Source organism: Xenopus laevis, chromosome 1S (assembly GCF_017654675.1).
Source record: "Xenopus laevis strain J_2021 chromosome 1S, Xenopus_laevis_v10.1, whole genome shotgun sequence".
NCBI classification, from domain to species: Eukaryota; Metazoa; Chordata; class Amphibia; order Anura; family Pipidae; genus Xenopus; species Xenopus laevis.
This window is the reverse complement of record NC_054372.1, coordinates 179227682-179299770: the sequence shown is the minus strand read 5'-3', so window position 1 is coordinate 179299770 and position 72089 is coordinate 179227682. Positions and strand designations below refer to the sequence as shown.

The 72089-nt window shown below is 39.1% G+C and overlaps 1 long non-coding RNA gene across 1 annotated transcript; it reads right to left on the bottom strand.

Annotated features, from left to right (window-relative positions):
* Positions 1-26149: 26149 nt before the first annotated feature.
* Positions 26150-66203, bottom strand: LOC121399531. Its single transcript, XR_005965116.1, has 4 exons — positions 66151-66203; positions 42501-42647; positions 28910-29060; positions 26150-26617 (listed from the first exon to the last, which is right to left on the bottom strand). It is a non-coding gene; the product is annotated as an uncharacterized LOC121399531 (long non-coding RNA).
* Between the last annotated feature and the right edge of the window lie 5886 nt (positions 66204-72089).

Here is a 72089-nt window from a genome sequence, read left to right as displayed (position 1 = left end):
ATTATTATTATTATAGAGGAGTAAAGGGAGTCAATGACAAACCTCCTCCTGTGATTTTTAGAGTTCCCAGGAAACCCTAGGTGGGTAAGTATACATGGCATATAACCAGTACTTTGTCTCTCACAAAACCACAAAGAGACTCAGATTTGTCCTGTGTCAACAAGTGATAGTGGACAAAGGCAATAGACCTTCTGTTACAGCCCTACAATGTCCAGTGCTGAATTGCAACTGATACCTGTAAGAGTTTCCATATTTCCAAATAAAAAATCCACTTTACTAGTGCTATACTCAAGAGAAAGAATCTTGAAATGATCATATACAGAGTCTCTCAGCAGAATGCACATGAGTAGGTTCTAATAAAATAATACAACTTATCATCATTAAAGGGACATTTAAAGGACTTTAAGCAGCAGCGAGAGAAAGTGTATTCAACGCTTATCAGTTATTCAAGTTGCACACACCTAGATATGACCATTCAAAGCTTGGCCTACAATACATCAGAACCACAATAGCTATTATATAGCATAATGTTCTCTTTACGTTCTGCATCTATATTACAATCAGTAGAGAGATTCCCTATTGAAGTGGTCGGTGCTGTTTGACAATTGAGAAGCATTAAATTGTTTATTCCCATGCACAGGGGAAACTCTCCGCTAACAAAAATAGCAATGTATTTTGTTTCTCTTCTCAAAGGGTTAGCTTCCTGAAAGGAAACCATCAATGGAGAGGATGTCCCCAGCTTCCTTTTCCCACCATTGACGTTCCTTCTCAGGCTGCGAGATCCCTCCTCACTTGATGTGCCATAGCTCCTCTCAGCATTGTTTAATTTGTGCTTAATAAGCATTATTTTCAGAACAGACATAGAGAAATTAGAACAAGTTGATAGCGGATCCTATAGCTCTTAGATGCTGAGAATATTATACCAGTGTTGACAACCAAATGTTGTTGAGATTCTACAACTCCCAGCAAACCACTGAGACTTCATCTGCAGTTCAGAGACATCTATGGGGTTGTAGCCTCACATCATGTAAAGTAATATGGCACACCATAGTGTTAGAAACACAAATATGTAGATATTTTTAATATGAACCAATAAACTGCTTGTAGGAGAGTAGGATATAGCTATTCTTTTTATACTGGATAATGGCCGTAGATAGTAGGCTGGTCTATTTAAGCATAGGTAGGGGTTGCAGCTCCGTGTATGTCCAATGAATGGATTGGAGAGGAATGCCAGGTGTTTTTCCCCGTTAAAGGAGAAGCAAACCCTCAATAAAAAAAACCCCTACATAGACCCCCTCCCTCCCCCCCCAATGTAGCTGCCCCCCGGACCAATGCCCCATACTCTTTACTTACCCCTCAGTGCAGATTCTGTCTAGTGGAGTTCCCAGGTGCCATCTTATTCTCGAGACAACTTATCATTTGTGGAAACTCACGAAAATTGCCAAAGCGCCAGTCTCGTTTCGAAGATTACCGAAGCAGCTGAAGATGGTGCCCGTGAATTTACAGGACAGACTGTGCACGGAGGGGTAAGTAAAGAGTTAGGGACATTTGCCCGGGGGGGCAACTAGGCTGGGGGAGGGGTCTATATTTAGGGTAGGGGGGTAAGGTTTTTTTTCATTAAGGGTTTGTTTCTCCTTTAAGCTAATGGAGCAGCTATGTAAGTTCTCTTGGACCCCCTTAAAGGGACACTAAGCCCTTGTGCATTGCACTGCTCAACCACACTTTACTCAGTTGTTGCTGGACTACAAATCCCAGCATATTTTAACATATAATCGAGGTTAAGGCATGTTGCTGAGAGCTTTAGACCAACATCAGGGTTGTGTTAATTCCAGCTGACCTGTGTAAATCTGGTCCCATGTTCTTTGTTCCCGCATTTGGAGTTGGAAGAATTTAGTACAGTTTCTCAGCACTGAACAAGTCTTTTCTTCTTCCCCATGTCTGATTCCAGTGTAAAAAAATGACAACAATCTCTGTATGTAAGATAAGAGCAAGATGAATGACATTGTCCTGGGAATCAGCATTCTCATTGGTTGATTCTCTTGCATCTGTAATGAAGTTTTTGATCAGCTGAATTCTCATTGGTGAATTGATTTCCATTGGTAAATATGTTTTTTCCCCAACTGCTATAGAACTTCTATAGAAAACTAGGGGGCACAATGGGACAGCTTTATGGTTGGGTTTAGTGTCCCTTTAATGGAGGAGTGTGAATGGTCATTGATGCATGGAATAGGGAAACCAAAGAGAAAGGCCGAGGGTAAGAGGGAAAGTGAAAGTTAATAAGGATGGGTCTCTGATTAAGAAAAACAGATAGTTTAAAGGGATACTGTCATGGGAAACATTTTTTTATTCAAAATGAATCAGTTAATAGTGCTGCTCCAGCAGAATTCTGCACTGAAATCCATTTCTCAAAAGAGCAAACAGATTTTTTCATATTCAATTTTGAAATCTGACATGGGACTAGACATTTTGTCAATTTCCCAGCTGCCCCAAGTCATGTGACTTGTGCTCTGATAAACTTCAATCACTCTTTACTGCTGTACTGCAAGTTGGAGTGATATCACCCCCTCCCTTTCCCCCCCCCTGCAGCCTAACAACAGAACAATGGGAAGGTAATCAGATAACAGCTCCCTAACACAAGATAACAGCTGCCTGGTAGATCTAAGAACCACACTCAATAGTAAAATCCAGGTCCCACTGAGACACATTCAGTTACATTGAAAAACAAGGAAAAACAGCAGCCTGCCAGAAAGCATTTCTCTCCTAAAGTGCAGGCACAAGTCACATGACCAGGGGCAGCTGGGAAATTGACAAAATGTCTAGCCCCATGTCAGATTTCAAAATTGAATATAAAAAAATCTGTTTGCTCTTTTGAGAAATGAATTTCAGTGCAGAATTCTGCTGGAGCAGCACTATTAACTGATTCATTTTGAAAAAAATTTTTTTCCCATGACAGTATCCCTTTAAAGATAGTTTAAGATAGTAGGCGCTTTGTGTGTGTAGTAAATAATTTCTTGAGAGTCACCTTGGGGACTTTTTCATTATTTGGAATATCTCTGCCTATCACCTCCCGCAATAAATTATTATTAGGAAAAAAAGCTTAAAAATCACTTGTGCCTAGATAATTTTGTGCAGTAAGTAATGATATCCCTTCCTTGCAAGGAAAATGAAGGACACAATGAATCAATGGCAGAACTCAAATCAATATATCAGCAGCATCACTAGTATGAATCTGATTTACAATGCAACGCTCTGCATATAAAGTCAGTTGCAAATCAAGCGTTGTGAATGTTGTCTCAAGACTGGGTCCTCATATTTTATTCAGTGGCAGAATATCAATCATTCAGTGTTTCTCACAATTCTAGAGCCCTATGGGTATGAACAGGGATGTAGCGAACTGCCGATTTGGTGTTCGCGAACGCCGTTCGCGAACACCGGCAAAAAATGCGAACGTTCGCGGACAGTTCGCGAACTTCGAACACCCGCTAAAATCGTTCGATTCGAACGATCGAAGGATTTTAATCATTCGATCGAAGGATTTTCATTCGAATCGAACGATCGAAGCCATTCGATCGAATGCTTTTCATTCGATCGAATGCTTTTCATTCGATCGAATGCTTACAATCGTTCGAACGAATGCTTACAATCGTTCGAACGAATGCTTACAATCGTTCGAACGAATGGAAATCGTTCGATTTTTAGCGGTCGAAGGAATTCGAATGGTCGAATGGTCGAACGATCTAACGCGAACTCAAAATGCGAACGTTCCCAAACGTTCGCGAACATTCGGTGGACGCGAACGGTCGAAGTTCGCGCGAACTAGTTCGCAGCAGAACAGTTCGCTACATCCCTAGGTATGAATACAATGTGTTGTTATTTAAATACAGATTCTTTAAAACATGTGTTGATAATTATTCATTTGATTCCCTAATAAATTAAAATCCTAATCTCTTCATTAGCCACACCTTATGTGCTGAATTCAAATCAAAATATTTCAATTCTTCATTCTTTGTCAGTGGTATAGAGACAATTAGACAAACCCATGTTCTGTAGTTGTTATCCCTTTGATACCTGCCGCTGCCAAGGATTCTCCATGTGGCATGCAACTGTTGAAACTTAATGGCCTCAACAGTCATTATTGTGTCTCCATCCCAAGATGTCCCCAACTAGGTGTATTTATAGTTAATGAGTGAATATCCTATAGAACATATTGATAACTTAACTTAATAAATACTGTATATTGTTACACATGTGAAAATGAATTTAGAGTGTCAGGGGAGGGTAAGAGAGGAGTAATTGGTCTTACAGGAAACAAAACAGAACAAATTTTATGGGGGGTTGCTTGTACCGCTTACGCTATCATAAATATGAAAGCAGAAAAACATAGCAACAATGTAATCAATTAAAAGTCATATGCCTCTGGCTTCCTAACACATGGGGGCAAATTTACTTAAAGTCGAATATCGAGGGTTAATTAACCCTCGATATTCAACTGTCGAATTAAATCCTTCGACTTCGAATATCGAAGTCGAAGGATTTAGCGCTATTCATTCGATTGAACGTTTAAATCCTTCGAATCGTTTGATTCGAAGGATCTTAATCGATCGATTTTTGTTCGACAAAAAAAAGCTACCAAAGCCTATGGGGACCTTCCCCATAGGCTAACATTGACTTCGGTAGCTTTTAGGTGGTGAACTAGGGGGTCGAAGTTTTTTCTTAAAGAGACAGTACTTCGACTATAGAATGGTCGATTAGTCGAACGATAGTTAGTTTGAATCGTTCGATTCGAAGTCGAAGGTCGATTCAGCCCATTCGATGGTCGAAGTAGCCAAAAAAGAACATTCGAAATTCAACGTTTTTTTCCTCTATTCCTTCACTCGAGCTAAGTAAATGGGCCCCATGTTTTCAGTGGTCAACCCCCTAGCCAAGCCATTATCTTTAACTGAACAATGTACATTGGGCAAAGTTCTACCCTACTGTATCTCTCTCTGTATATCCTTGAGAAAGTGCCTCACAACTGTCCCGTTTTCTGTGGGCCAGTCCCGGTTGTGAAAGCTCAGCCTGCAGTCCCAGGTTTCTTACTGAAATGTCCCGAGTTTCTATTTGATCTCGTGCACTGATGACAGAAAAAGATATAACGTTTCTGAAACTTAATTAAAATAAGAGGCTTTTTGGCAAGATCCCAGAACACTGAGCAACTACATTTGTAACAATTTAAGAAATGCAAAGAAACAATTGTAAGGACAATTTCATCTTCCTTAGCAAAACTGTTATAACACATAAAACATGGCCCTAAAATGTATTCAAAGTTTAATAACCTGCCAAATTTAGTAAAATGGCCATGGTCATTAGGGGGGTGTCCATAAAATGGGTGTGGTCAAAAAACTCCGATGTTTTTGTCCCTTTACTTTTTTTCAATGTTGGGAGGTTCAGGTATTTTATACATAACATAATTCTTGCTCTTTGCTTACTGATTCTGATATTCAATAAACAAAGAGAAATGAAAAACACACCCACACTCTGCAATTTCCATGTTTGCAGTGAACAGTGAAATGTAATAGTCAACACCAACATAGTTCTTGGCAAATACAGAGACAGAAAGCAAGTGCATCCAGCCTTCCAGTCTTTCTAATTAATTTTTCTGGCGTCACAGTTACTTAAATGGATTTATTTTCCAATTCCAACTTGTCTGATAACAAGCTTGGAATGACTGTCCTTATATACAGGAGAAAAACTGGCAATTGTTCTACAGTCAATGAGGATGATGCAAGTTACACAATGTAATGTTTCTGAAAATGAAAAGTTTATTGAATGTATATGTCTATTGAATCCAAAGCATGTGTTCAATTTAGATGATGATAATGTATTAAAGATGAAAGCAGGACAGTAGATGACTGGAGTCAAAGCTGAATTACAACCAGGACAGTTATCGCTGTTTTGACCCACTGAAGACAGTAGAGCAATCAGATCCCATATCACAACCATGCCTGGGCTCTAACAATATCTTAATACACATACAGTTAAAAACTCTTGTAATATGTTTAACAGGGGAAGAATCCTAGTGGACATTGTAGAAAAGAAAAGATACAGAGAGGAGGCAGGTAGAGATTTTAGGTGTGTCATCATTTCCAGTTGCAGCAGTGAGTGATTGCATAGGTGGAACACATGGGACAAGGAGATCCTTGCAGAATCTGTCTTTTGTATTGCAAAGGTTCATTCTACCTTTTGAATCAAGCACTATAAGCATTTCATTTTAATTTAATTTTGGAGATAACACTTTGTAAAAATCACTATAGCACTTTATAGCTTGGACTTTCTATGGTTTAAGACACCCACAGAATTGTGGTGCAACACCCTAGTGACTGTACTGAATGTTAACAATATGGCACTAGATTCTGTTATTTATTCTTTTGTCCATAGCCTGTGACGCTGATCTATAATTGTAGCTTAAGGTAGAGCACTGAGATTGGGGATGAGGCTAGGAGCAAGACAGGTCATGGAGATCAGCGAAAAAGGCGGAGAAGACATTGAGAATGGGGAGGAATTGCTGACTACTTTAGTCAGTACTGTATTAGTAAAGGGCAAGGTGGCGGAGGCAAGTACCACCCAATGGTAGGCGGTAAGGACAGGGTTATCTGTGACTCCTGACTCTGTGCTTGCAGAGTCCAATTGGGCCAGTGTATACCAGGAAAAAACCCAGTGGGCTCTGCTGACCCAGACCTGCTCCCTGCCCTTATCTCTCAGCTCCAATGGTGGCCACACCAAGATAAAATAAGGTTGGTACCGAGGGGGGTTGCGACTGGGGCAGGGGCCCATAGGTGGAGGGGGGGATGCTGTTCACTAGCGTACTGGAATTTTTCAGCTGGTGCTCAATACATGCCGCTCTCTTTCTTGAGAGTATAGAGAGAAGGAGACAGAGAGGTTCCAGAGTAAGAAGAGAGCGCAGGGCAGAAGCCGAGCATATTTAGTTAAATTATCAGGTTTTAAAAAACATATGGTATTATACCAAAAGGATTGTGTTGAGTGTAAACATTTATAGAGTTCAGTCTTATAAGTATAAGATTAATGCAAATACTTTTCTGAAACCGTGTCTTAAAATATTGAGTTGATAAGTCAAAAACAACTCTGTTGTGCCCAGTAGACTATTCCATTTAGCCCTTCTCCAAAAATGCTGTAATCACTTTCATACTGGAACTCCAATAACAGAGCTGCCATTCATTAACTTATTCATAGAAAGGAGATAAATACTGTTCCTTGCCAGCGTTTTTGTCTTTGAATTAAAACTAAATCTGCTGCCAAAGATGTATTTATGTTTTTGTGCTATTTTTAAAACGGGTGACCTTATGTTCGTCGAGTCATTGTTCTCAGGGAAAAACATGTTGGAACAACAACGTTGTTATTTAATAATGTCATTTTAATGTGCTCAAATTAGCCAAAATACTGTATATTTAATACTACAACCATGTTGCTGAAATTCATGTTGAAAATACAGTATGTAGGTATGTAAAAATGTCATAAAAAATGTGATAATAAAAGCCAAAACAGTATATTTATCTTTCAACTTCAACCAATATCTTCTTGGTAATTCCCAGGGCATTAAAGGGGTTGTTTCACCTTTGAGATAACTTTTAGTATGATGCAGAGAGTAATATTCTGAGACAATTTACAGTTGGTTTTTATTTTTTCTTATTTGTGGTTTTTAGTTATTTAGCTTTTTATTCAGCAGCTCTCCAGGTTGCATTTTCACAATCTTGTTGCCAAGGTCCAATTTACCCTAGCAACCATGAATTAATTTGACTAAGAGACTGGAATATGAATAGGAGAGGCTTGAATAGAAAGATAAGTAATAAAAGGTAGAAAAAAAGGCTTAGAATTGGCCATTTTATAACACACTAAAAGTTAATTTAAAGGTGAACCACCCTTTTAGTGATAAAATAAGATAGAGAAGGTTCAGTAAATAAAAGTCTAATATAGGTATGGGATCTGTTATCCAGAAACCCATTAACCAGAATACTCTGAATTACGGAATGGCCGTCAACCATAGACCCTATTTTTTAGAGTAATCCAAATGTTTGGAAAGGATTCCCTTTTTCTCTGTAGTAATAAAACAGTAGCATGTACTTGATCCCAACTAAGATATTATTAATAGTGATGGGCGAATTTGTTCCCGCGAAAAAATCATTAAATGCAAATTTTGACACTGGCGTCAATTCGCGGGTGTCAAAAAACGTTGACACCAGCGAATTTACGCCTGGCGAATAAATTCGCCCATCACTAATTATAAATCCTTATTGGAAGCAAAACCAGCTTATAAGGTTTCTTTAATGTTAACATTGTTGTCTAGTAGACTTACAGTATGAAGATCTAAATTACTGAAAGATCCTTTAACCGGAAAACCCCAGGTCCCGATAGGGTTGCTACATTCCTGTGTATTTCCATATTTCCCTATTAATAACATTGGGGTCAAGCATCATTTTTACTGGTCAGGCCGGTAAAATCCTGGCCAGGTAGCAACCCTAGGTCCTGACAGGGGCGCTCCACCAATGAGGCGAGTTGAGACACTCGCCTCAGGCGGCAGCGCCCCCCTGGTTACCAGGGGCGGCAAAAATGCCGCTCCTGGTAACTAAGAGCCGAATTTCCGGTTTTCAACCCGGAAATTCGGCTCTTCTAGTGCAGAGAGCGCAAACGCGCTCTCTGCACTAGCGTCGTGCAGCGCCCCGACCCCCTCCTGCGCAGAAAATGTGAGCGCCGTGAGGAGGGGTCGGGGCGGCAACGGAAGGCCGCCTCAGGCGGCATAAAGGCGCGGATCGGCGCTGGGTCCTGAGCATTCTGGATAACAGGTCCCATACCTGTATCACATAAATAGGGTTATATGAAAAAAGGTGAACCTGTTCCCTAACTCTATAGCATATATAGTAACAATAAAGCATTTACCAAGGGGCTAGATTATTGAAATCAAATTCTTTATAACCCAGATATTGTTAAGTCTGCAGTATCTACAGGGGCTGATAAGACTTTAAACTGTATCTCACTATATAATAATCTCTGGCTATGAGTCAGTGACAGATTGCAGGTAGAATCAGTGTTCTGTTATGGAATATGTGTTAATCATACTGCATAAACTACAGCATTGCTAAAAGCTCAGCATTTGTCCTCCATTTATATCTCTTTGATTCCTTATGCCAAACTGTGTGTGCTCTCTGAGCCAATGAAAAGTCATGGGCGAATTTGTCCAGTATCGATTCGCTGAAAGATTTGTGAAACGGTGAAAAATTTGCGAAACGAAAATTCTGATGCCCTCGTCAATTTTGACGCTGACGTTAAAGTCAATGGGTGTCCAAATAATGTTGACGCGCAACAGTTTTGATGCGCGCAACTTTTCTGACGCATGTCCAAAATTGTTTGATGCTGGGGAATTTCTGCAAATTTACACGCCGGCGATGAAGCAGAAATTTGCCGCAATTTTGCGCCTGCCGAATTTATTTGCCCCAACACTACCAATTAGGCTTATTAGTATTATTAATACCATTGCACTCCTGTGCCAGTACTACCTAGGCATTCCAGGAGAACATATAGAGGTTTGAGTTGGTTACATTTGCCATTGAGACACAAGGTACACAAGTTCAATGTTTGTATTCCATCTCATCTGCTATAAAGACCACAAAAAATGAATATTTTATTTGAATTTATTATGGTTTAAACTTAAAGTTGTTTAGTCTACCCATGTCGACCAGGAGGGATAAAATTCCCCAAATCAAATTAAAAACCCACTGAAGTTAAATGAAAACTAATTCCTATTCTAAGAGGAAAATGACAGTATGGTGCATAGTAAGTACATTGTTAATCTTAACTGCCTACTGTAAGGGGCCGATTCACTAACTTCGAGTGAAGGATTCGAAGTAAAAAAACTTCGAATTTCGAAGTATTTTTTGGGCTACTTCGACCATCAAATGGGCTACTACGACCTTCGACTACGACTTTGAATCGAAGGATTCGAACTAAAAATCGTTCGACCATTCGATAGTCGAAGTACTGTCTCTTTAAGAAAAAACTTTGACCCCCTAGTTCGCCTCAAAAGCTACCGAACTCAATGTTAGCCTATGGGGAAGGTCCCCATAGGCTTGGCTAACTTTTTTTGATCGAAGGATAATCCTTCGATCGTTGCATTAAAATCCTTCGAATCGTTCGATTCTTTTTTTATTGTTCGATCGCACTATTTGCGCTAAAATCCTTCGACTTCGATATTCGAAGTCGAAGGATTTTAATTCCCAGTCGAATATCGAGGGTTAATTTACCCTCGATATTCGACCCTTAGTGAATCGGCCCCCAAATGTACCCCCAGGAATGACTAATTATTGACTGAGATCAAAAGCAGAGATGGGGAGGTGTATATGGTTTATGCTTATATATATTATATACAGGTATGGAATTCATTATCCAGAAACCCATAATCGAGAAAGTTCTGAATATTGGAAAGGCCGCCTCCCATAGACTCCATTGTAATCAAATAATCCAATTTTTTTAAATGATTTCCTTTTTCTCTGTAATATCAAAACAGTAGCTTGTACTTGATCCCAACTAAGATGTAATTAAAACTTATTGGAGGCAAAACCAGCTTATTTGGTTTATTTAATGTTTACATGATTTTCTAGTAGACTTAAAGGAGAAGGAAAGGTATTTTTTAATACCTATCTGTAATTGTTGCTTGGGCACATCCCTCCTGAACCGCTAAACTTTCACTGCCCAATTCGGTCTCCCTCACTGACACTGTGCCCTTGAAGTTTTACCCCTTTACTGACTTTGCGGCCGCCATGTTGGACTGTGTGCGCGTCACGTCCTGTGTATCCCTCTGTGAAGTGCGGATTGTACCACCTGACCTGATTATCAACGCTCGCATGGGGGAGGTAAAGGATCTCGTAAGCATGCGCAGGGCTTACAAAATTTCTTCTGCGCATGTGCAAGCCCTATTAGAGCCGATTCGGATGACTTTTTATTATATGCACCTTGCAAAATTTTTTATTACAATCTTGGATTACGGCTACAGGGAAAACATATAGAGGATCAATTCCTGTAAGTATCTCTTCACTTTGTGGCCACTGTACAGTATATAACTTTATTTGTAATTTACCTTTCCTTCTCCTTTAAGGCATGAAGATTTAAATTATAGAAAGGTCCGTTATACGGAAAACCCCAGTTCCCAAGCATTCTGGTCAAATACCTGTATACATCATATGGGTCTAAGATGAAAGAGGGGTCCTAGTCCAATACCCAACCTGCACCATCTTCCATGGCAGAGAGGGAGAAACTCACTAAGACAGCCTGTATCTGCTTTAGGGGTGGTTCACCTTTATGTTAACTTTTAGCATGAATAGACAGTTCTAAGCAACTTTTCATTTGGTCTTCATTATTTATTTAATTTATAGGTTTTTATAATTATTTTCCTTCTTCTGACTCTTTAAATCTTTCAAATGGGGTCATTGACCCCATCTAAAAAATGCTCTGTAAGGCTACACATTTATATTAATTGCTACTTGTTATCACTCATCTTTCTATTCAAGCCCTCTCTTATTCATTTTCCGGTCTCTTTTTCAAATCAATGCATGGTTGCTAGGGTAATGTGGACCCTAGCATCTACATTGCTGAAATTGCAAACTGGAGAGCTGCTGAATAAAAAGCTAAATAATTAAAAAATGACAAATAATAAATAATGAAAACCTAATGCAAATTGTCTCAGAATATCACTGTCTACATCATACAAAAAGTTGGCTCAATGGTAAACAATCCTTTTGAGATAGATACATGTCCCTTATTTAAAAAAAGCTGTCTCCCTGCTAAAAATGACCAAAACAAGTAGTTATTGGTATAAATACATCCCGGTTATAAGAAGTAGATGTACGAGTCTCAGATACAGCTTGTGGAACTGACTGTGGTTAACACATTTATATAATAAAAACAATGCATTCATGTATTTGTGATCTTTTAGGGGATAAACAAACATGGAGATTCGGAGAGATTAGTTGCCCAGCAACAAATCGCCTCTTCTTTGGGCGACTAATCTCCCGGAACTGCCTTCCTGCCAGCTAGAATCTAAATCGCTGGTGGGATGGTACTCGGAGCACTTCAATTTCCGAAGTCATCTGAAGATTTCGATTCTAGCAGATGGGAAGGCAGTTTGAGGAGATTAGTCGCCCGAAGAAGAGGTGATTTGTTGCCTGGTAACTAAATATCCCTGAATCTCTGCCCTTAATATTCCAGAAGGCATTAGCCACCACAACTACAGAATGTTTTAATTGGGACATTTTATTGAGGTTTAAAAGCCACAGAATGTTATATTTAATATTTGTCTGTGTAATGATGTTGCTATTTGACTGAGTGGGCTAGCATTTGTGCTTGATATTAGATTCTCAGGTCTAGTAGATCCAGCCTGTGTGTTTGTGTTTATGCCTAAAAGTATGGGATAGAAAGGCTTGTAGAGCAGAAATCACTGGCACAACTTGGGTTATTTCTAGCAGGGAAAACCCTTGCTCATTTATTGCGGATGCAACGTTTCGGGGCGCAACCCCTTTGTCAAGCTTGTATCCACTGTATCTATTCATTGCTCTCTGAGAAATAAGCTTCAATGGCAAGTTCCAATATAACCAAATAACTCGCTGGTACAACAAACAAACAAACTCAGTTTTACGACTCCGTTAGTTGTCTACAAATCTGAAAAAAATCTCCAAGCAACATTCCCTCTAACCTGTGCGCCCGCAGACACATTTTGAGGCCAGCTCACACACAGAATTGCGGTGCGCACAAAGGATTTTGTGTGAAAATACAACATTTTGCATTTATTCTGACCTGTGCATACACACAAAACTTTTAAATGTGCCCACAAAATAATGTCTTCAAGTCATTATTTTGCTGGAAGTCAAGTCTTGGGTGACTTTAAGTTAAAACCCAGATATGTGACGGATGAGTAGATAAATTAGGGCAAGAACTAAGGCAGGTTCAAAAGAGATGTCTTAGGACTCTTCTTGTAGGCAACAAGATAAGTCATTTTCTTTCAAAACTTTTTTTTATTATCCATCAATATTGACAAGCCATTTCAATTTTTCTTTATAAAATGAATGTGTTCTCCTACACAGAGGAGAATTATTACATTGCATGAAAACACATTACATAAAGCTACATTGTCACATTGACATTTACATAAACATAGTGTAATATGCAGATCAATAAACAAATAAACTTGTTTAACAACATGTAATGTCATGTATTCCTTTGTATTCGTCTCCGTGTGTATTTTGTCATGTAATAATAAACGTCTCCTCACATTTAGTCATGTCGTCCCAGGGTTCCAACCTTATTCTAAGTAAGGGCTCTCCCATCTTTCACAAATAACAGATACACCCATCAGTGACTGGTATACCTAATCCAAGGGTCCAGATTTTCATATAGATATTATATTTGTCTGAAATAATACTTATTTCACCATAATCCAGTTCATTTTGGTACGGAACATGGATATGGGGAGTGAACGTTTTTTCCAGGAAGAAGCTATAGTTTGCTTTGCTGCAATAAAAATAAATTGTTTAATTAAGAAGTACCTGGATGGGATCTTTCCCAAGTCTAATCCCTGTAATTGAGTCTATTAAGGTATCTATTCTGGACCAAAGTCTCGTAGCTTCCCTATATTCCCACCAGGTGTGTAACATTGCCCTCTATTCCCACAATTCCTGAAACAGAGAGGGCTACAGTTTGGATAATACGTATTCAATTTGGTAGGGACCAAATACCATCTACTCTCTACTTTATATAAAGTTTCCAGTGCCAAAATGTTAATAGAACTCTTAGTTGTGTTTATCCAGATTTGCTGCCATGTTTCCCCATCTATGGTGGTATTTAAGTCTTTTTCCCATTGTTTGGTATAGGAAGGAGGGGAAGAATTAGACATTTTTACTATCTCCTTATATAATAGTGAAATCACTCCATTACAACATGAAAACCTCAAACAAATATGTTCCCAAGGGGTTAAAGTTCCTATATTGGTAGAGTTTCTAAGCACTTCCTTAAGGTAATTCATTTTGAGGAACTGAAGGGCAGAAGTGATGGGTCAAGAAACTTAATCTAGAATCCAAGAAATATAAAGAATCATTATTGAAATCACATCCATGTAGTGACTATATTGATTACAGACTGGAGTATATTTAATTTTATAATATTCAAAGTCCTGCCTAAACTGACCTCCCTTTATAATCGATCGGTGGCATCAGCAATGGAACATTTATTGGACATGTCACAGTTCTCTTCTTTCGTCTTTTTTTTAATTTTATTATTTATTATCTGTTCAATTTGTTCGAACATTGTTAAAAGCAATAAATACAGTCATTGCTGTATGACAACCCTTATGATCCTCAAGCCATAATCTTCTGTCCAGGGGATACTGACAGCTCTGCTTCGGGAAGTGATGGAGATCTGCAGGAATGAAGGACCCCAGGGTAACGGAAATGGTGGAATTAAATCTGTTCTCATTGATTTCTTAATGTCACAGTCTGTTCTACGGAAGGAAATGAAATCGACATAACTGCTTAATGACAAGTTGATTTTAGAAGTACTTGACAGCCTCATGTACTACACTCTGTTCTACCTACTTGTATATAACTGACAGATCTAAAGTGGCTTTTAGGGATTGAGATGGTACAATGAGTTCTACAGATGCAAAACAGTGAACATCAATTAAGTGCTAAAAGTGATATGAAGGGGGAGATGGGAACATCACAGGCCCGGGGATGAGCTCATGTCATTTCAGGTACTTCTCACATGTTGTTATCGGTAATAGAATCTGCCTCTCCAGCCCAGGATTCCCTTGTCTTTGAGTTGCTGCTTGGAAAAGGCTTGTGAGGCTTTGTTGTGGCTATTGTTTAAGTAACACAACATTATCACAAGACGATGGATTAAGCTTTGAGTGAGCTCATACCAGAAGTGACACAGCAGAGTGGCAATAAACATGACGATGACCTAATATGAATCACTTCCTAAATGCTATTGTATCATTAGTTCAGGGAAACACAACTCATGGGGGGTTTCTTCAAAACACATGTTATTGGGTTTCATTTCTTCGTACCGCAAAAACAGTTTTCCCTTGATAAAAAGAGACATGGGGTGTATATATATATATATATATATATATATATATATATATATATATATATATATATATATATATATATAGTCAACTACAAGAGGTCCTCTCCACTCAACCCATTATCAATATATTTAAGACAGAGACATTTTGTGCATACTGCTACTAAAAAATGCCTTACCCTTTAAACAACACAGGGATTGTTTGTCCATATATTGCAATATATTTAAGCTGGCCAACTACGTCAAAGTCATCCCATATCTGGCCAGTCCTATGCTTAATTTTCATCTGATTCATTAAGAATTCAATTGCTTAATTATACATTTTACAAAGGGACTAAGTTTTACCTGCAACTTACTAGCTGCTTTCAAAGTAAAACTCCCAAACTTGGCTGCCCTTTTATTAGACACCAGTGGGATCACCTGACTATAGCTGGGAGGGGTGGGAGCTACAACATGGAGCTGGTCACTGCTCCTGTATAACTATAACAAACAGGGGAAAGTTGTGCTCACCACTATTTTTTAAAACCATTAGGCGGGGGTGCAATGAGGGTGTGACCACAAAATACATATAGTCAACTACAAGAGGTCCTCTGCACTCAACCCATTATCAATATATTTAAGACAGAGACATTTTGTGCATACTGCTACTGAAAAATGCCTTACCCTTTAAACAACACAGGGATTGTTTGTCCATATATTGCAATATATTTAAGCTGGCCAACTACGTCAAAGTCATCCCATATCTGGCCAGTCCTACGCTTAATTTTCATCTGATTCATTAAGAATTCAATTGCTTAATTATATATTTTACAAAGGGACTAAGTTTTACCTGCAACTTACTAGCTGCTTTCAAAGTAAAACTGTTTTAAAAAATAGTGGTGAGCACAACTTTCCCCTGTTTGTTATAGTTATACAGGAGCAGTGACCAGCTCCATGTTGTAGCTCCCACCCCTCCCAGCTATAGTCAGGTGATCCCACTGGTGTCTAATAAAAGGGCAGCCAAGTTTGGGAGTTTTACTTTGAAAGCAGCAAGTAAGTTGCAGGTAAAACTTAGTCCCTTTGTAAAATGTATAATTAAGCAATTGAATTCTTAATGAATCAGATGAAAATTAAGCGTAGGACTGGCCAGATATGGGATGACTTTGACGTAGTTGGCCAGCTTAAATATATTGCAATATATGGACAAACAATCCCTGTGTTGTTTAAAGGGTAAGGCATTTTTTAGTAGCAGTATGCACAAAATGTCTCTGTCTTAAATATATTGATAATGGGTTGAGTGCAGAGGACTCTTGTATTTGACTATATGTATTTTGTGGTCACAGCCTCATTGCACCCCCGCCTAATGGTTTTAAAAAATAGTGGTGAGCACAACTTTCCCCTGTTTGTTATATATATATATATATATATATATATATATATATATATATATATATATATACTTCTTTGATGAGTATCCGCACTCCAAGGCAATGGATAAATAGGGGTGCACGGTAATATTAACATACAGCAAAACTTTCCAGACCAGCACTCCCTTTTGGTGAAAAATCAACAATCTTTTATTGTGACATGGTATCTTATTCCAACGTTTCGATCCCAATAGGGATCTTTTTCAAGGAAAAAGATCCCTATTGGGATCGAAACGTTGGAATAAGATACCATGTCACAATAAAAGATTGTTGATTTTTCACCAAAAGGGAGTGCTGGTCTGGAAAGTTTTGCTATATATATATATATATATATATATATATAGAAATATATTTATAGAAATATAAATACATAAATACTGTTCACAGAATATGCACTTTATCCTTGATAAAGGTCCTAGTGGGGACCGTAACATTAACATTGGTTACAGCATGTTGAAATAAATCACATTATTTGAAGAAAAACCGGAGTGCTGGTCCATACTGAAACGTCTATAATACAGATTGACCGTGCACCTAGGAAATAAACAGAGTGCGAACACTTGGACTAAATATATATATATACACACTTACCTTTTCCGCAATCGGGTGAGGTAAAGGATTGCAGCAATAGTTTGAGGAGAGGAAAGGGTCTAGGTCGGCAGGGCCCACTGTGTTTTTTCACAGTGTCTCATCAGCCTAGTCCAACCCTGTTGTTAAAGGGATGCTGTCATGGGAAATTTTTTTTTTCAAAATTAATCAGTTAATATCTGACATGGGGCTAGACATATTGTCAAATTCCCAGCTGCCCCAAGTCATGTGACTTGTGCTCTGATAAACTTCAATCACTCTTTACTGATGGACTGCAAGTTGGAGTGATATCACCCCCATCCCTTCCCCCCCAGCAGCCAACCAGGTAACCAGATAACAGCTCCCCAACACAAGATAACAGCTGCCTGGTAGATCTAAGAACAACACTCAATAGTAAAAACCCATGTCTCACTAAGACACATTCAGTTACATTGAGAAGGAAAAACAGCAGCCTGCCAGAAAGCATTTCTCTCCTAAAGTGCAGGCACAAGTCACATGACTTGGGGCAGCTGGGAAATTGACAAAATGTCTAGCCCCATGTCAGATTTCAAAATTGAATATAAAAAATCTGTTTGCTCTTTTGAGAAATGGATTTCAGTGCAGAATTCTGCTGGAGTAGCACTATTAACTGATGTGTTTTGAAAAAAACATGTTTTCCAATGAAAGGATCCCATTAATCTCTCTCAGCTGAGCCCTCAATGAAAGTGTCATTGATATCCTGTAACTTTTAAGGAGAACTTAACCCTAAAAATGAATATGTCTACAAATGCCATATTTTATATACTGAACTGATTGCACCAGCCTAAAATTTAAGCTTTTAAATATGAGCAATGATCCAGGACCTCAGACTTGTCACAGGGGGTCACCATCTCGGAAAGTGTCTCACATGCTCAGTGGGCTTTAAAGGATAAGTAAACCTTTAAAATAAGTGAATGTAAAATTGATGAGAGTGCTATTCTAAGCACTTTTGTCATTTGCATTTATTTATTTATTTTTCATTTCATGATATTAAGGGATACATGTACTGTTACTATGATGGAATGTTCTTTTGCTTAGAAAAATGATTAGAAACCTTTCTCAAATACTTTCTAAGCAGAAGAACATCAGAGCAGCCTCTTTCTTTCTCCTGACAACTTCCTTGACTACTTGGTGGTCAGACTGATGAGAAACTGACCAGCAGGTGGTGATGTTGTAACAAAATTAATTCATATTAACAGTACATGTATCCTTTAATATCTTGGAATGAAAAATAATAAATAATGAATGTACATTGCAAGATTTCTAAGAATAGCACCCTCATCAATTTTACATTCACTTGTTTTAAAGGTTTACTTATCGTTTAAGCAGCTGTTGAGAAGTTATGCTTAGGGGTTATCACAAATTATCCAGCAGAATATGAGGTTGCCTGTCATATAAACTGATGCTACAGGGCTGATTATTAAATTCTGATGCTAGTTTCATTGGTTTCTGTGCTGCAATGTAGTAATTATCTGTATTAGTTACTAATCAGCCTTATATTGTGACATTTCTATTCTATGGGTACTGTATATTGTGAGTGGGTCCCTTTTGATGCCAAAAATCCAAAAAAGTCATAGAAAAATAGCCTGACTTTTTCTGGATTTATTATGCAACAAAACTGCGATGATTCCGAATACAAAAATACTCCAGCTAAAACCCTGTCAAAAATATTTTGCTCAACCAAAGGTGTGAACACTCCGGATGGGGGTAACAGTCGTTTTTTAAAATTGCCCTCCCCCCAAGCGCTAGGACTCCTGCACCGGGAAGGACCTCCCTTTTCGATCGGCCGTGTTGGGGCACAAGCCTGCATATAATGAGAGAAAGAGAATGCCGCAAATTGCACGTTATGCGCATGGACGTGACATCAGAAGTTCATTGTGCGCATGCGCTCTGCACAACATGGCCGAGGCTCTATTAGCCTACACCTTTGGTTGTGGAAAATATTTTTGCCCAACAGGTGCCTTTAAATACATTTTATGGCATTTGTGGTTTTAGAGAAAGCGAGTTCAGTCATGGTTTAAAAAAAAACCTTTAAAACCAGTAAAATGAGATTGTTGATAAATAGGCCTGCGCGAGTACAGATTGGCTCAGAGCACTCTTCAGGTTTCAGTAACAAATGCAATGTTTGCTCAAGGCCTTACCTCCTAATACAATTAGGAGCAGGTCCGGACTGGCAATCTGTGGGTTCTGGCAAATGCCAGAGGGGCTGCTATAAGGTGCCATAATAAGTCAGTATTTAGTTGGCTGGTCGGGGCTGTTTGGGCCTCTGTGTGGGCTTATTGGGTCTCTGTGTACCTGAAATGCCTTAATTGTCAGTCCGGACCTGATTAGGAGGCTGCATTCATTAAGCTGGCCATAGACGCAAAGATCTGATCATACGAATCGAGGATTCGTACGATTTTCGAACCGTGTGTGGAGAGTCCCGACATTTTTCGTCCGGCGGAGATCGGTCGTTTGGTCGATCGGACAGGTTAGAAAATTTCTGTCGGCTGCCGATAATATCTCTGCGTGTATTGCCGATCGTACGATTTTCAGTGGGAGACTGTCACCAGCTTTGGTTGGACATAGATATCGTACGATTGCTGTCAGGGGCAGAACATTGCTGATCTGTTCTTTAACTAATCTGACTGGTAAGACTTTGATCTGAATGGTTAGTGGCGGGTCGGGAGTCGGTACGATCGGATCTTTGCATCTATGGCCAGCTTAAGTCTGCTGTTTGAGAGATTATATCCAATGTTCTGGCTAACTAGGCATAAAGCAAACTTTGTCATTTTATTACATTGCCCCAGTACCCAAGTACCTCCCACGAATGTAGAAACTTTATAGTATCTCACAGTGTCAGCATGAAGAACAAAAACGTTATGCCAGTTACCCACTTGTGCTCAGAGTTAAACACTGCGAGGAAACTGACCTTACTGAAGTAAAACCAATTATTTCAATTACAAAATGAAGCTTCTCCTCGGTAATGCAGTCAGCTTGTCATTAGAAAGCTATCAGAACACTTGCCTCATAGAGATGCTTAGTGCATAAATGTCTTTCAATGCATAGAAAGGTGGTTTAGAGAAATGTACATTCATCATTCAGTATCCCTGCAGCACAACCTTCCCCTGGGGCTGATAACCTTCACATATTATTGTATGAGCAGCATTATATTTCAATAGTGAGAAACAGCAGCTCCAGGAACTCCTGCGAGAGCTCCCCCCACCCACCAGTGAAATCGCCCTCATGTAGCCGCCGTGAAAACAATGATTTGAAGCACTCAGTTCTCTTCAACTACAAACTGAACATATACAGAAATACAATATTAGCTGCAGGATGGGCACAAACCATTTGCAACTGGGCCTGATTATTACCATGGTAATGTAAAATAACAGGGTGCTTTCTCTGGATATTGGGGGTCTGACATATTTGCACTTGGCTGTTGGCATGTGTTGGAATTTGTGTTGGTAACACTTATTAGGATGCAACTGAACCTAACAAACATGTTCAAGCTGGAAAAATATTAACAGTCTGAGAATGGGTTTGAACAGAAAGTTCCCCCACCCCTTCTCTGAGTTTAATGGCTTTTCTTTCATGACAGGACAAGTACTGAGAGCACAAATCTGCCTTCTGATCATCTGGTCACAGTTGAGGTGGGGGATTCCATAAAATCCTCATGAACACTGGCTCATGCGAGGCTCGGGTTCCTTACTTTTTGTTGTACACAGCTTAAGAAAGGATTAACCTTATAGCACCCAGCATGGAGACAACTTCACAGAAACTGAGATGTGCTGTCGGGCTGGCCCACCGGGATACCAGGAAAAGTCCCGGTGGGCCCAGGTGTCTAACCATTTGGCCTATATCATGGTCATTCCCTATTTCTTTTTAGGAAAAAAGAGGCTTAATAATGGAACAATAGAGTATAATAAGTAGATACAAAACTTGCGTGAGGAGAGGAGGAATAATAGTTTGGAAAGTGGGCCCAGGTTTTCTGGTGGGCCCCTGGCATCCCAGTCTGACACTGTGCCAACATATACTTTAAATATCAGATAACGGTAACTAGGGATTACAGATTTATGGTGAAATTTCTCATTTTCCATAATGGAATTATTTTTTTGGAAGTCTGTGCTAGAATTCTACTAGAATCTTGTTGGAAAAAAAAAGTTGCATTTTTCAAACGGAAATATTCAAGAAAAATTACCCATTGATGCATTTACGTGGCACGTGAGCTTACACATATTGGCCAAAGTATGGTACTAACACTTCATTTTTTTGTAATAATTATTTTTAAAGGCAAACCACGCGCTGGTAATTTTTCTCTTTCTCTTTGTGTACAAATATTGGCTTTTTATCATTTATAGCAACTCCAGATTGCGGATTAGAGCGAGCATTGGCACAAGGGTGCTTCTAGCACAGGGGTGCCCAGACTTTGTTGCCCTGGGATCAACTCTTGCCACCTGGCCTCCATCATGAGCTTACTCTGCTGTCAGACTTTTAACCACAGCAATTATTATACATCAATTCAATTTCTATGCTATTATCTACCATTTGCCCAGTCTAGTAGGAAAAAGATAAATAACAGCAGTAAAATGAGAATATATTGGAATATATTAAAACTGAATAGTTCCTACCTAAACCGAAATTCAGTCATCGGAAAAAAAAGACCAAAATCTTTTCAAACAGTTACTACTAGGGTCACCATTCAAAGTTGTAAAACAGAGCTGGCGGGTTACAACTTTGAGTGACAGCAGCTTCTGTCCCAATTCATTTGGAAGGAGGAGGAGGCAACAAAAGAAACCAGCGGCCATCCACAAAAAAAGGATATATTTTGCATGTTGTGGGTGCAGGTTGTCTGTAGGGACTCAAAACCTGAATTTTACTTTGCTTTTTTCCAAGAGTTTTTCACCTCCCCTATCATCTAATATTGTCACTTCTGGTTTATGATGATGTCAGTTCCAAGTTATAGTGACGTCGCTTTTGGTTTGTGGCGACATCACCAGTTTCATGGTGGCCGGTCGGTAGTAGATCTGGTGTGTATAAGGCAATTTTGGGTCAGATTGCTTAGCAGGTCTAAGGGTTTAAAAATATGGGTTGTAGGTCAGGTCTCACAACCTGAATTTTCCGCTTTGGGTTGTTTTTATTAGTATTTATTCACTTCCCCATGTTCTGATGATGTCACTTTGCAAGGATGTCGCTTCCTGTTTGCCACAATGGCCACTTTTGGTTTGCTGTTACTTTACTTCCTGTTTCATGGTGGCCAGAGAGTAGCGGGTCTGTTTGTAGATAAGGCAGTTGCGGATCAGACTGTATAGTGGGATCAAAAAATATGTGTTATGGGTCTGTGTATCAGGTTTGGGATTCTGAAATTGCACCTGCACAGATCTCAAGCAAAAATATTAAAATTTAAACTACTGGACATTTTCCTAACAGTCGGGAAGGTTTTTATAGCTAGTGGTGGGTGAATAAATTAGGTTGGTGCGAATTTGCTGCAAATTTCCATGTTTCGCTCCGCATACTGATAAATTCGCCGGCTTCAAAAAATGTTGGAAATGTGGCCTAAAAGGTGCTCGTATCAAAATAGCTGCGGGCATCAATTTTCGAGTTTCACAAATTTTTCGCCATTTTTTGGTAAAGAGAAACTGGAGAAATTCGCCAATCACTATTTTTAGCAAATTGGCACATTTATGAAGCCTTCAGTTGTTTCATATATGGGTGTTATAGTTCAGTGGCAGTAGTAAATTAAAAATTCGAATGAACCAAAAGCTTGTCTAAAATAAAAAGCATTGCTTTAAATGTAAAAGTAATGCAAGTTTAGAAACAAATCATTCTTTCATCATCGTTATGGCTCAGTAAGGAAACATTGGTGATTGAAAAATCAGCCCCATATTGAATGAATACCTACTACCCATATTCACTTCCATTTCTACACACAAGAAGCCATTTCTTTTTTTAAATACTATATAAACTGCTGCAAATGCCATGATTACATTATCTTTCAGAATATTCATGTTATGCCTACATTGATCATACATATCTCATGGGCATCAGTCCAAGTCAAGATGCAGGTGCATATCTGGGAATTCCATTTCAGGAATTTTGAGGTTGTGAAGGTTGTGTAAGAAGGGTTTCTATAAATTTTATTTCTCTGGAAATGATACGTAAAACACATTAGGGGGTCTTTTACGATTATAAGGACAGTGGGCTAAGTGCAAATTCAAGTGCAATCACCCTGCTTTTTACCCACAATGTAGCATTTTATTTCCCATGATGTCAACATAATTGTGGTTGACAATATGTCAAAACCAGACTTTGAATAATTTCTAAATTCGGTTGATGTTAATTCCCAGCATTTTCCGTGAGGCTGATGTGTTCTCCCTATTCTTTTAGTGCAGCTGCATTGCGGCAATTGGAGCAGGCTGCTGTGGAGATCCTGGAGCAACCAATTGGTTCGGAGGAGGCAGTAACTCCAAAGGATCATTTACAATTACGTAGTTTTGGGAAAAGTCCATTCATTAAATTTACTTGCCCCATGTGCTCGTTGCACTTCCTTCCTCCTGCCTCAAATGCTGAATTCAGTGCCTTTGTGCCTATTAACTCAAAATCAGGCAGTAGCTCCAGGGTTCCCATAGTGGTCTCCGTCAATCACAATTAATGTCAAAAATGTTTACAAAAAAAGTAACATTAATTTTGGTCTTACAATGGTTCCTACAATGTGCTTGGATGAGTGTGAAGGGCAGTTACATGACATTTTAAAGGGCCCATTCTTAACTGCAGGGTAGGTTCCATATTTCATAATATTTATGAGTAACTAACATGGGAGACATAGAGCAGGGAGAGAGCTATCCACTATGCTCCTATTTGTAGATATGAAGTGAGGTGTAAGTGACTACACTGCATGGAATAGGGACATGCACAAAGTATATTGCTTATGGTGTCCCTAACTTATTAAATCTGAATTATTTGCTATGTGTATTCTAAACAGTGCTAAACCATGGTCCTGATATGAGGATAATGTGCAATACTAAATTGCAGTGTGTAACATTATATAAATCAAGACTTGGCTTTCAAACTGATACCATCTTTCCAAGATCAAGACCTTCAAATACAGATGTTGTAACCTCATATATCATTAGTGTAAGATTTTTTTTACATAGACATAGGATGATTTCCTCAATAAGCTGGTGTTTTGACATTGAGTGCATCTACTAACCATGTGTTACAGGTATAGGATCCCTTATCTGGAAACCCGATATCCAGAAAGCTCCGAATCACGGAATGGCTGTCTCCCATAGACCTTTGGGAAATTGTTTAATAACAAACCCCTGTTTAGTTACAAGAAAGGAAAATGTATAGCCAATGGAATCATTAGAACTGATTTTAGAAGAAATGATAGGAAATCCGTATCAAGTAGAAAAGGTACATATCCATGCTATCGATGTGGGCATTGCAATGGGGTGATTAAAGGGGAAGTTTGTCAGCACCCCACTCTAGGACATGACATCAAACTGAAACAATTTGCAACTTGCGATACAGAGGGGGTGGTGTATCTACTAAAGTGCCCATGTGGGTTATGTTATGTTGGTCAGACCTCTAGGGCATTTAAAACCCGAATGAATGAGCATAAAAGTACAATAAGAAATTATAAACCAGAGGAGAAAGGAGGTACCATAGGCCAGAAAAAAGAGAAAGAGAAAGAGAGATTTAAAAAAGAAACCTTGCTGGCGAAGCATTTTTTTGAGACAAAACACAACATTTCACAACTTAGGTGGCAAATACTGGAGGTAGTACATAGGCAGGAAGGAGAGACAGATCAAAGGGCTTTATTGAGACGTGAGGCCTTTTGGATATGGCAGTTAAAAACACTTGCACCGAAAGGCCTGAATGAAAATTTCAGTTATACGTGTTTCTTGTGAAAGATAACTTTTTAATCTTCTTACATGTTTTTATATTTTTTTACAGATAACAACTTCAGTGATAACATAGAGTGTTAAAGGGTAACTAGAAATCCCAAAGACAGTAAGGTAGTAAAATCTATGTATAACCTAATGGATCTTATTATGTAATAATGAATTTTAACTATACACCATATATTTACACAGTATTTATTGTTTTAATAAGAATTGCACATGGACACTGTAATATATATGACAACATGATGTCAATTGTTATTTCAAAATAGAATTGAATATGAATGGTAATGTATTTATTTATTTATTTATTGCACTGAAGGGTTAATTGCTTGGTAAATGGCATCATGGGAAAAGAAGGTGGGGGAAGTTGGATTTAAAAAAGGGTCACTGCACAAAAAATGTATCCTGATGAAGGGAGGGTGTGCCCCCCCGAAACGTTGAATGTTTGGTGGCAAATAAAAGGGGATACTCCCCGACTGCAACAATCTGTGTGTGCGGATCCGTTTTCTTCAAAAATACACGTTGTCTCCCATAGACTCCATTTTATCCATATAATTAAAATGTTTAAAAATGATTTCCTTTTTTTCTGTTATAATAAGACAGTAGCTTGTATTTGATCCCAACTTAGATATAATTAATCCTTATTAGAAGCAAAATCAGACTATCTGGTTTATCTAATGTTTAAATGAATTTCTAGTAAACTTAAGGCATGAAGACCCAAATTACGGAAAGATCCGTTATCCGGAAAACCTCAGGTCCCGAGCATTCTGGATAACAGGTCCCATACCTGTACATGTGGGAATATTACTTTTGTACAGTAAAGTGGGGTCAAAGTATAAAATGCATTAATGTATTAGGAATATTTAAAAAATATTAAATATTTATCTATATTGGGACATCCTTTTTTGTAAGGCTCTGCTGAGGTTTGGGAATTGGAAACTTTCTGGTTTCTGGCTGTTCCATTGAGCCTCTAATGCCCTAGACATGAGCCCACCCTAAAACAAATGTGGCATGCCCCTCAAATGGTTAAAAGATTTTAATAGTTACAACTTTTAAAGACAATCCTGCTTTAAAATATGAAAAAACGCCTGTGTTTTTTTTAAAAAATTTTATGACACTTCGGCATACAGGATATGATTAGTGATGGGCGATTCTGTTCCGAAAATAAGAAACACATTGAAGTCAATGAGCATCAAAATCAATTTTATACGCACAAATGCATTAAAGTCAGAGCCGGATTAAGACTAAACAGGGCCCTAGGCAAGGTAGTGCTTCTGGGCCCCCCACCTCGAACCACCTAAAGTTACAGTTGTAAAACCGATAATGTTGTCCTTTCCATGGATCTTATTACTGGCTAATCCTCTGTAATGTGATGCAAGGCTAATGGATCTCAGCGGTTACTCTCATTAAATAACAGCATCTTCTTCTCACCAATGCAGTAACCAGCTCAGAGCTCGAGGTTCATCATCATCAGTTGCCTAGAATATGTAACTAACTGCTCTACTGACACAATTACACATTTACACATTTAATAGGATTAAGAAAGCCATGAGCAAGCTTCAGCTCCCATAAGGAATATTTCTTCTTACCTAGCTGAAGAAACAGAAAAAGGAATTAAAAAATTTGCAAAATTTTTCATTTCACAGCGAAAATAGACTCTAATGGGTGAAAAAATTTGTCACGCGTCAAAAACAAAATTCAGATTCATCCATCAATAGATACAGGTAATCGTGAACTGTATAACTGTTATTTTGTTAGAATCAGTATATGGTTTTAAGGTCTAAAAAAAAAAAAAAAAAAAATGAAATCAGCCATTTTTTTGCACTTTGTGTTTTGTAAATAGCCACAAACCTGTGTGCTGTATTTTGGAGTGCAATACCTGTAGGCTGCACCTAGAATGAGTTGGGTGGAGGGCACATAACTTTAAATTTCTGAGCGGGCCACCAGGATATTCATAAGTCCTGCTGCCCATAACTTTTCATGTGTAATTTCAGATGTTTGTACATGCTGTGTATTTAATATTCCTTGATTATGGTCTCAGGAGATGCACGTGGAAGGGAGGTTGTCTTTTTTTCTTGCTTATCCAGTCTACGTCCTGAGGTTGGCTGGTTTTTATCCCGCATGCCGCCAGTTGCAGCTAATACTCCTTTGCTAACTGGAGGAGCCAAGCTGCATTGTTTGTTATTGTACCTTGGAAATCATGATAATTATGTTTTCAGTTGAAAGTCAACACAATATTGACAATTTTATTTTTGGCTGCACCCAGAAAGGCTTTATTTAACTGTTGGCTACAAAATGAGTCTCCCTCATCGACAGACACAATGGCTTATATGAACCATCTTAGTTAGCAGGAAGCTTTATTAGTAAAAACTAAAGGAAATAATTCCAAAGAATCCTTTAGACTTATATGGTCTCCTTACTTTGAGTTCTGTGACTCCAATACCAGAAGTCAAATATCTCAGTTTCTTCAATTGTAAAATGTTCATAGGGAGGGTTATCTGACATTCCCAAGACAACGGGCTTTTTCTTTCTTCTTTTTCTTTTAAGAATGTCTATGCATCCACTGGCTTAGTTAGTGATAGTTAGTTTCTATTTTATTTTACATATTACTTCATTGTAAATTATACATTCTGTATAATATGGCATTGTATTAATCTTCTTATTCTGCATACTATTTGTTATCATATTGATTTTTATGGTTTATTGTGAAAACCAAATAAAATATTGTGAACCTGTGAAAGTCATCACAAATTTGGCCTACTTATCCTGAATGCTGTCCTTATATTATTAACAAGCTGGGCGGCTTGTGGCATCATGGGAGGTAGAACAGAGTATTGATGGGCAAATTTGCGCGGATCCCCTGAAATTCGTGAAATAAATTCGCCCATCATTACAACAGAGTTGTTTTTGTGTCACTAGCCCTAGGAATTGCTATTTGCATACACAATGTAAGAGGTTATGTAATATAAAGTGCAAACTCTGTATCAACCAATCAGCAGGTAGCAATTTCTTCCTTTTTAAAAACAAACATCTTGTTTGTCACTGCGGGTTCCTGGGAACATTTTTATTACATATGCTGGGGTTAAAGAACAAAATTCTTTTATTCTGGGTAATGTGATTTATTATGAATGCAACCATTATTCCGTTGTTGAATTGCAGTATAAACACCAACAAGTCAAATCTTAGAAATGTCAAAAAATTGTTATGTAGTGGAAGATCTGACTTGATTATTCACTCCCAACTAAAAAAAACAATTGAACATATTCATGCAACATGAGGATAAAAGGCTAAAAGCCAAGCCAGCTCTGACAGATCATATTCAGATGTTATGCAAGTACATTTTCCCCTTCTCTTTGTTACATCATCTCTGATTTAATCCCTGCAGAATCTTTTCATGATTACAGTCATTTTCTAATCTCCAGATGGAACTTCAGTATTAAAAATCTCATTATTTCAATGAGATTCAGTCATTATGTCGATGATAAGATGAGAATTATCCTAGGGATAAAAGAAAACAAGATGGCCAGCTTGACATGCAATACTGTAGGTTAATAAGGAACCTTATACAACCTGGATTGAAAAACCTCTTTCACAGTGGCCTGATTTCTGTATGGGCCAATAGTCTGCAGTGTAAATTGGATTGAAGTGCTTAAAATAGGAACATCTGAGTTCACCTTAATCTTATCAGTTGCAGGTTTGTTCCAGTTAAGTTGCATAACTCAACAAGGCAAGGCACCAGCATAGCAAATTACTCAACCAGAAGGCAAGATGTTCTGCTATTGGGAAAGAGGCAGAACCTAAAGATGTGGCGCTATACCATAACTTATTCTTGGTCTTTTCAGTGAGAAAAACAAGGTGCCCCAGAATATATTGTAAATGACTCACCAAATAGTAAATGTGGTCCGGGTGCACCAGCACTAGACCCTTTAGGGAACGGTACGGCACAGGATTTGAAGAAGAAGCAAGAAAAGGCTGTCTCCCATAGACTCCATTTTATCCAAATAATCCAAATTTGTAAAAAGTATTTCCTTTTTCTCTGTAATAATAAAACAATACATTGTACTCAATATAAACTTATAAACTCATCTACTGATTGTCCCATCAGCTTGTGGGTCAAATGTGACTCACTTATGAAAAGGATTTGAAGAAGAAACAGGGCCGACCGGCACTCAAACGGATCCACAGGACCAGTGAAGATTAGTTAAAAAATATCTTTTATTTATACAAAGTTAAAAATGTACTGTATATTTGCATCTCCATCCGCCCTACGCATTTCGCACCCACCCAGGGCACTTAATCATGGGCTCTGATATGAGCATTTATACAAGGGACAACCAATCAAAATACAAACAAGAAAATGAGAAGAAAAAAACCAAAACAGTCCTTAAAGAGACAATAGCTCTTAAATATCTCTAAGAGACTACATTTTTTACAAGAATTACAAAACATATTACCAAAATATATACAAAGTGTTGAAAAAGATAATATAATAAGTATATCATAAAAAACAATGTTTAAACATGAATAATAGCAGCAGAGAATGCACAGGATATAAGTACAATTTTAATTTATCTTCAAGGACCTTGAATCAGACGGAATTGGACTTAGTGGGAAAATTACTTTCATTCTGTCCCACTAAGGAATCAATTATAGATGTGAACAGATTTGTTCGTAAAATTTTAATTAAGAAACATTTTCTCAAAGATAATGATAATGAGGAGGTCCCTAGGAGGACAAAGGATAAATCTTTAACATTAGACAGATTTGCCTCATCCGAGAACATTAGATTTGGAGATATTTGTTCTATTTTGACTCTGGAAGATTTACGATATGAAAATGGGGTGATGGAGGTTAAGACGGGTGTTGAGACAGGCGCTGAGGGCTACAAATTTCGTACTAAATCTAATTTTTACCCCACCCACCTTAGAAATTCGACCATTAATCTATTCCAGAAACAGGTCGAGAAAGAACTTGTGCAATTATACAATTCCACTCCTTTTTATAGTGATAATCTAAGACCTCTTGAAACACAACGGGTGCATCTATAGTCATCAGGGGAGCAGATAAAGGAGGTCTAATTGTAGTGATGGACCAGTTGATGTACATGTCAGAGTCAGCCAGCCTGGCAGACACTGACACCTATATACCATTGAATTCAAATCCTGTCAGAGATTACCAATTTATACTTTTTGAATGGGTGAATAAGTTTTGTGATTTAGGTGTTATAAGTGCACATACCAGTGACTTTTTGAAGTTTAAAAATCCAGTTGTTGCCATCTTCCATCACTTACCTAAAGTTCATAAACTGGACAGGCCCCTGAAAGGTAGACCTATAGTGGCAGCGATAGGGTTATTAGGTGAGCCCCTCTCTGAACTCGACTATTATCTCCAACCTCTTGTCCTTCATTTGCCATGCTACATCAAGGACAGTGGACAGGTTCTTTGCACTATGAATAACATGATTTGGTGTCAGGACTTTTATTGGGCCACAATTGATTTATGCTCAATATATTCTTGTATTCCACACGCATTAGGTTTAAAGGCCATATCCTTCCATTTGATCATTATAGCAATTATTCTTCAAAGAATTTCATACTTGAAGCAATACATTTCCTAGTGACACACAACTTTTTTCTTTTTGATAATCAATTCTATTTACAAAAACAGGGTATAATGATGGGGGCAAAATTTGCCCCTTCCTTTACCAATTTATACATGGGGTGGTGGGAGTACATGTATATACAGTATATGGAGATTACAACCCTTTAAGGAAATGTATTCATTTTTATGGACGCTACATCGACGACTTGCTCTTTATCTGGAAGGATGATAAGATAACATTTAATGAGTTTATTGAATACATCAAAATAAATTACCTAAATTTACGCTTCAAACATGAATATCATGATACCAAGATCAATTTCTTAGATATTAGCCTGTCAAATGAGGGAAACAGGGTGACCACATCCCTGCATCATAAACAATGTGCAGCCAATAACCTTTTGCGAGCAACCTCCTCACATCCCAAACATCTTTTAAAGAATATACCAATAGGGCAATTTTTACGCCTTAGGTGATTATGTTCCGATTTTCATACTTTTGTGACAGAAGTATGCCAGATTACTATATAGGGGATATAACACAAACTTGTTGACAGAGGATTTTAAGAAAGCACTTGTAACACCTAGGAATTCTCTTATTCAGAAACGTGTGACCAAATCCCGAAGTATTTCAGGATCATCATCCAGCACGGGTAAACCATTATGTATATTAACTCATAGCCCATGGTCAAATGAATAATTGAAAAAAAATTTCCAATTTTAAGGACGGATGATAAAGTAAATGATATTCTGAGCTCTGGGTGTAAAGTTGTGTAAATTTGTGGTATTGAGGCAAATTCACTAAAGTACAAAATTTCCATTACATTAACCTGCCCTATTCAAATTGACCTAAGCGTAAGTTCACTATGAAATGCTCCCGCTGATGAATTGTGGCTTGCAGAACTTCGTCTGCCAAGATGTAACTTTGCATTTTGATGAAGCAGTGTATGCGCTAACTGCTGATAAAGTAGTATGAAGTGTGGCGAAGCCTTCCGATGTGAAAATTCTCCCTTTACTGAATTTCACCCATAGTGTCATCTGTGCCCTGTAACTGGGATCCCAGCAACCTCAGCTTATACAGTATATGTTGTGTGGTGTTTATACAAATGGCCTGTAGATGTCACTGTGTTCAGACATACTGTGCATACTTCCTGTCAGCTTAAAAGTGAAAGTGAAAGTTACTGTTGTGTAATGCCTGCATGACTCTGCTAATAAAGCACTGTTATACTCTACTCATCCTCGGCTACCCAAAACATAACAAATAGTGGAAAAAACAAACTCACCTCACATTAGAGAGAGACTGCTCCTAGAGCAGGATTTAACCCTTGCAAAGGCTATTACAGTTGCTAGCCAAATTGAAACAGCAGTGGCAGAAGCTAAAACTCTCAGTCAGGGAACTGCTGGGAATGTGCAGATTGTGAATTCAGCACTGTGGCCTAATAATGCACAGTCACAGGCAAAATACATTTTCAAGGAAAGGGATTCACCTACAAATAATAATACAAATAATACAAATAATACAAATAGAAAATACTGCTTTCGCTGTGGTTCAACACAACACACTGCAAATCATGTTACATGTCCTGCAAAGACTAAACGGTGCCGCAGACGCACAAAAGTAGGACATTTTGCTAAGATCTGCCGTAGTTCTGCTAAAGATGTTCATGAAGTCACTACTACAAATGTCACAGTATTAAGTGTGGATAAAGCTGGTACATTTATTCCAGACAAGTTTATATGCACTGTCAGTGTCAGTACTGCTTCTGCTGACAAGGGACACTCCGTTAACCTGATGCTTGATACAGGTTCAGCTGTTTCTATACAACCAAAGGATATTTTCTTGAAATACTTTTCAAAAGATCCGCTTGTTGTACCTGCCCTGTAACTGGTCAATTACTTAAAGGATCCAATCCCTGTGCTTGGTTGCTTGTCAGTTACTGTACAATTTGAATCAAATACTGCAAAGTCTGACTTTTACATTGTGAATAAGGGAAATGCTATACTTGGAAGGGATCTATTTGCTGCATTAAACCTACAATTAGTTGATGGTCTCATTACTACAGCACCAGTGCCTGCCACACAGCCAGTGTCTAAAATTTCACCACAAAGCTTGGCTGTGCAAAGAACTTTGTACACAAAGTTAAGTTGAGATCAGATGTAAAACCAGTACCATTTCCTGATTCAGCATGGGAAAAAATTGCTATTGATATTGTCGGTCCTTTTGCTATAACTTTGATAGACTATTACAGTAAATGGCCCGAAATTGCATTAGTTTCTCATATAACATCAGCTACAGTAATAACATTCTTCAGCAGAGAAGGTAATCCAAAGGAGTTAATATCAGACAACGGACCACAGTTTGTATCATATGAGTTTGAATCCTTTCTGAGAGAGAGGAATATTGTGCATAGGAAATTTTTAGTGTATTACCCACAAGCAAATGGAGAAATCGAGCGATTCAACAGAAGTCTGAAAGAAGCACTACAGACAGCAAATCTTACTGGGAAATCTTGGAAAGTATTTATAACAGAGTTCCTACATAACTACAGAGCAACGTGCCACGCAACAACCAAATCATCTCCAGCTGAATTATTACATGGGAGACAGATGCGCACTACATTACATGTTGCAGATATCAAACTTCCACAAAATACTGTGCCTACAATATCATCTACTGTTGACATTGTGAAACTTCACCAAGCCAAATGCAAGGCTTATACTGACAGAAAACGTGGTGCCAGAGAAGTACACTTTCAGCCTGGATCTTTAGTCAGAATTAAGAAACAAGGAATACTGAAACAAGGATACTCTAAATTTACTACACCCCTTGAAGTGAGATGCCAGCGAGGACCATACACTTATGAACTGTCTGATGGACACATATGGAATGCAAGTCATCTTCCTCCTGTTAGATATGACTTTGGAGAAGCTCCATTTCATGAAGGACATTTTCTTACTCGTTTTCGTACTGCGGGCAGAAGCACTCCCCACCTCCATCTTGGCAGCTGCTGGCACAGGAACATATTTGTGGGCAATATCGTGGCTGCTGCTTACACAGGTAAACAGATGATTAGGGGCAATATGATGGATTTTCGGCCACTGCTGGCACATGTGCATATATGGAGACAATATGATGAATTTTTGGCTCCTGCTGGCACAAGTACATATCTGGGGGCAAATTTGTGGAAATTTTGGCTGCTTCTGGCACAGGTACAGATTGGGGGCAATATGAGGGATTGGCTGCTGCTGGCTCAGGTACATGGGGCAATATGGTGGCTGCTGGCACAGGTACACAGATGTTTGGGGCAATATTATGGATATTTGGCTCCTGCTGGCACAGGTACAAATTAGGGGCAATATAATGGATTTTTTTTTTTTTGCTGCCACTGGCACAGGTACAGATTGGGGGTAACAATCAACTAAACTGGTTAGATGGATGGAAGACTTAAATTAGGAGGGTAGACTGGCTTGCGAGGGGACATGATTACACTTTACAAGTACATTAGAGGACATTATAGACAAATAGCAGGGGACCTTTTTACCCATAAAGTGGATCACCGTACCAGAGGCCACCCCTTTAGACTAGAAGAAAAGAACTTTCATTTGAGGCAACGTAGGGGGTTCTTCACAGTCAGGACAGTGAGGTTGTGGAATGCACTGCCGGGTGATGTTGTGATGCTGATTCAGTTAATGCCTTTAAGAATGGTTTGGATGATTTTTTGGACAGACATAATATCAAAGGCTATTGTGATACTAAATAGTTAGTATAGATATGGGTATATATAATTAGTGTGAAAGTACAGAGGAGTGTGTGTATGGATGCTGGGTTTTCATTTGGAGGGGCTGGATTTGTTAACTATATGTAACAATATGATGGATGTTTTTGCTTATGCTGGCACAGGTACAGATTGTAGGCTTGGGGACAATCTGAGGGATTGACTGTCGTTGGCACCGGTACAAATGGGAGCAATATGATAGGTGCAGGGGGCAATATGAATGGCAAGGTGGGAAATGGTAATGCAGGACCGGGTGAGGGGTGGGGCACTAATTGAAGCCCTTGCCTAGGGTGCCAAAAAGCTTGGCCCGGTCCTGGGCTCAGCATTATAAGCCAAATAGGAAATTCCTGTTTTGAAAATGTTTCTTTATACAGGGCACAGGGGTCAAATAAAAGGCAGCGTATAGACAAGTGACCATAACATCATGTGAGATTCATTTGAGGAAGTCAAAATGTGTTTCTGTTTCAATGACAAAGGGATGTTGCAATAGACAATTAAGCCTGAAAGCCTTGCACACTGTGATACTGTGTCTAGTTATTACTAAATCTTGATACATCTGTATATGAGATCAAACTAAATTTTTCATTTTAGGAGGACTAAGTCTCATTGATAGAGGAAGAAGTAATTCTTTGCACAAATCCTGCATGTAGAGAGACAGGATATCTGGTGATTTTAATAGAGTGAGCTCTAATACATCTTCTTGGAAAAAGGAGCCCCCCTATAAGATATATTGGATCTAACTGTCAATGATTCAGATTCAGGGTACATGCACCAAGACCAATAGCTTTAAAGACTTAGGAGCTAATTCTACTAACCAAGAAATGATTATCTGACACCCAACACCTGCAGAAGAGAGAATGAAGAGAAACAGATGCTGAGGGAGGTATAGTAAAGATAAATTTGATTATGTTAGAAACTGTACAGAATTTTAAATTGGTTGTATTTAGAAAGTTTCCTATTTCAGTATACTGAAGCTTATATTAAATTTTCATTTTCGCGATAGTTCCCCTTTAATAAAAATGTAATATTATGCTCCAAAAAATGAGCACAAAACAGAAAACTCATGCGAAAACAGGTGACCGTGGCATATTGACAGCTCAGTTGCCATAGAAACAGAAGAACATGCTACCAGCAGAATGCAAGTGAATGACTCAAGCTGTCAGGCTTTCTGATTTAAGATCTGGCTTGAATTCATTGAAAATAGTCATTCAGTGCTGGAAATTCCCATTGTCAGTTGGGCGGGCAAACAGCTTAATACAGAGCTATGATTAAACAAATAAAAGGGCTCTTTATTTATATTTATATATGAGAATATCAAAAAATATTCATTTTGCCAGTCATTATTGAGATTTTCTATATGAATATAGCAATTCTGCATACAGTTCAGTTCCCTTTAGCTTTAAAGGAGAAGGAAAGGTATAACCACCAGGGATTCTAAAATGCTAGGAACCCCACCCACAGTGATTATAATTTCTCACCTGAGACCCTGGGACAGTGCTCCTGCTCATTGTAAACTGCACCAGCATGGTACTTTTGCAGGATCGGACTGGGCCAGTGGGACTCCGGGTAAAAACTCAGTGAGCCCCGCTGACCCAGATCCGAACCTGTCTATGGCCCACTTTGCTCCTGATCTTGCCCCCCCTCTAGCCCTGATCGGGGCCGAAACTACAGGAAAGATATGCGAGCAGGGCCTGTAGAGGGGTTGTGACTAAGGGGGGGCAGAGTTGGGTTTGTGGCAGAGGCAGGGGGGCCCGAAGGGGTGTTAGTGGCCATGGTGAGCCTCCGACCAACTAGACCAACACTGAACTTCTGTATAAACACCACACATCAATCTTCTTCCACTTCTATGTTTTCCTCTTAAGGGTGGTGGCACACGTGAAGATTTGGGGGAGATTAGTCTCCCAGCGACAAATCTCCCCTACTATGGGAAACTATGGGTGACTTTTGAAATCTGAATCAATTCGTATGCCACCTCTTGCCAGCAGGAAGCCATTTGGCTAGATTAGTCGCCTTAGAAGAGAAAATTTGTCGCTGGGTGATGAATCTCCTCCGAATCTTCACGTTGGCCACCACCCTTAGCCACTGGAGTGTACATGTGCATTAGAGTGAAAATGCTTGTGCCGCCATACCGAAGCTGACGATAAAAAGAAAAAGAGGAAAAAAATTTAAGAAAATTAAGACAAATTAACTCCTACATATATATCTATAGAAAAAAGTCAAATCAACTGGACTTGGCTGTGGTTTTTTTTTTTCCTTGAAGACATTTCACCAGTCATCCAACTGGCTTTCTCAATTCTATAGATATACCATGAACTGGATGGATGAGAATCTTCACAAACATCCTACATATATATATACCCTGGGCTGGTGAAGTTTTTAGCAAATAGGAGCACAGACCTGGGGTCTCAGGTAAGTGATTATAATCATTGGGGGGGAGGTGCCTAACATTTTGCCACCTCACCAAGTGATTATAACTTTCCTTCTCTTTTAAAAGTATCAAAGGGTTATTTGAGTCATGGAAATTCTATCTTATTTTGCAGATCTTTACCCTTTAAAGGAGAAGGAAAGCCTCACATATCAGAATCTACAGACAACCCTTCCTCTCACCAGTTTGCCCCCAAAATTTCAGCAAATGCATTGGAGTCATTGGCGTTTTTGTCATGTGTTTTTACGAGCTCCAAATGTAAAACACAATGCAAAATGCAGATTTTCCCCACGGAAACAAAACACATTCTAGTGCACATTTGTGAAATTATTACACCATTCGTGCATTTTACCACAATTCTGTATTAGGCAAAAAAAAAAAACCATGCTCATCCTTGCTGATTAGTGCAGTGGGAATTAAGGACGCCACTGAATCTTCTGCTTAAGCAACTGGCAAAACTGAGAATAAACTGAACCAAAGTCCATATCAGCTTCATGTGCACAATGTCAGAGACCGACTACAAGAGAACATTCAGCAGCACGAGAGGCAGCCCTGGAACTCAGATTTTAGGGGACAAATTAGTGCACATTAGGTGGAGGGAGGTCTGCCTGTAAATACTAACTTTTATATGAGGCTTTTCTTCTGTGCAAGTACGTTAACATTTCATTTTCATAGAATGCAGAGACACCTCAGTATTCCCCATCCATCTGTAATATTACTAATGACACAATATAACCAAACAGCCTCCCCTCACTTTTTACATTTATCCTGCTCTTTTCTCGACTTGTATCCCACCCCATCACCCACGTCGTATTAGCGCAGAAACTAAAGAGTTAAGTCTAAAGGACTCTGTAAAGTTTAAGTGAACAGTAAATAACTTAAAACAGTAACAAGCAATAATAAATCAGGCCCTTTATGTGCAAGGCCTTTATGGTGGTCACTAAATGACTGAAGAGAAACAATAATGAGATTAAGGGGTAATGTTTTAGATAGTAGCTGTGACTCTCTGTCTTTAATTGTCTCTCCTTAAAGGGATACTGTCATGGGAAATAAAATTTTTTCAAAATGAATCAGTTAATAGTGCTGCTCCAGCAGACTTCTGCACTGAAATCCATTTCTCAAAAGAGCAAACAGATTTTTTTATATTCAATTTTGAAATCTGACATGGGGCTAGACATATTGTCAATTTCCCAGCTGCCCCAAGTCATGTGACTTGTGCTCTGATAAACTTCAATCACTCTTTACTGCTGTACTGCAAGTTGGAGTGATATCACCCCCTCCCTTTTCCCCCCAGAAGCCAAACAAAAGAACAATGGGAAGGTAACCAGATAACAGCTCCCAAACATAAGATAACAGCTGCCTGGTAGATCTAAGAACAACACTCAATGGTAAAAACCCAGGTCCACTGAGACACATTTGGTTACATTGAGAAGGAAAAACAGCAGCCTGCCAGAAAGCATTTCTCTCCTAAAGTGCAGGCACAAGTCACATGACCAGGGGCAGCTGGGAAATTGACAAAATGTCTAGCCCCATGTCAGATTTCAAAATTGAATATAAAAAAAATCTGTTTGCTCTTTTGAGAAATGGATTTCAGTGCAGAATTCTGCTGGAGCAGCACTATTAACTGATGCATTTTAAAAAAAAAATGTTTTCCGATGACAGTATCCCTTTAAACTCTTTAAATCTTGCTTAACCCTAAAGGGTTTTTAACAGGCTTTGCTTCCCATCAACATAATAAAAGCCAGAGCTGCAATTTTCCTCTCATTCGCTGAGGCAATAAAGCTTGTCCTTTTATTATTTCTATAAAACACAGGGTATAATTGTAACCTCTCATCTCCTGCGTAAGATTCCTGTAAGTGAAAAAATCCAGTACAGATACATTATAATTAGGAGCCCATATTTATAAAGCTCCTACATATTCCACAGTGCTTTACAGAGATTACACATCAGTTCCATCAGTCCCTGCCCCAGTGGAGCTTACAATCTAAGGTCTGTATCACACACAAAGAATTATTTTATTTTAACAGTTGCTCAAATTGATGTGCAACCGTTTGTCCTTACTACCCTTCATCTGTTTATCTGGTGGGTGAATTAAATTGCTTTATCGTGATCCAACCTGGTGCTGCCAATTATCCAGGTGCCTGTATCCCCCTGTAACATCCCATAGTTACTGAGCATTGCCCAGTGGGTTCCCATGGGCAGAAGAGCAACAGAGAGAAGTGGCATAGTTTATTGATATTACAACGTTTTCTTTCAACTTCATTTAGTTTTATCTGCCACTAAGGTTAAATTCATCCACTGAGCTATTCTTTTCTTACAAGCTATTAAAGGCAGGCCGATAGCCTTACAGAAGAAGTCATTTTCTGCTCACTTATGATTAAAACCTTTATCAATCATTGGTTGGAGCTGCTATTGGACAAGGCCATGTTAACAAGCCAGTAAAGGAGATGTATACTCAATGCCGAAGGTAGAATGAAAAAATATATACTGTATATTTACAGTATCTTTCCACTGGTATTGATTGTTTTACAATGAGCAGAGCTGCCTTGCAAGGGGCTAATGGATTTCTGTTGGGCTGGAAATGTACCTTTAATAAAAGAATGGATATCCAGGACTGCAACAGCTGAAGGGCCACAGTGTGATGTCCTCCAGTATGAACTGAATGATTATTATCTAACAACGCTTACTCTGTGTAATAAATATATAATACTATGTTTATACCAGTGCCCCAAGGTTCAGGATCTTTCCTTGCCTTTATAAACCTTGCTAGGTTGTATACACAATAGGAATACAGTACAGAAGCAAACACCTAAAATTAGTCTTCTTTAGTTTTAACTCATTCCCAAACAAGCCCCATTTTCCATTAGATGTTTATGAGGACATGTGGCCATTACCCGTTCAAGAAAAAACCTCCCAGGGGAAAGTGACCCCCTTGTGCCCTCCAGACAACTATTTCTCTCCTATTTTATGTGCTATTTCTCCTATATTATATAAACAGCAATTTTTTGAGAACTAGTGATGATTTATGAAATGCATTGGTGTCAATGGCCATTTTTGCAGCATTTTTATGGTGCCAAATGCATTGGAGTCATTAGATGTTTTTTCTTGAACCAAATACAGCGGAGTCAATGGATGTTTATTGGACTTAATGGGCATTTTTATTGCACCAAATGCATTGGACTTAATGGGCGTTTTTCTTGCATCAAATGCATTGGAGTCAATGGGAGTTTTTTTATTGCGTTTTTCTTGTGCCAATAGCATTGGTGTCAATTGAAATTTTTTCTTGCACCAAATGCAGTGGAGTCAATGGATGTTTTTTCTTGCACCAAATGCATTGGAGTCAATGGGCATTTTTCTTGCACCAAATGCACTGGAGTCAATAGGCATTTTTTCTTGTGTTTTTCTTGTGGCAATAGCATTTGCGTCAACTGAAATTTTTTCTTGCACCAAATGCTGGGGAGTCAAAGGATGTTTTTTCTTGCACCAAATATTGGAGTTAATGGGCGTTTTTTCTTGAACCAAATGCATTGGAGTCAATGGGCATTTTTCTTGTGCCAATAGCATTGGTGTCAATTAACATTTTTTCTTGCACCAAATGCAGTGGAGTCAATGGATGTTTTTTTCTTGCGCCGAATATTGCCGTCAGTGGGCGTTTTTCTTGCACCTTATGCACTGGAGTAAATATTGGAATCAATGGGTTTTTTCTTGTGCCAAAAATACATTGGTTTCAATGAGCATATTTCAGGGCTTTTGTTTTCTCCCACCAATTTCAGGAAAAAATCTGCTCATCCCTATCGAGAGCCCCTACAATTCTCGTTCATTAGAGAACAGTTTTTAAGGTGTAGCCTCTGAAAAATGAGATGCTGAGAATCCTTGCAATCTGCCTGTGATGCAATTCATTAAGATTTCATACAATATCAGCAAAATATTTTCAGCCACATAACAAATTGTTACACTGCTGACAAAACACCAACCTTTGTAGACTGAGCTGAGCTCTTACCCCCTAAATGGTTAATCCAGGGGGCACACTGCAAAGGAGGAGGTTACCAATTTCTAAATTTTTTTCTCCACGCTGAATTGAATAAATGCTCTTTACATTTCATCGTGATATTGTCAATTTAAATGAATAAACAATAATTGCCTTTTTCAAAAGAAAGAGAAAAAATGCTTTAGAGACAAAGAACTGGGACCTATTGTTCTGTATTTTATTACAATTGATCCCTAATTTAATGTTCACTGTATTTTGTAAAACTACACAATGATAAATTAGTGACAATTAAATCAGCTGTAAAAGCCAATACAGTTCAGTCTGAAGATAAACGTGACTGTAAGTTGGGATCTGTTCTGAAATAGATAGAGTTGTTGTTGAGTTCCTACCGTGTCTCATACAGAATTCTCTCTTTATATACTACCCCATGCCTTTTAATGAAATATCAACCTCTTTATTTGAAGGAGATGTTGACTCATGGGCGCATTAGATGAGTGATTTACATTAAAGGGATACTGTCATGGGGAAAAAAGTTAATAGTGCTGCTCCAGCAGAATTCTGCACTGAAATCCATTTCTCAAAAGAGCAAACAGATTTTTTTATATTCAATTCTGAAATCTGACATGGGGCTAGACATATTGTCAATTTCCCAGCTGCCCCAAGTCATGTGACTTGTGCTCTAATCAACTTCAATCACTCTTTACTGCTGTACTGCAAGTTGGAGTGATATCACCCCCCTCCCTTTTTCCCCCCAGCAGCCAAACAAAAGAACAATGGGAAGGTAACCAGATAACAGCTCCCTAACACAAGATAACAGCTGCCTGGTAGATCTAAGAACAGTACTCAATAGTAAAAACCCATGTCCCACTGAGACACATTCAGTTACATTGAGAAGGAAAAACAGCAGCCTGCCAGAAAGCATTTCTCTCCTAAAGTGCAGGCACAAGTCACATGACTGGGGGCAGCTGGGAAATTGATAATATGTCTAGCCCCATTTCAGATTTCAAAATTGAATATAAAAAAATCTGTTTGCTCTTTTGAGAAATGGATTTCAGTGCAGAATTCTGCTGGAGCAGCACTATTAACTGATTCATTTTGAAAAAAAAAATGTTTTCTCATGACAGTATCCCTTTAATATACATATGCTAGTATGCTTGTTATACATGACAGGAGTCCCACTAAGCCTGTATCATGGAGTGTGAAAATACAGCATGTTAGGGTACTATGAGGGTTATGTAATAAAAGGCACTAAGATTGCAGTAATCTATAACAACCAATCAGCAGGTAGCATTTACTGATCACCTATTTAAAAGCAAGCACCCTATTGGTTGCTATAGGTTACTGTTGAGCAAACTTAGTGCCTTTTATTACCTATGGGGGTATAGAAGAATAGTTGGGCTGCAGTAGGTGAAAGCAGTCACAGAAGCTTCAGACGCCCTAACTCAATGAGATGCCTCCAACCCAGGCAAATTAAAGTAACAGTCTTTTATTAGGACAATACTTTAGTCTGGGCACCCTCTCCGCTCAGCTTTCTTACTGATTTTTTATTTATCAAGTCCAATATTTTCTGATCAGCATTTTAAAGGGGAAAACACAATTTTTTCGGAGAAAAAAAACTCAAATTTTTCATGATTTATTAAACCCTAAGGCTGCTAAAAGTCAGAATAAAAAATACTCCATCACAAACCTGCAGAAGTGATGTAGAAGTCAATGGCAGATGTCCCGTTTACAATTGGAAGATATCCTGATCTGCGCTGGGTTTCGTACAATAATCTGAAGGATTTGTGGTTTTCAGGCTATAATCCAAACAAATCAGCATTTTTGGCTGTCAAATCTGAAAAAAATGGTACAAATCAGATTTTTTAATGATTTTATCGAGTCTTTTCCCGCACCAGATTTTTTCGAGTAAATTTATTGATAAATACTGTAAAAATGTGCTCTGGAGTTTGGTTGAAGTGGTTTTAAGAAAACGGAGAAATTTTCAGATTTTAGTGAATAACCCCCTTAATGTTTCCGGGAAACCATAATGTGTAGGTATCACGGCCTTTGTTGCTGGTGAGGAGGCATCTTTCCTGGAATAGTGTAACAAGGAACAGTTTTTCAGGATTGGCCTAACTCATCTCCCATTATTGAGGAGGCTCAGATTCTCTCATGAGAGACTATGCTTACGTTATGATCTTCTGGAGGAGCTAATTGGGAAACTGTTACTTATTGGCCAATGTTAATCCTCAATTACACAACTCTAAGTGCATCCACACACATGAATATTCAGGCCTGTTAGCATCTCATTCTGACAGCAATCCATTGAGCTGCTGCATTTCAGTATCTTCAATTACATTTATCCAGCTACTGAAAGGTATTTCCAGCCATCCCCCACCCACCCCCCATAACTCTTTGCAGCTTATAAACTATTTTTCTTACAGTTTCAAGGTAACTCAGAACTGCTGTAAAGAGTGGCCAGGCCATGGTGTCCCTCAGACTGTTCTAGGCCCCATGGAAACCTAATTGCCTTTCAGGATGCCTTTATCCACCTCTTTGAGCTCCCTAAGTGACCTATGGTATAGACCAGTGATCCCCACCAGTGGCTCATGAGTAACACATTGCTCACCAACCCCTTCAATGTTGCTTCCAAACAAGTACTGTCAGTGTCAAACAGAGCCTAATTGAGACAACCAGTCCACATAAAGACTACCAAATAGCCAATACAGTTCTTATTTGGCATTCCCAGAAACATGCTTCATGCTTGTGTTGCTCCCCAAATCTTTTTACATTTGAATGGGTAAAAAAGGTTGGGAACCCCCGGTACAGAGGGAAAAGCAACATCAAAAGTGAGAGCCAACTAATTCTATCATTCAATAAAAAACACTCCTAGTCGATGAGTTGCACAATGTTTCCTATAATGGCTTTTTATATTTACAGTATATGTGATATAGAAATTCTTCTAGAATTCTATGTTCTATCCAAAGGATCAGAGTAGGAACCAAAATGGCATGAATTGCAAATGAAAGAATCGAGAGCAGTGTGCCAAATATTGTAGGGGTGTCTACACAGAGGTCTAATCCAACAGATGGGACGAGTAGTTATTAAGATATGGGGTGAGTGCATTTTTTTCTGCTTTGAATACCCCTAGAATTCTAGAAGCATTCTAGTTGCACAAATACAGGTATAGGATCTATTATCCGAAATGCATGGAACCTGGGGTTTTCCGGATAAGGGATTTTTACATAATATGTCTCTCTATACCTTAAATCTGCTAAAAATCATTTAAACATTAAAACACTAATATGGATTCACGCAGCTCAGTTACCATTAAGTACAAGCTTTCGCTTTTTATTACAGAGTAGAAGGTAATTATTTTTAAAAACTGGAATTATTTGCTTAAAATTGACCTTGTGGTAAATGGCCTTCATATAATTCAGAGCTTTCTGGATAGCGGGCATCCGGAAGTAAAGATCCATCACTTTGGATCTTGCGAGGGGACATGATTACACTTTACAAGTACATTAGAGGACATTATAGACAAATAGCAGGGGACCTTTTTACCCATAAAGTGGATCACTGTACCAGAGGCCTCCCCTTTAGACTAGAAGAAAAGAACTTTCATTTGAAGCAACGTAGAGGGTTCTTCACAGTCAGGACAGTGAGGTTGTGGAATGCACTGCCGGGTGATGTTGTGATGCTGATTCAGTTAATGACTATAACAGGGACTTGGATGATTTTTTGGACAGACATAATATCAAAGGCTATTGTGATACTAAACTCTATAGTTAGTATAGGGAGGGGTATATAGAATTTGATTAAAAGTAGGGAGGGGTGTGTGTATGGATGCTGGGTTTTCATTTGGAGGGGTTGAACTTGATGGACTTTGTCTTTTTTCAACCAAATTTAACTATGTAACTATGTTTAACTATGTAACCTGTATTTCTATAGTTGCATTTACCTTGTTATGTGCTAAGGGAGGGGAACATGTCAATTATGGTTGAGATTTGGCGGGGGGGGGGTATTTGTAGCCTTGGAAACTCATGGAAATTTAAGAGGCTGACTGTTACAGCCATAATTTAATATACTGTAATCTATCAGTAATATCTGTAATCGAAGGCACCACAAAACGGTACTTGTAAAGTCCGAAAATCAATGATAAAGTTTATGTGTTATTATGCCGATCAGGGAAATTTGCTAACAAAAACACATGTTAAGGAATAAGTGTCCTTCCCCAGGTCACAATGCCAGAGAAACACGAGGGAACTCAACACATGAGCAAGTGAAAAGTCATATTCTTGTGACAGAGGTCAGAGGATTTCCCAGATTGGAGAACTAGGAAGGAAACCATCTGTATAACTTCAGTGTGATCGGGAGAAGGCATTTTCCTATTTATAAATGCTGAATTAGTGAGTTAGTGATAATTTAGTCGTGAATATATCATCCCAGTGAAAGCTACAGCAATAGCAGACCTAAATATTGTTCTCATGCCAAACTTTCAATACAGATATAAATGACTTGTGGATGTAGACAGTGTATATGTACAGTATAAACAGAGGATGTGTACCAGTCCCCAAATACATGCACCAATTCATTTCATTACAAACACATTCCATATGGGGAGTTTATGTTGCAGTAGCAAATTGCAGGAGCTGGGGGCATGGGGGGCTCCACCTGAAGGACAGTTAGACTGAAAATTGCAGTAAATATGAATTTCATGGCTTACATATTCTTAAAACTATGACTGACACTATGAATTTAAAAAAAAAATTCAAAAATTCAAATATCTAAATTTATCATGTACTGTCTTTTAAAAATTCGGCTTCGTCCATTTACCATCTAAAAACTTGCCAAATTGCTGTTTTAGCCTATGGAGGACCTCCTAGAACCTATTTGTAGTAAGGATGCACCGAATCCACTATTTTGAATTCGGCCAAACCCCCGAATCCTTCCCAAGAGATTCGGCCGAATACCGAACCAAATCCGAATCCTAATTTGCATATGCAAATTAGGGGTGGGAAGGGGAAAACATTTTTTACTTCCTTGTTTTGTGACAAAAAGTCACACGATTCACCTCTCCGCCCCTAATTTGTATATGCAAATTAGGATTCGGATTCCGTTCGGCTGGGCAGAAGGATTTGGCCGAATCCGAATCCTGGCCGAATCCCGAACTGAATACTGGATCCCTAATTTGAAGTCAATTGGTGGATTTTTCAAATTCAATCGAATGCACTATTATCATGCACAAATCATACAATTCGAATTCAGCCGAACACCGACCTATTCAATCGAAAACTGACCTATTCAGGCCAAAAAAAAACTTTGACTTCATTTCGATTGTTCTTTTTGAATTCGAATTTTGAAGTTTTTCAAATTTGAAATTCGACCCTGGATAAATATGCCCCTAAGTATGCCCAGGAAGGACCTTCCCCAATCTGTACCCTTAACCAGAGGAACTTCTCGGTTGACTTAGCTTTTAGTTTTTCTGGGCACTTACAATTAAAACCACCTCAGAGTACTCGAGATTTTAGAGTTTTATTTTTATTAGTTGGTAACAAAGCTGAACGTGTCTTTCAACCAAGAAGAAGAATTGTGAATTTTTTTTTGACAATGCAAATGTCTATAGGAGCTTTTTAAATATGTCACAATTCGCAAATTGCGAATATTTATGTGCACTCAATTACGCCACAACTTTGGTGGTGGATAAAATATTCGCAAAACAGTTTCACAAACTGCGAATTTAAGTTGCCGGCAATGCTATTTTCGTGCACAACAACCTCGAACAATGGGTGTGCTCGCAGAAACTCCCGTCTCATTTGCGCGCCATTTGCGAAAATTTATTCACAATGCGAATTTGCAAAAACCGGAAAGACGGGCAGAGCAGTGCAATATGCACTCAGGAAAAAACATGCGCAATACAATAATTTTCGAAAAATATAAATGACCCCCTCTGTAACATTATGGGAACCAATGCACTAGGATATTATTGTATTATTGCTGGTTAACTATCATTTACATGTCTTATGGAAACAATGTGATTGTAACCCCCAGGCTTGGGAAGTGTTTATTCCTCTGACAAAGGAAGCATGAAACAGACAGCAGGAGTTTTATTTAGCACAACAGGAAAAACAAGCCGTCACTGCTGCCGGGTGTCAGATTCAGTTTCCCTTTCCGATCGTAGGGATCCCATCACATTCACCTAGGTAAAAATAAAATAAAAAGCTTTATTTTTGGTTATCAATAGGAAGTGAGTAAAGGTTAGTGTCCCACTAAATACGTGCAAAAACTCACCAGCACCGACATTCTTCAGCAGTAGCAGAAATGGCACAGGGTAATTGGATGTGAGGCAGCCGTTTGGGCCAATATTGCACTCAATTCTTGTTAATGACTCAGTGATGGTTAGATAAACGCTAGCGCAGGTATGGGACCTGTATAATGTTCAGGACCTTGTGTTTTCCCGACAAGGGATCTTTCCATACTTTGCATCTCTATACCTGACGTGTACTAAAAAAAAACATTAAATCGAATAGGATTGTTTTGCTTCCAATAAGCATGAATTATATATTAGCTGGGATCAAGTACAAGGTACTGATTATTACAGAGAAAAAAAGGAAATTGTTTGAAAATTTAAATTTCTTGATTAAAATGGAGTCTATGGGAGGTGGCCTTTTAAAGAATGTCTGTGTGACGGACAGATTTTTTTAACATTATAATTTATGTAATATATTGTATGCGCAGGCCACACTGCCTACTGCAACACTTTCTGGCTACCCTCCAACTAGGGTTGCCACCTGTCCGGTTTTGACCCGGACAGCCTGTTTTTTGAAGAGCTGTTCCGTTCAAAACTGCCTGCTGGTTTTCCAAATTAGGAAAACCAGACAGTATTTCCAATGATTGGAGAGGCAATTGGCCAATCGCCGATCACTACGTCACAGGCGCTCCTTTGATGTCCCCTGCCCATTGTCAGGGCTGAATTTACATAGTGGGAGCCCCTAGGCCCACTGGCGTCCATCGCCCCCGTCTCCTCCCCTATAATTTTCGTCATCGGGAACGGAGCAATGGGGATTGTTGCACGGGAAATTTAAAAAACGATCGTATCTCCGGTGTTTCTAAACCAATGTGGGTGTGGTTTGGCAGCATGCCGCCCCCTAAAATCACGCCACCCTTGGCATTAGTGGCCTTTCCACAAATTTGGGAATGCCCATCATGTTACTGCCCCACCACATCACATCATGGCTCCGCCCCCTGCCCGTAGTTAGACGGGCCAAAAGGAGGCATGCCAGTTTAATACTTTCAGCTATAGTAAACTACAGGCACTTGTATTTAGTGCATTAGCTCCTACTTGCTGAGTTATAGAATCTGAAGTGTGTGAAGGTCCTCATCTTGCCTTATTGCCACATTGTACTTAATTATAGAGGTCATTTACATTGCCCAGCACAGTGTGCAAGTACAAAAAAGGCTGAAAACACACTCACACACGTCCCCTCGCCTATTCCCAGTGGTGTAACCACCAGGGTGCGTGAGTGAGATCGCACCCAGACCCACACCCTTGGTTGTGGTTTTTGAAGCACCGGCGTTCAAGGGGCATAAATCAGAGGGGTCCAGCAGGAGCCCCGAGTGCTACATTAGCTACACCACTGCCTGCTCCTCACCAATACAGCACTTATACAGTCAGCTCTGTATTCATGGAGGAAGCCGCAGGTCTCCACAGAGATAGGACACGCATAACACAGTGTGCAAAAAAAAGACAGATTAAAGCCTTTTTATTTGCACTTTGCACACTTCATTCTACTCAATAAAGGACCCCACTTGATTGCCGTAACACAAGATTCACTGTAACACATCACTGTTATTATTGCTCTTCTCATGGTTTTGTGCCACCATCTATTCTCCATGATATAAAGGGACAAGGTGGCCAAATGTATTTGCAGTCTATATACAAACTATATTGTTAAGAGCAATGAGCCCACCATGCAGTCTCAAGCAATGCAGTATATACAGCAACGCCAAGCACTAGATGCAACCATGTATCACTTTAGTGCAAGGTTCAGTACCCTGTGAATATCTATTCATCCAAAGCTTGAACTACAAATTAATTCTTCAAATGCTCAGTAAAAAGAAGGCCCCTGGGCATATGAGCATCAGTAAGTGGCTGCACTATAGAGTTTAGAAGAATTTGTTTAGTGCTCGAGGTACGTAAAGACTGAGGGATTAGCCTGCAACTTTGTTGCAAACCATAATGCGTAGACCAGGCTCTATGGATTAAAGTGCATTTTCTTTAAATTGTGCTAAGAACATGTTACCTTACCGCATGTTTAAGGGGTGGATTAAGAAATGTACAGAGAACAATGCACTGAGCTCACACAACCCTTTATTATAAGGACACAAATAGAATTTAAGCATATAACTTGGTTACATATAGTTTTTTCCCACAGAGCACAAACCACTGTTTAGACATTCCTATGTACTTACTGTGATTCACCAAGCTTCAAAGGAATCATTATGATTAATCCGACTTTCACCACTCAAGCTTAATAGTTGTCTATTTAATAAGCAAGGGCAACAGTTTCAGTGTAACCTGCTTTAGTTAAGAGTGTCTGAGGGTAATTTTCCACTGTAGCCTAAAATATCAATAGGTGCTATTTATCCCCACGTTCCTAAAGTATAAACAGGCCTGACTATTCAGTGGTGAACAAGTAAAAATGTATAAATACTGTACCAAAATGTAAATAAATCAATTTCTGAACCTGTATGGGATTTGTTATCATGAAATCCGTTATCCAGAAAGCTCTCAATTACAGAAAGGCTATCTCCCATAGACTCTATTTTATCTAAATAATCCATATTTTAAAAAATGATTTCCTTTTTCTCTGTAATAATAAAACAGTAGCTTGTACTTGATCCCAACTAAGATATAATTAATCCTTATTGGAAGCAGAACCAGCCTTTTGGGTTTATTTAATGTTTAAATGATTTTCTAGTAAGCAAGATATGAAGATCCAAATTACAGAGAGATCCATTATCCAGAATACTCCAGGTCCAGAGCATTCTGGATAACAGGTCCCATACCTGTATTTATAAAAAAAAAAAATCCACTTTTGCCTTCCCCTGTTCCACACTGGAATGGCTTTGTCTTCTAATCTCTGATCATACTGAGATTTTCTAATTTTGAAGTGTAAAGTGTAATTTTTCACCTGCTAAAGCAGCTCTGTAAACTGTACTAAAATGATACATTTAGTTGATACATTTCTTATCTTTGTCCCTGCTGAACAGACTCTGGGTTTCATTACAGGCAGCTGTTAGAATTGATACAATAGTTGCTAATATTCCAGAGATGCTACATGTAAATGTTGCAAAATTGTAACGGTTTAGAATCTGCCCCTGAATTACTGAGCTGCCAGACTCAAACACCAGAGACAGGGACATTCAACTTTAAATTTAGATTTTGTAAAAACAGTAAAAAATAAATAATGGAAAGTAATTGAAAAAAGTGGATATTTAGGGCTCCACTTAAAATTGCTCTTGCTTTTTTGCACAGACAATTTTTAATAAAAACCCTTGGAGAATTTACCAAACACGGAGGGTCTTGAGCTGAAAAAGGCTTGGTGATATTTGGAAGTTTGCAAGAAAAACTTTGTCACCTAAAAGCTGTCATTGTTTTTCTTGGGTAAGCTAAAGAAGATTTCCCAAGCTTTTTTCAGCTCAAAATTCTGTGTGATTAGCTGGCCCAGATTTTGTGGCGAGGCCACATAGGTCCTGGCCTAGGGGGGCAAAATTTTAGGGGTGGCATGCCGCCCTGCTGCATTTATTATTATTGTTAACATGTATTTATATAGCACCAGCATCACATTAGTTACATACATAGAACATATGGAGTTACATACATCACAACCAATACCGGTACAAAAGGTGAGGAGGGCCCTGTGCAAAGGAGCTTACAGTCTAAAGGGAAGGGAATAGGACACAAGGTGTCGGAGTGGGCAATTAAGTGGGTGAGAGATGTGGTACTGTATGTGGTATTGCATTTGGTAGTTAAGCAGAGTGAGGGTAGGCTTCTTTAAAGAAGTGCGTTTTAATAGATCTTTTGGAGGCAGAAAGGTTGGGAGATAGTCGGAGAGACTGTGGGAAAGAGCCCTTGCAACATCTTGAATGCAAGCATGTGAGGAGGTAATGAGGGAAGAGTTGAGGAGCAGGTCAGTAGAGGAGCAGAGTAAGTGATTGGGTGAGTATATAGAGATGAGATCAGAGATGTAGGGTGGGGCAAAGTTATGAAGTGCTTTGAATGTCAGGTTCATTCCTTTGAATTTGATTCTGAAAGGTAGCAGAAGGCAGTGCAGGGACTGACAGAATGGCGAGGCAGAGGAGGAGCGGTTGCTGTGGTGTATGAGCCTGGCAGCAGTGTTCATTATGGACTGGAGAGGTGACAGTCTCTGGAGGGGAAGGCCAATTAAAAGAGAGTTACAGTAGTCTGGCCTCGGAACGCCGCTTACATAAATCTGGCCCTGGTGATTAGTAAACTCATGTAAGTTTCCACTGAAGTGTGATCATGCCAACAAGCATCCCTCCATAATGGGCACGGGGTTACACGATCATTACCATGTTTCACCTTAACACAAAGAGTTGTACACCTGGCATGTATATAAATATATACCTATACACGAGGAGGCGTATTTGTCAATATCCAACCTTTCTAAGATTCAAATAAACTCAAAATTTTACCAAACCTGAATCTAAAATACTCGATTGAATAAAACCATGAAACAAAACATGAATGCACTGAATTAGTATTGTCCCCATCCTTGTCAAGGGGTCTACAAGCTCTCAAAAAATATTCAAAGAACATCTTGAATTGCAAAATTCACTTAAATTTCGTCCAGGACAACTGACTTCTGCATGAACACACAAGCTTTTAAACGCGAGAGTTTCCAATTTTTAGCACTTAATATACAGTATATAAAATGTTGAAGTCTTAGAAACCCTAATTTAAATTCATTTATTTTAGCTACAAAAAAAAAAACTGCGGCAAAAATATTCAATTCTAACCTTGATAAATTGGCCCCACAATGTTGGAGCAAGCAGGGCATCCAGGGGAATTACAGCCATGAGGCAATGTGAGAACTTTGCTGTAGATGACAATGTATCAGGGGCAGTAGATTATCAATTTCAAGAAAAGACAAATATGTGCTACACGTATGGAATCTGTTATGAGGAATACCAGAAATTTCCAAATTAATGAATGGACATCTCTTATAGACCCCATTTTAAACAAATAATCCAAATTTTATAAATGATTTCCTTTTTGACTGTAAAGCTGGCCGCAGACGCAAAGATTTGGTCCAATCGTTTCCTACGATTTTCAGGCCGTGTGTGGAGAGTCCCGACATTTTTCATGCCATGGCGATCAGACGATCGGACAGTTTAGAACATTTCTGTCGGCTGCTGATAATATCTCTGCATGTGTTGCAGATCTGACGCTATCAATGGGAGACTGTCACCAGCTTTTGTCGGACCTATCTTTCATACGATTGCTGTCAGGGGCAGAACATAGTTTGATCTGTTCTTTTACTACTTTATTTGATCTGAATGGTTAGTGGCAGGTCAGGAGATGGCACCTAATAGGAAGGTAAATCTGCACATCTATGGCCACCTTAATAATAAAACAGTACCTCGTACTTGATCCAAAATAAGATATAATTAATCCTTATTGAAAGCAAAATCAGCCTATTGGGTTTATTTAATATTTATATGATTTTCTAGTGGAAAGAGCTGTAATCTGGAAAATCCCAGGTACCAAACATTCCCCACACCTGTACAGAGAACACATAACTTTAAAGAGGTAAGAAATGGACAAAACATGATGATTTGCATCAGGATTAGTGATGGGCGAATTTATTCGCCGGGCGCAAATTCGCGGTGAATTCCCGCCGGTGAATAAATTAGTGAAACCGCCAGGAAAATTCGCTGGTGTAAAAAAAATGGACGCTGTCCAAAAACGGATGCCTGCGTCTAAAACGAATGCTGGCGCCGTTTCACAAATTTTTCGACATTTCGCGAATTTCGTGGGAGATTCGCACATTTTTTGGCAAAACACCCCAAATTTGCCCATCACTAATCAGGATATCGATAAATGACCCTAACTGATTTTCCAAGATGAAAGGTATCTAAGATCTTGTTGCATTTTCATGATTATTATCATTATCACCAAAACACTTCTATGTTTCTGGGTGGACTGGAGCTGGGAAGTATTGGAAATCTTCTGCTTACAGTCTTTCCTGTTATTGCTTTGGAAAAATTCTACCATGGAAGCCAACGCACTGAAATTAACCAAGATAAGAAATCAGCAGTTTCCTTTAATGCGACTCACTACTATAAATATCCATTGGCCAAATGTAAAATACATGAAATTGTGATGAATGATTGCCAATAACGGACTGAGGTACACTGAGCTTCAAACATAGGGGAATACCAGCTACTGCATGTCACAGAAAGAAGTAAGTAGTTTAGGTTGTTTTCTTAGTATAATCAGAGGAAAAGGATTTGCAAAGTCCCCAAATGACTCGAAAGTTATTGCCAGTAAAATTGTAATTTCAAGAAATTGTACGGGCCCCAAAATACGGATGGATCCAAAATAAGGAGATCTCTTCAGCTTAGGCCATCTTGGGGACAGTTAATTATACTTTTAGATAGATAACAGATGAGATAATGCAATATCCATCACTATCCATCATAACCTTTGAGTAAATATACATAATACAGGCAATTGTGAGCCTTTTTGAAAAATTTTTTTTTACTGTATTTTGCTTTCTAAAAATGACATACTACATATTAAATAATTCAACCATTGGATTCCTGATATCTCCATATATTGAACCTTTATGTTCTTCTTTTTCTTTTTTTCCCCCTTACTACAAACACGGCTGAAAACTTTTGCCTACAGACATTATTCTTTCTGCTGTTCAAAGTGTCATGAGATGGACTTTCTCTATCATAGACATCACAAGCACAGTGGTAGATTTTGGGATAGTGAATTCCTGTGCCCACACTGGGTACCAGATTAAAGACCAGCTGCCATAATTATCATTCTTAAAAATCATACATCAATCATCGAATAAAATATAGTTCTATCTTATAAGTTTGCAGTTAGAGAGAACAGGCCTTATTTATTAAGTGCAGCAAACGGTGTAAAGAAAGGTGTAAAGAATAAAAATAAAAAAAGCCGTTATGTTTTTTTCCCACAATGCAATAATGGTTCCTAAAATTCCAGAGTTCCATCAATGCATGCTCTTGTGCATTATTCATTAAAGGGTTTGATTACCTTCAAATAATTTTTTCAGATCAGTTGGTTTCAGATTGTTCACCATAAATAAAGACTTTTTCCATTCACTTTCTATTTGTTAATGTTTTTCTAATATTGAAGTGTAAAGTTTCATTTTTCACCTTCTAAAGCAGCTTGAGCTTGGGGGGGGGGGGGTCGCTGACTCTTTAACTATTCTAAATTGATATATTTAGTTGATACATTTGTTATCTTTGTCCCTGCTGAGCAGAATCCCTGAGTTTCATTAAAGGCAGCTGTTAGAATTGATACAATAGTTGCTAATATTCCACAGATGCTGCTGAGAAATGTATCTAATTGTAGCAACTAAAGCTGACCATAGACGCAAAGATCCGATCGTACCAATCAAAGTACGATCGGACTTTCCCATCCCTGCCACTAACCATTCCGATCAAAGTCTTACCATTCCGATCAATTAAAGTAGTAAGAGTACAGATCAGCGGATGTTCTGCCCCTGACAGCAATCGTACGAAAGTTATGTCTGACAAAAACTAGTGACCGTCTCCCACTGAAAATCGTACGATCGGCAATACACGCAGAGATATTATCGGCAGGCGACAGAAATTTTCTAACCTGTCCGATCAACCAAACGACCGATCTCCGCTGGACAAAAAATGTCGGGACTCTCCACACACGGTCGAATCCTCGATTTGTACGATCGGATCGTTGCGTCTATGGCCAGCTTAAATGTAGCAAATTGTAATAGTTCAGATGCTTCTGGATCACTGAGCTGCCAGACTGAAACACCGGAGACACGAACATTCATAAAGGGGATGTATGGTCACATTTTTAATCCCCCTTTGGCTTTGGGGAGTGAATAGAAGGATTTTTCAAATTGCAAATAATTGTTTATTTTTTGCAGTTTTTTTGCTGCTTGCAGCACATTCATATCCCCCACATACCTGCTCATGCTGCAGCAGTGCGCAAAACCTTCATGGCTCTTGGCCATCTCTTCGTCTTGGCCCGCCTACCTCTTCTGCTAGTCCCGCCCACCTACCTATGAAAACGAGTAGGCAGTGACTGTGGACGTGACGGTGAGACACATCTAGCAGGCGTCTGCAAACAAGACTGCCTACTCCTTTTTCATTGACTAGCAGAAGAGGCAGGTGGGCCAAGAAGAAGAGACGGCCACAGGCCGTGAAGATTTTGCACGCTGAAAAAATAATTATTTGCAATTTGAAAAATCATTCTATTTACTCCCCAAAGCTAAAGGGGGTGAACAATTTGAAAACAACGGAACTGAAAAAAAGTGTTTGGAAGGTGAACAACCCCTTTAATGCAGGTTGGGGAAAGGTACCGCAAGGCGCATGTTTTGGAGAACCACATGTGAATGGAGTCAATGCACACTTAATTTATTTTAGCACTTTGCACTTGTGTTCATATGGGTGGAAGACACAACAGAGCCATGTACATCCCTGTGTCCCAGTGCTCTGTATCTGAGTACTAAGGGGTTTGCTGCTTTGTTCTGCACCTCTTGCTTCTGTGGATTTGATAATATATGCCTTGCAGGCCCAATTTACTGAGTAAGCAGAAGGGTGCAAAATGAACAAAAACAGGAGCACACAAGAGACTAAAAGAGGCTAAAAGGTTTCTATATTTCCCGAGCATGGGGTGGCCCATGGGAATTCCTTTGGACACAACCTAACTTGTAAGTCATGAGAGGGTCATGGCATAACTAGTTGTTACGGGCCCGACAGCAAATAAATTTTGGGGCCCCAAACATATCCAGAGGTTGACCTGTTTTACCAATATATATTGAAATTGCTCATTAATTAGGGCCTCATACAGCTGCAGGGTCTGCTTCCTCTGTAGTTACCCTGATAGCAGTCATTAAGAACAGGGCTGTGTTGTGCCCACAGTGCTGATCTGTGGGATTATACTGTATATAACATAATACCTACTGATTTATTTGTCAAGATACCTTTACTGTATTGGGCAATGTGTCATCCAGCGAATACAAATTTCTCACCAATGTTGTGCTGATTGGTTCAAGACAATCACATGTCCTTATCGTGTTCCCTGGCCACGGAACTTCCTCACAGCAACATGTATACAAAATATGCAGACTTGTGAAGATGAATTAAAGCTTTATTTTTCAAAAATTAACAATGCATAATGTCCTTACTACTGACGCGTTTCGTGCCCATTGGCACTTCCTCAGAGTATAACATTTCTTTTTGACACATAAAACTTTATAGCTACAATGTGTCATCCAGGCCTGGATTTGTGGAGAGGCTTAGGACTGCAAGATTTCAGGGGTGACATGCTGCACGGCGGCATTCTAAAGAGCACTGGGGACACACTCGCGGGTGGGGGGCTCATGAAGACGGGAAAGTGGGTTCTAGGCAGGGCCCGATTTGCCCTGAGGGCGCCCAGAGGCCAGCGTCCTCCGTCACCCCCTCTCACTCTCTAGATAGTGCGCATGCGCATCCACTAAGAGGCCGGTGTCCTCCGTCACCCCTTCCTTCTCTCAAGATGCGGCCTGGTTCTAGGACCATGTGGCATAGGGGCTCCAAAGAGGGAAATTAGGTCCTGGTCTTATATACCCTAGGGAAAGTCCTGCCCTACACATCAAAGAACAGAAAGAAGGCTGCCTACCAACAGAAATGCCTGCGGTCATGTTGTGCAAAAATATTCTACAACATAGTTAAAACTAAGTGCACTACCTTAGGACAGAGACACACGGTCAGATTCGAGGAGAGTAGTCGCCCAGCGACAAATCTCCTCCTCTTCGGGGCGACTAATCTCCCTTAACTGGCTTCCCCTGCCTTCCGCCGGCTAGAATGAAAATCGCTGGGGGGATAGCAATCGGTGCGCTTTGCTTTCCAAAGTCGCTGAAGTAGCCTCACGAAGAAACTTTGGGTGACTTCGGAAAACGAAGCACTCCGAGTGCCAACCAACCGGCAATTTTCATTCTAGCTGGCGCAAGGCAGTTCAGGGAGATTAGTCGCCTCAAAGAAGAGAAGATTTGTCACCGGCCAACTAATCTCCCCAAATCTGACCATGTGTCTCTGCCGTAAGTGTATTTTTGGCACAAAATATCACTCAAATGCACATTTTAAATCTAAATGATGTGTGAGACAAACATTCATTGCTTAAAGCACACTCGTTCTGTACGAACAACCAATGATGTAGAATAGTTTTGAAGAATTCCTACCTGTGTGTATATGTACATATTTATTTGTATTTCCCACGGGAGCACAACATAAAGACGTTCATTTATAAATGCGACATGAGAACTACTTGTCAGTTTACTTCACACTCTTTTCAGCACAGGCTTTCATACATGAGTGCAATATTCTTACATCAAAGATGTTTTTGTTCTGCAGAAATAATCAGAGATTTCGTTTTGCAAACACATCATTGCATTAAAAAGAAATCTGCACTATTTGAGGTTGTTTTAGGATAAGAGATAGTGCTCAAAACTATTTGAAGAAAGAGCAAACGCCAATGTTAACTTTATTTATAGAAATATCCTTATTAAACATTTGCAAAGTGTGTGCGGCCCATTAACTGATCACATGATGGCTCTTTTCTGGTCTATTACAGTTAAAATACAAGCATTTTATTAGGGATTAGGGTGAAAGTGTGGAGAATGGGGATTTGCTGTCCTTGATACAACTGAAAGCCCAGCTAGAAGGTCAGTTATCAGGGCCACCATCACAGCCCTGTACAACAACATTTTCTGGGCCCCCTGGTCCCCGCCTGCCCCAGCTTGACCCAAAGCCCCATCCCAGATTCTGCCACAGTAAAAAGGGCACACAGACATCAGTATTGTATCAGTAACCCCCCCCCCACACACACACAAGTTATAAATATCCATTGGTGGTCAGGGCCCCCCTTCAAGTTAAACAAAATTGGTGGCCAGGGTCCCCAATAAAAGTTTTTAAAGAACATTGGTGTGACCAAGGGTTTAAAAAAAAACATTGGTGTTCAATGGAACTTTGACTTGTTTCAGTGGCTTCTCCTCTTTTTTGGTTCCATTCGACAGCTTTCAGCTCCTTGGGGCAGCTGTTTCATTTTTCTTTTAATGATCTTGACTTTCCCCTTCTATTATCCCCCTGCGTTGCTCATTTGATCTGTTTATCCCTTTCTTTTATATTGAAACCCCTTATTATTCCCTTGCTTCTCCACTTTGATTGTCCCTCTTCCTACACCATACTTTTCCCTTCTCTCTCCTGTCACATGTACTCCTGCTTACCCTGCAGGTTTTCTTCTTCCCTGCCTATAAAGACTCACTATCAATCACATCATTGTATGATGGTAGCTCAGCTTTTCAGTTCTTGGAAGCACTTGGTGAGATTAGATGGTAGCAAGGACTCAATAATGTTTGAGTATAGTCAAGAGTACTGGATGCCAGAGGACCAGTATCAGTCACTCAATCATTTATTTGGTTTAAAAAACAGATGCATGGTGAAAAGCATAAGATTGATTCTTCTTTTAGAATATAAGAATAGATCATTTCCATCATAGTGACCACTTATTCTAGAATAAAATATGTATGGCTTTTCATGCATAAAACAAGGTTATTGCCTTCCTTTGTCTAAAGCTCATGAACGAAGCATGTATTCACCCATTCATTTCATCATAATATGGCCACCGGAGGTGCTGTTTCATTGCCCACATGTATTAATTAATAGGGTCCAATTCCTCTTGGTAGAGGGATCACTAGTTAGATAGGAAGATATACTGTATATAGTGCTGGAACGTTAGAGGTGATTAGTAGTTGTGCAAAGCACAGAGTTCGAATATTTATGTTAATTCTGCCTTTTTTTTCTTTATATTAACAGACGGCAGGCATGTTGATTATTGTCAGGTCAAGGGATTGATGGTGTATAAATAAAACTGCGCACCCAACCTACTGAAAGCCCTGTTAGGGTGTGCCAGCTTTTGCTTGTAAACAGTATTAGTGAATGTCACAACATGTCCTTTCATATAAGAACAATTATGCATTACTGCCCCTTACAAGTCAAATAATTTCAACATACAGTATCACAGATACGCTGTTAAAACAGAGAAAAAATCTGACATTATTGATAGCTGCCTTCGACATTTGCACTGAAATATTACTTATTTGCCTAATTTTCCCTATTGCATCCCTATTGGCTGGCCACTCATCCAATCACATAAAAACACATGCCAATCTATGGGGAGTTTACACAGTTTATTATAGAGAGTCACAGTGTTGTCTAGTGTAGGAAAAGGCATCGATGGTGACGGAAACAAACAGATATTTTTTAAATATTATTTAAACTGCAGGGAAGAAACATCTGTTATCTGTAATATCTTTTATATAAAAGTTACAGAACTCTATATTAGCTACAAATTGTAGAGTGCAAGGTGACTAAATAAAGAACAAACACAGTTGGGATTACCACACCTATCCTCATATGCAAATAAGAAACGTTTTTCCCACGGAAGATAGTTTCTGGAATGTCATCTGTCTGGGCATTCTATACAGAGTTAATTGTCTGTCCTTGTATGAATTAGTTATTAATAACAATGTGCAGCAGCAAGCCATTAGATTTGACTAGGGTGTATCGTGTTCCACCTAAAAAAAACCTAATGAAACACTTAAGATCACAATGAACGCTCTGGGAAACTCTGTCTGAACTTCAGAAGAAATGTCTTTCGGCTCACAGTGATTATACGACAAATGATTTATGGGGGTCGCTAAAAAATTCCAAGTTTTCTGCAAGATTTTACAGTTCTTTATGTTGCAGGTAACTTCACTTATCTTTTATTAAATGTGTATTTCTCCAGGTCTACTTGGGCAAATATGTAGACATATACTGTGTTGTAGTGATGGGCGAATCTGTCACATTTCACTTTGGCAAAATTAGCGAAATGGTGAAAAAATTCGTGAAACAACGAAACTTATTGAAGTCAATGGGTGTCAAAATAATTTGTCCAAATGCATTAAAGTCAATGGGTGTCCGTATAATTTTGACGCGCAAAATTTTTTATGCATGCGCCAATTTTCACCCCAGTTTCGCAAAAACATTTGCGGGAGGCAAACTTGGAAATTAGCTACAAATCCATGCCTGGCGAATAAATTCGCCAATCAAAACTGGTGCCTGCCTTGAGATAGGGGAACTGTAGCTACTCCTTTAGGGCAACAACACTTTATATGTAGACACAGGCCTGAGAATTGAAAGCCTCAGGGACCTGTGTTTCAGCTCATCACCCCAGTGGTGAATGATTTAGGGACATAGTTCACGGCAGTTACATTTAAACTCCTAAAGATGGATTAATTAAATTGTAATTTAACATGAACCCCCACTTTATAAGAAGGTGGTGAATAAGGATATACAGTATTCTTCATTCAGCTCCATCCATCCCAACAAATAGAGGTTGATGGGAATCAATGTATCACCCCAAAACCCAGGCTACTGATAGGATCAGGATACAGGATAGGGTCAGTACTGACACATAGCACCCTGTTTCACTAGGCACAGCATAAGGGATTCTGAAGCAAGAACTCCCCCCACCTCTCTGCAATGAGTGTCAGGAGCTGAATAACTGCTGCCAACAGACCGAGAATGAGAAATCAATTAATGATAAGATTGAGTTAGCTTGTGATTCATTCATCTTTAACAGGGAAAGCCTTCTGTTCAGTAATAACATACATGGAATGTACTTTGTATCTCAGAGAGACAACTGCAGACAGAGAAAATATATTCCAGTTATACAGTAAAGTGGTAACGGGACAAGAAACTGAACCGCAATGAACTGGTAGAAAACACCAAAGCTGATTAAAATGTACCAGAAAGAATTGGATCATCTGCACCTGCTGTAAGGATTAAGGCACTGACTTCGGGTGGCATCTAGCACTAAGCAGATGGAAAACAGAATGACAAGCAAATTTGCCAAACATGCTGTGGGTGGCGGGATAAAGAGGTACTGAAAAGTTCACAGAAGCCTGGCTGTGCCCACACTGCAGCCTATAGGAACCAAGAAGCAACAACTCAATAGGTCTAGGCCTAAAGGGTGTCCAACGATGGGCCCCAGGATGTGGTTATACCAAATATTTCCTACTGTTAAATATGAATTTAAAGGGCATATCTGTTAAAAACCTCTCCTAGGACACAACTAAATAAAGGAAGTGAAAAGGAGCAGAACTGTGCTATTGAGACAAATAAGGAGAATGCATATCTATTAGAGGCATCATTGTTCTTGGGGCTCCTTTTTTTTACCCATGAGCAACATTCAAGATTTGGGGAGCAACACAAGCATAAAGAATGTTCCTGGGTGGTGCAAAATAAGTGCTTTCACTGGCTTTCTGGTAGTTCCAATGTGGACTGACAGCCTACAGGAGGTTCTGTTTGACAGAGCAACCAATCTTATCTTTTTAACTTCGTCAGCATCTCCCACTTATAATGCTTACATATATCCTAACTCCAGCTCAGCCTTTTCACAATGACAATGTCAGTGCTCAGAATTGAAGGCCTTGGCTCCATTTAGTTCAGCTAAGGAGAATAACCACAACAAATGCAAGAATGTCCCTGCTGTAGGTTGTCTTATCAGGTTCAGCGTTGGCTGGAAACCCACTGAGCAGTTCTCCCTGCTGTAGATGAGAAGAGTAAAAGCAACAGATATAATTAGTACCTGAATTCTGGTCACACTTTGCACGTCTCAGTCTTTTCCTGGAATCGCTGGGAACTTCCTAGACTGCTTAAAGCTAAATTTCCCCTGGGAACATATCAGTGTTGGAGCATTAAGGAATTTATTCATTTGCAGTTATGGCTAATGGCCTTCAGATTAAAACCTCCACTGACTTGAAACACGTCCATTTCCAAGGCCAACACAGCTGCTGTTCTTCAACCTAAAATGCACATTGCAATGTTGATCTCGGCCACTAGAACTTTATTCAGTGCAAACAATTGCTGGGTGTAGGGTGTAGAACTCCTCATTCCATGCTTATTATTAGAATGCCACATTTGGTGTTGGTTCTTCATGCCTATTTTATTGCTAAATGGGGTGGAAAAATTGTATCTTTGGGCAATACATTGAATTGATTGGATGTATCGAAGAAAACTAGAATATCTAAAAAAAAAATTGTTCTTGCATTGTATTATAGCACATTGCTATTGATATTATTAAAATACAATACTTATGTGAATAAATACACACCAACGTAATTCTACTGAATAAACTGAGCCCCATGAAGTAATGTCAAGTTCATGTTATTATATATCCTTCATTGCCGTCTTATGAAGAGATCACTCAAACACATTTTCATTCTTCCCTGACCACCACAGATCTATTACGCATTGTCTTGTTCATTAACTATATGGCCAAACAGTTTTAGGCTTGAACTTTATTAGTGTTGCTATGGTTATATTCGGTGGGGAAGCTGAACATAATTAGGACAAATTGATTCCAATGGTAGTGGTTTATCTTAAGTACAGTTACGGCTGCTCTAATGACATTTAATAGGTTATAAAAAAAAGTACTCTCAAAATGTATTAGTTCATTGTGTTCAGTTATGGCAGACCCATTGGCTGCAGGCTGTTGGAAACAAAATCACATTTGGATCACATTGGCCACAAGGGGTCACTCACAAGTTACTGTAATGGATGTAACTTTGCAAAGGCTGAGAAATGGAGAAAAGGTTATGAAATTATTGAATGTACTTTTTCCTAAAGTTAAGTAGGAAAAATATTTAAAAATATTTCATATATATTTTATATTTTATATATTTAAAAATATTTTTTCAAATGTAATGCCCTTCATATATCCATAGCATTTTTTAAGTTCTGACTCTATATATGTTCTTATTTATAATATTCTAGGAATACAGCATGTCCCAATAAATTTAATTTATTAACGCTATAAATGACTTAAAGTTTACTTGTTTATCTTTCCAGTTTTAAGGATGAAGTTTAAATGGAAATGAAAGCTGAAAGGGCATTCAGTAATTCTCGCTCCTTTCCCCCTTTTATGGAATGCCCTACTTAGTATGTATTTCACCAGACATACTGTATTTGTGAAATGCTAACATCAAAAGTGGGATTTTATTTAATATTTCTCTCCATAAAGGAGTTTCAAAAACAGCAATTATTCCTACACTTATTAAAAATAATTCAGACGATAGTTTCCAGCAATATCGAGTGGCTAGATGAACTGGGGGCATTTTCTGTGATGGTCCAGATGCGTTAACATGAACTAATGCCCCAGCAGAACCCCAAAGACCAGCTATTAATGGGGTAGGGGTGGGTGGTCTTTCAGCACTCTTACTTTGTACTTTGAGCTGCAGGAAGCCACAAACGATATGCCTCATTGGTCCCATCAGTTATAAAGAAGAGGCTATCTCCATGTCAAGATAAAATATAATCCATGCTATCTCTGTTATATCCTTTCCCTATTTAAACATTAGCATCAGGTATTATTGTTTACTGGCCAGTGCTTCAAAATGCTAGTCAGGTTCAACTGAAGGAGGGTCTAATGTGTTTGTTCCCCTTCACCCTATGCCGTTGGGGGGGGCATGTTTGGTTTGACCCCCAGTTGAGTGGTTTTGGTCTGTAATTTGGGGAAGAACACATCTCCTCTGCACCTGAAGATTCCTTGTCTTGGAACCAGAGGTCCTACAAAGAAATAGCTCACGGAGCAAGAAGATATGGGTACGGGTTGGGTGTGGGTTACAACATTTTTCTGGATAGTTGAGTTTTTGCAAGTTGAGTTTTTCCTGACTCTTGTATCACTACTAGCATCCTAAAAAACTCTGTTTCTCTTAATTATGCTTTGATGTGGGCTTCATAGGTCAAAATAGTCCCCTTGAAGCCCATTAGAAAAAATACAGCTCTATGCAAATTTACTGCAGCCACTCTGGCATTGGCTAGAATATCCATACTGCCAGTTCCACCCTGGAGCAATAAGAATATAGGTGGAGATCAATGTTATACCTGCATCTTAACAGGAAGAGGAGAGAAGATGTGTAGCCTGCATAAATAATGCCATTGGCTTACCCCTCTAATGTGGAGTTGAGGTCCTAAAATGTAATGAAATGGATATGTCTTAATTGGAGATCCTTAACTAAAATCAAACTATTTCACCTATCTGACCACTTCTTATTATTATCCCCAAAGGAGTAGGTGATTGACAGCACTTCTTAATAACAGCAAAAACGTAGGACTTGCGAGCCCATTTAATGCATCCTAAGTAGTAGAGTGAAAACAGACTTTAAGAGAAATGTTCGGGAAATAATGTTGCTTTTTAATTCACCACTGGTCTCTGGTTTGTGAAAGTGCACGCAACAGTTTTGAAGTGAATGCTACATTTATTCCTCTTACAATGCATTTACCCCTGCTGGCAGTGTTATGTGTGTGTGTGTGACTGTGGTCACAGTGAATTTTCTTTGGCCAAGAAGCTCATATTTCACAGGGCAGATAGCATTGTTTCTGCATATTTTGATTTGGATATATACATTTTACATCAAAGTTGGTTTTCCTCTTGCTAGGAATGTCACCAGAAGCCACGCACGATTAAGAAAACATTTCTTCTACTGGCTGGATAATATTTACAGCATGAAACGGCCGGGCCTGATAAGGAAGCACTTAACTGCGGCTCAGTATTGACACAGCTTTCCTGCTCTTGTGGCTGACTTCCTGCCAGGGAAATCGCACAATTTTTCTTGTGTTAATGTAGGAAATGCAAGAGCTGCACCCCAATTAGTGTTCGGGCAAAGATAGACACCTGCATCCCATTAGCCTGACGGGTTGGTTAATGCTTACCAAGAAGGGGGGTGATATTTGCCATAATGCAACATGCGCACACCAAACCTTTGTATTCATATTGATCTTGCAATTTTGTTGTAAACAATTTAACAGTGGGATAAGGGGCAGATCAGAATACAGTTGTGGGATCTTTTATCGTTTGGGTTTCCCCAAAGTAGCACTCAGGCCGTCTTTATTGAAATATACTGTCCCAGCAGAACTTTATTGTGACCCATGGAGCAGACCCCATCCCTTATCCCATGAAATAAAACAACAAAAAGGGATAAATCACAACTCTTACAAAGCACCTGTAACATAATACATATAAGCCAATCATTACCTCCCATTACTTGAGTCACCCAACAATAGATTGTACATGCACATATACAATATCAAATTGGTAAATAAAAAACCTGTGTTCAGCCGAGTCCGTTGCAGTTGCAGTAAGACACTTGTTATAGTTAATAGTTGCAATTGGTCACCAGCTAAAACCCATGATAGGCACACGGTTCATGTTACTATTGCATTTTATTTTAATATTCAGTAAAAGTTCAAATGTCCATGCCCAACATAGTAGAAGTTGGGCATGACTGGGGTGTCTGGGGCCGACTAGTGCTGCAATCTTAAGGGCCCCTCCATACACACCCCTCCCTCTCCTGCCACTGCACTGTATGTGTTTTACCTCCATAACTTGCGGCTGTAATCAGACAAGAGTGGGCAGGTGAGCATCTGCAGTGCCATGGGGAGCAGTCACGGGTCATCAGGGGCCACAACGGCCATTGCCCTAGGGTTGCCACTTGCTCAGTTTTGACCCAGACAGCCATGTTTTTGAGAGGGCTGCCTGGTTTCCAAATGACAAGGTGATTGGCCTGACCCTGATCTCAACCTCCCCATCCCAGCATCACCCACTTCACCCCCATGAAGTCACTGCTGCACCCTTGTCCGTTCTCGATAATCCCAGAAGGGGGCAACCCTATGGAGCCCACCAAGTTTTTTTCCAATGTCCCTCCAGCCCAGTTCGACCCTGTACTTAATCCTTTTGAGGACTATGTGCCTGTATATAAGGAAATATGGGGGGGTTTGTGGATGCACACCTAAGGCCAATTTCAAAAAGTATAATTTCAAAAAGTATAAAGCCCTGTCTAAGTAATTCAAGTAAATATGCCAGTGCATGTAATTTTGAAACAGGGTTTTTTTGTTACAAAGTTATGATCATAATATTGATAAGCCACCATACCACGTCAAGGTAAAACCCCACATGGTGGTCCCTAACTTATTTATCTTTAGTCATAGTAAACAAGGTACATTACCTCTCTGTAGTAACAATTCTTTGTATAAACATCTCCTGTGCCTTGGTTTCAACTCTGTGCTAGATCCTCCCCCGCCAACTGCTGAGCGGCTTTTAAGTGGGAGAGACTGCCTTAACCAACGCCCATTCTAGAAAAGTAGAAGTCAGGTGTTGTAATTAAAATCAAGGTAGAGTGATATGTGCAGTTGCACAATAGTGTGTATACATGTGTAAGTGAAATGTGAAAGTATGTATGGTAGTGGTAAGGGAAAGTGTATGTGTATTTGGGAGTATATGTGTAAGAAAGCATAGAATAAAAGAGTGTAAAGAAGAAATAAATGAAAGACATAATAAGTGTATGTGTACATAGAGTAGTGTCTAATGGGACGTTGGTTTTTTCACGGCTAGACCCTCCCATGCCGCCAGCACTTATGGCTTTTAAGAGAGAGCGATTGCACAAACCAAGGCACAACAAGTGAGGGGGACTTTTAGCGATTGCACAAACCAAGGCACAACAAGTGAGGGGGACAACTGCACATATCACTCTACCTTGATTTTAATTACAACACCTGATTTCTACTTTTCTAAAATGGGCGTTGGTTAAGGCAGTCTCTCCCTCTTAAAAGCCGCTCAGCAAGTTGGCGGGGGAGGATCTAGCACAGAGTTGAAACCAAGGCACAGGAGATGTTTATACAAAGAATTGCTACTACAGAGAGGTAATGTACCTTGTTTACTATGACTAAAGATAAATAAGTTAGGGACCACCATGTGGGGTTTTACCTTGACGTGGTATGGTGGCTTATCAATATTATGATCATAACTTTGTAACAAAAAAACCCTGTTTCAAAATTAAATGCACTGGCATATTTACTTGAATTACTTAGACAGGGCTTTATACTTTTTGAAATTATACTTTTTGAAATTGGCCTTAGGTGTGCATCCACAAACCCCCCCATACTCCTGTATATAAGGAGCCAACATTTCAGTTTCACTAAAACTATTGATACAAGCACGAAACAGAGAATTTATAGATGTAATGGAGCCTATGGCACCTATTGGGTTGCAGCTCCCATTCAGCTCCTCTACTGTTTTGTGCTGAAGGCTTATGATGACTATTAATGCAGAGGAGTTAGAAGAGTTGTTAGGCAAAAGGTTGAACGCACTAGGTACAATCTGAGTGGAACAAGACAATACCTGCCCGAGATGGAATTAATCATTAGGCTTATCTTCCCCATTTCCTTTATTTTATTGTTCGTCAACTGGCGGATGATTTGCTCTCTTACCTGAGCACAACACTGCATTATTTATGGCATCACTCAGCAGTTATGCACATCTCTCTGTCTGTATGCTTTGTATATGGAGGTATCACAGTATCTGGCACTCAAGCAATTACAATATTGCTTTTATGGATGAGCGGCAACTTGATATGCATAAGAAGATCAGCACACACACACCAGCTTTGCCTCCTAAACGAGACAGAAATAAAAAGAGCTTATAGGGCAAATATGCTCTATTTATAGAAAGACTTTGGGCGTGATGGATAAATTGGGCATTGTTTGGTCCACAAGGGTAAACGTTCCTTTGTAGTTCATGAAATGACTTAGTACTAAATATGTAATGACTTTGCAGTAGAAATACTCCACCCGAACCTTTATATGTTTCACCCTGAGTCAGAGAATGTGGCTTGAAGTGAATCTCAGTGATTAGTCAAAATCTTAGCTTTCTCTAGATTTGGGTGTTTTGGAGGTTTTTTTTTTTTACAAGATATTAGCAGTTTATATTAATCTCATGTGTGCACAGGGGCTCGTTTAGAAGTGTTGATTGTTTTTTTTATCTTTTAATTAATTATGTAACCCTGTTACCTTGTAAGTTAATTTGAAAATTAAAGCAGAAGAAACATAAATGACTCTTCTCTGCTCACTAATACAATTTTATACCAACTTTATTAGAAAGCAAGTGGCACTATAACTGCTAAAATTTTGAAATTGAAATTTTACATTAACATATCAAGGGTTTGCATTTCCTTTTAAGTTCACCGACCATGGGGATTTACTAAAGGGTCAGCGACTGCTTCGCACACTACACTCCCCTTCGGCAGGCGCAAATTCGTTACCACTACACTAATTCGCTAAAATTCAAAGTTGTGTCCTGGCGCCAAACGCTGGCGATTTTTCAGTAGCAATACTTTTTCAGCGCGAGCATTTCGTAACGAAGATTCGCTAGCGTTCGTTTATTCCTAACGAAAAGTCGCTAGTGATCCAGAATGAATTTGAATAGGGCAGGTACATTAAAGTTGTATGGAAGTCTGTATTAGAGATGTTAGTGCAAATGCTTGTATAGGCCACTTTTTATAACAAATGTCCAGGGAACCTTAAGAAAGACAAAAGAGATTATATGATGCCCTAGACATGAGCCCACTGTAAAATGAATGTTCCATGGTCCCCAAATGTCTGGAGAAAAAAATTTAACTTAGGACTTTTTGCGGACAATCCCGCTTAAAAAAAGGAAAAATCACAAGCGTTTTTTAAACTTTAATGCATTTTTGGCACACAGGATATGATGTAAGTAATGTAAGATTGAGGAGGATGAAGGTTCGTTTTAGCAGTTTGCTTGGTCTGAGGTGGCAAAGTCAACTCTGGAGTAAGAGGAAACATTCAGTAAAATCAGCACATTAGTGAATTTGCCGAGCAATGACCATTCGCCAGAGCAAAAGGTCGCCTGGACGATAGAGTGCAAACGAACAATAGCGTTGGTCTCATTCACTAGCGAATTGTCGTCTGCGACTGTTAGTGAATTGGCGATGTCTCTGCGGATGTGGTTTCTGGCAAAAAGTCGCTAGCATTAGCCACTTCACCCTTTAGTAAATCTGCCCCCATGTCTCTTACTCCCAGACACATATGACCTGATACGAAGTACCAGTTAATATTTTTAATGCAAACTTATATTGTTTCAGAAGGACTACTGATGTGATATATTAACCCAGGAATTATTCGCCTATGGGTTGGGACACATAATGTGGTCCCCATACATTTTATTTGAGTCTCCACAATCCCCCCTGTATAATGTGAAATTGTTTCCTACTAGTGATGGGCGAATTTCACTTTGCCGAACAGTGAAAAATTAGCTATACTCTAATTTTGATGCCTGTGTCAATTTTGACCCTCGCATCAATTTTGATGCCGCCGTTAAAGTCAATGCGTGTCTGAATAATTTTGACACAAGCGACTTTTCCGACGTGCGTCCATATTTTTTCGACGCTGGTGAATTTTCGAGGGAGTTTTATTTAATTTATTTGCTGTCGGCGAAAAGTGCGAATTAGCACAGTTAAACATAACAAAAAAAAAACTTTTGGGTTGCGAAGCTAATACTGCAACACAAATAAGGTCCCCTGAGCAAAAACTTCCAACATATTAACCTATTACAACCAGTGTTGGACTGGCCCACCAGGATACCAGGAAAACTCCCGGTGGGCCAGGGTGTCAGTGGGACCTCATGCTGCTAAACTTTTGGCCTATTTCACGGCCATTCCCAAAGAGGCTAAATAGATGGAATAATAGATTATAGTTTTTAAGAAAAGAAACTATGAGAATAGAGGTTGAGTGAGAAGAGGAAGAATAATAGTAATGAGGGTGGGCCCCTGGTCTAAGGTTTTTTGGTGGGCCCCTCGTGTCCCAGTCCGACACTGATTACAACATTGATTTTATACATTAACATCTACTGGTCAATACGATAGCCATGTCTCTTGGTAGTTACAGAATAAAATGACAATGGACATATGTTTTTTCCATAAAGAACAACTTTGTAAATTGTTTGACTTCCCTTCACTCTTCTTGTTCAAGGTCTTAAGCATGGCAGAGCATGGCATTCCCTATGGTATGTTGCTAAATAATGCCAATAGAGATGGGACTGCCATGCACACAGAAATGTGCAGTGATAAGGAAATACCTTGGCATTCATTAACTCTGTAGGTATGGAAGGTGAGGTGTCTGCCTACCAGCAATCATTGATATTCAGTAATAATCCAGTGTATGTCCAAATCCGATTTAGTTTGATAACCATGGCCCATTGTTTTGTCTTGTGTATCATTGGTTCCCTCAGCTACTAGTTTTTGAGGTTGCAACACTGGGGTTCTAAGTTAGACTCAAGTCAGGGCATCTTTTGCAAGGAGTCTGAATGTTCTCCACTTATATGCATGGGTTTGTTAAGGGTACTTTGGCTTCCTCCCACATTCCAAAAATATACAGACAGGTTATTTGGCTTTTGGTTTAATTGATGCTTGTCCTTGTGATAGGTACTAATAAGAATGCTAATGTATGTAATGCTATGCGTAACATTCAATATATAGAGGAAGAATAGAGTCATATGGAGATACAAGCTCTACTACTCATGGAGAGTCATGTCTGTAAAAACAGCATTGGAATGGGCCAGTGGGACACCAGGAAAAAACCTTGTTGGCCCGATCACCACCAACCACAATTGCAGGTGCACGAACACCCCATTCTGACACTGTATAAAAACAGGGAACTTTGCAGGGACCCATTATTATCATAATATTATTATATGATTTAGGCAAACCTTTGTCTATTGTAAAACTACAACTTGTTTTACTTCAACAACTCAAAGACTGCAAAACAGGGTTAATGTTAGAGGGAGAACTAGCATTCCAGCTGTTGTTGACTATAACTCACACATCCCAGTGACTACAGGAGTGTTTCGCCATCTTATCATCAAGCACCACAGTCAGTTCTTATGCAAGGGAAAATATGAATATCCACGTGAGGACTCTCATCATATCATTCATCTCTTCCGGGCAATATACAAAGTGGCTCAGTTTTCCTAAACATGAGATGTGTTTGCTAAAAGGTTGTATACTTTAGGGATAAACTGTTTATAAATTCACTTGTTTCATAATACAGTAAGAGCAAACAATGTTCGAAAGCAACTGTAGGGTGGTGGGTGTAGGGTAGATTATAAGAAAACAAAATATGTATTAACTGAAGTTTCTTCCCAGCTCTGTGTTCTCAGTATTGTATGGTGTATAAATAGATCATATGTCACAATGGCATCAGGAATATTCAAGCTGGGGGGAAACACTGTAGTATTGTAGCTTACGCATTACACTTTCTGATGGGGTGGGCTCAATCCTATAACAAGATACAGCGAGAGCACTTGCATTTTGTAGAATATCTACATGAAATGTAGTAACAGGTACAAGGGTTGCTCCAGGTCAAGTAAACCATAGCCACCAATAAGCAGGTAGCATGAATTTACATTTATACAGACTGTATGTACTGTATATATGGACTTTATGTATGTATGTATGGACTGCTAAGGAGCCGCAGAGCAGTACAATGCATAAAAGTACAACATATATATAAAAGTATACAGTATACAAGGAAGACAAATCACACAATAAATATTCACAGAGTTCATATCAGAAGCTCTGACTGAGCTTAAGTGCTATGTGGTAAGAGACACAGTGGGAAGGAGGTCCCTGCCCCATAGAGCTTACAGTCTAAGTGGATGGCAGGCTAACATACAGGCATAAATCAGAGATGAAAAAGTGCACAAGGTAAGGCATAGTCCAACAGGTACAGGACTAGGCTAATGTTCTAGTTCTCCAAATGGTAGACTCTTAGTTTTTTCTTAATGAGATTGAGAGAGGATTCCTTAAGTAGGAATTCAGGGATGGAATTCCAGAGGTAAGGAGCAGAAAGATAGAAGGGTTTGAGATGAGAGGTGGCAGTGGATGTGGATGGTGTGAAGAGAAGATGGCTCTGAGAGGAGTGGAGAAGATGACCAGGAATTTACAGTGAGACAAGAGAAGAAATGTAGTGAGGAGCAGAGGAGTGAAGGGCTTTGAATGTTAGTTGAAGTGTTTTATATACTACCCTTTAATAGGCAGCCATGCTAGAACCTTTAGTTGGGGTTGAACGGGTTCCCTCTTAGAAGAGAGCAGAA